At 45.2% G+C, this 70864-nt stretch overlaps 1 long non-coding RNA gene and 1 other non-coding gene across 2 annotated transcripts; one reads left to right on the forward strand and one right to left on the reverse strand.

The window, feature by feature from the left end:
* The first annotated feature begins 946 nt into the window (after window positions 1-946).
* On the forward strand, window positions 947-24407 carry LOC122678180. The gene is made up of 6 exons (XR_006336016.1): window positions 947-1013; window positions 1512-1597; window positions 3304-3373; window positions 23218-23369; window positions 23600-23755; window positions 24290-24407. It is a non-coding gene; the product is annotated as an uncharacterized LOC122678180 (long non-coding RNA).
* Window positions 17821-17893, reverse strand: TRNAE-UUC. Its single transcript has one exon. It is a non-coding gene; the product is annotated as a tRNA-Glu (tRNA).
* Window positions 24408-70864: the final 46457 nt, after the last annotated feature.

The raw sequence follows: 70864 nt of genomic DNA on the forward strand, positions 1-70864 counted from the left end.
CCTAAAAACCACAGGCTTGGGGGATTTTTAAGAAGTAGGGTGGCAAAAACTCACAAGGAAAAGCAACCGTTTTAAAAAGATCAGATCCCCTCCGCTCTCACCTGAGAGAGGATATCAGAGCTGGAGGAGAAACGCACCGACGTGGAGTGTGACAAGGAAACCAAAATGGAGCAATCGTTTACAGAAACACAACTCCTCCTGCCCCAGTGGCAGGCTTTTTAGGGCTACCTTACCCGTCCTCCCCTACCTGCACCAAAACGCCAACAAGATCCGCTTGGTTCGCCCCGAGACGCTGCTGTGGCCCGAGGCGCAACCAGGCAGGCGAGCGTGGCTGCGACTCGGGCCCTGGGCACAGGCGCCTGGCCCGTGTCCGGCTCCGGCCGAGACCCACCCAGCCTGGGGCCCGAGGCACGCTGCCCGCCACACCACCCCACTCCCAGTGGAGCCCAAGTGGCCAGTAACTGCCTGGCCCGCTGCCCGCCGTGAACAGAAAGGCATTTTCAAACGCGTCCACTCCACCGCACGGCTCCAACTTCACCCCGGCCGCTGCGGGCACCAGTCCTCGACAGAACTCACCTTCCCCGAGCAGGGGCAGCAGCAGAAGCAGCAACCTCAGCCCCACGGCGCTGGCCGTCGCCTTCGCCATCGCCGATGCACGCTGCGGCTGCGGTGAGAGGGACGCTTCCTTGGGCTGGGGGGCTCAGCAGCGGGGTGCGGCGCTCAGCACCGCCCGTCCTGGAGCGGAGGACGCAGTGAACACTGCGGGCACCGAGCGTCGGGGCGCGGGCTCCAGGGCACTCTCCGCAGCTGTGCTCGGGGCTCGGAGCACATGACTGAGGAGGGGAGGGCGCGGGCTGCGCACGAGGCGAGAGCAGGGGCGGGGCGGGGCAGTGAGGGCGGCGTGGTGGGGGGGGGGGCGGAGTGGCGGGGGGGCGGGGCCAGGGTGCGGAAGTAAAGGCGGGGCGCCGGGTACCTCCCCAGGCGATCCCTGGTGCGCTTACCCCAGGGCGAGGGTTAGTAGACCAGAGCCGGACGCGGGGTGCAGGCCGGGCGGGGCACGAGTAGGGGCGAGGTGCGGGGTCCGGGTACCGGCCTGGCAGCCGCAGCCCCAAGCCGTGCACCTCCGCACGCACAGTCACTCTTCCTCAGCCTGTGCGCCCTCTCGCTGTCTCTGCGCTTCGACCTTCCCTGCCGCCCAGAGAGGGCAGGGAAACCAGGCGGGGATGCGGATTCTGGGCGGACTGGCTGGGAGTGAGCCGGAAGGGACCTGCAGACCAGGCAGGTGCCCCGCCTCCAGGCTCCGGGCACGGGCGCATCCTCCGCCATTTCGCGGAGGGGGGAGGTGCGGTGGGTGCGCGGCCTCTCTGGCGGCCGAAGGTGGGAGGAGGGGAAGAGCCCCCGCGAGGGACCCTGAGCCGGCGCCTTCTGTGCACTCCAGGGGTGCGCCTGGTGAGTGGCTTCTGTAGTCCCTCTGGGGGTGTCCTAGCGTTAGTTTGTGAACCCCTCTTTAGGACTGGTCCAGCCAATGAAAACAGGGATCTGACCGGGCACACCTTTCAAAGAGACCTGGAGCCAGCGTTAACGGAATGCTTGGAGGGTAATACCCTTTCCCCCCCACCACACATTAGAGTTCTTAGGATGTGGGGCTGACAGGGTAGCAGAGCAAGTAACAAGAAGGAACTGGAGCCCAAAAGAATTTAATTTTTGCACCAAGAAATGATGCCTATAAACACATCTGATACTAAAGAGGGAAGACTCTGGGTCCCTAACATGGGAGGTCCTGGGGTGAGGGGGGAGGTGAGTACTAGGCTCCTGTGGGAAAAGTCCACTGTTCTCCTCCCACCTCCCAGCTGCCTTTTGAGGTCTGGCCCCCACCAGGGCACAGAGGAATGGGATGCACATGGGAGCTTGGGGTGGGAGGATCCCAGGTCCCTAGGCCTGAGGTGCCCCTATTTCAGGGTATTTTCTTCCTGCTGTGCACAGAGCTGCGCCCTCCTGCCTGGCTGAGCTCAGAGCTGAGTAAGAGCTGTGCACATCACTGCAGATATGAAGTCAAAGTGAAGTCACTCGCCATGAGGAGGAGGAGCTGCTGAGACAGGCTGGCTGGGGGCTCTGCCCCCTGAGATGTCCAAGCCAGCCTGTTGGCAGAAGGCCAGGGCACAGTGCTATCAGCTCAGGAGAGCCACCCTGCGGCCACCAGACCTTATGTTGCCTGCCTCACCCTCCCAGGGCTTCAGGCTCTTGGACATCTGGGGCTGGAGTTGGCTGTGGGGGATTCCCCTGGGTGTGGGCGAGCTACCTCTGGTGCTAATAGTAACCACCAAGGCTGAGCTGCTCAGGCCTGTGCACAGCGAAGGGACCTGAGTTAGGAAGGGAGATCCCAAGAGAGACTTCTTTGTTACACACAGACTTCTGTGACAGGAGGATGCAGAATGAAGGGGGGTGGCCTGGTGCATTCTTTCCAACTGGCCCCACCCTTGTGGAACTGCCCCAGCCAAGCCTTGGCTGACACTGGTCAGGCCGGATGTCCAGTCGTGCTCTGGGTGACCACCTCAAGGGCCCATTGGACACTGTGCTCCTGCCTGATCCCCTCAGGCCCTTCCACTCCTTCCCCACCACCACCCTTGGGGGTCTTGAGAGGACATCTAAGACTATGGTGGGGGTATTGCCTTCTTCTTAGAAAAAAGTCCAGGGAGCCTCCTATGTGTAGTTTTATCCCCGTCTGTGTATGTACACATGTATGCATGAGCATATACCTGTGTCATGTGCAGGACACGGATGTACACTCGCCCCCATGTGTATGCCCAGAGACCTGACCAGATAATCATCTAGGAGAGGGCAGAGGTGAAGCGTTGGGCTTTCTGGCCTTGGGTCCTGCATATCTATGAGACCCCCATGAGTCCCAGACAAGGCCCATCTCCACCAGGAGGCCTGACATCAACTCTTTGCCCCAGTCACCCTTCCATGGGCCACCCCAATGGAGTTGTTTTTCTCCTCTGAATTTCTGGCCCCACCTTGCTCTTTTCCCTTCCTTCCTCTGTTCTTCCTTTTCCTCCCTTGCCTGCTTCCCTCCCTCTTCTCTGGAAGAATCTCTTCTCCATTCCTCCCCACAGCACAAGAACCAGGCTAGCTGCATCACTGGGGCCTTGGGGTCTTCATCATGTACTAGAACATGGGAGTAATAATACAGTAACTACCTGGCAGTGCTGTGAGGCTGAACCCAAATGAAGCTTTGACAGAATCAGCACTGTTTCTGGTTGTCTAGAAAATGAGCTTTTTTTTTTTTTTTGGCTCTTCTTCCAGGGGTCCTCTAAAGTCCAAGGTGCTGTCTGGATGTTAGGCTGGGGGCAGTGACCTGGTGTGAAGGTTGCAGGTAGGCTCTGAGTTGTATCAAAGCCATCTCTCTCTGGTCTGTGTGACCTCAGCATGTTTGCAACATCTCTGGGCCTCAGGAAAGCAGAGCTCTCTCCCTTTAGGTGCCTGAGGACAGGTGAATCCGAGGCAATGGGCAGGAGCTGTCCTTGTTATCACTGGTTCCCGTCAGCTGTGGAAGCTGAGCTGAGGCAAGAGTGGTCGGTGGACCTAGCTCAGGTAGCACAGAACACAGGTGACCCCTAAAACGGGCTGTCTGCTGCCCCAGCTCTGGCTTCCCACCTGCACAGGTAACAAGTCACACCTGCATGGGGCTGGCAGCCAATGATACCAGCCTGCAGGAGCCAATGCCTGTCTCCAGCCCTCCCCACAGGACCTACAGCTTTCTCAGTGGAAGGAGAGAGAGCCCTAGAACCCCAGAGTCCTCTTTGCCACCGCAGCACTTATCTGAGCATGTAATTACACATTCGGGAGTGGTGGGTTGATTTCTGCTCATACCTCACCCAGGCTTTGGGGGCTTTGCTCACATCAAGTCCCCAGCCCAAGGGTACCACTGGCTGGAGACCACTGGAACCTAATGGGGCCTCAGGCCTGGCAGTGCCTGCCTCTTGCCTCAAGGACACCAAAGAGAAGGACTGACCTAGCTTACAAGCAAGCCATAGCAGTAACAGGGAGCTTGAATTGGCCAGTCCAACAGGTATGACCTGAATGCTCTTTAGAAAAAACATCTCCCAGGGCAGTTTCATAATCTGCCTTGTAATGCAGATTTAGACAAGTTTTTACGAATGCACTTTTTAAAATAGGTCTTAATGGATCCTTTGCAGTAGTTACAGCCCATTGTGTAAATGCAAACAGAAGGTTTTTTGAAAACATGTATTATTGATCAGAAAGGCAGCAGCAATTAGAAGCCAGTATGTCATGTCATTCAATACACACTTCCTATACAGTCCTGCTTGTGCTCATTCATAACTTTCTGACAAATTATCCTGTCACTGGGAAGCCTTTTCTTTTCCCTTTTGCTTCTAGAAGCAAAGGCGAACCTCTCCATCAGTTATTAGCTAGAGGTGAATGAAAAATTAAGCTTACCTTTACCATCACAAAACCTATTTATGAATTCTCCAGTTTCCAGACTGAAATGACAAAACCTTCAGGTAAGATGGATGATGCCTCTCGATTTGTTCTGTGGCCCACAGTGGAAAAACAAAACAAAACTGGTGACAGGTAGCATATGCTACCTGTCATGTTCAGGTGGGCAGAATCACAAAGCCAGGGAGGTCTGCCTTGTGGCAGGGTTGCTTAGCCAGGGTCTACAAGGAGGGGCCTTGAATGTCCCTCCCTGGTCATGTAACCTAAAATGATCAACAAGCATGAAGTTGAGCCTTGTTTTTGCTCAAAAATTCACATCCGAGTCTGTATTTCACCTGATCTGCACATTTACCATTTACTCTTCTTGAAAAGTTCATCTATTTAATAAATACTTGCTGGGCACTATTTTCCCAGCACCCTTTTCAAACTACAGTGAGCTAAGCCAAGACCCTTCCTTTGGGGTGCTTCTCAAGGACAATCACCAACACATAAGGTACAGACACACAGAGCATTCACAAGTGACCCCAGATGGGGAGGGGCATGGGGCAGGGTGTCTGTCAGGGCGGATGTCCCGGGGAGTTGACTTTGGGCAAAGAAGACAGAGCTCTGGGGATGGTGCTGCCCACAGGGAGTGGGGGAAGTGACAGGGTGGGCCTTGGGGTTTCCTCTGTTGCCCCAGCAGGGATAAGGGGTCTTTGTCTCCCCATGAAGCACCTCCTTGGCAGCCTCACCTCACCCCTCTAGAAGGTGCAGTTCTGGTCTCTGAGAGGGTTACAGCCTGCAGGATTGGCAGAGTGAATGCTCTGACCCAGGCAATCTTTAGGAGTGGAAAATGTCTGCTGTGTTCTTGGTGTGCTGACAAATAGGAAGTCCATTGACTTAATGTCCTGTAATGGCTTCTGAGGCCTCCTTGCCCAGGATGGGGTGGGTGCAGCTCCAGGCACGGTGTGCTGCTTCTACATCCATCTCAGGCCTGCGGGTGCTGAGGCAGTGTGTGTGTGGGGGTGCCGCCATCCCTGGAAAGGAGGGGGAGGGGGGCTGGCCACCTGCCTGTGGGAGGGCATAACCTGTGTGGCTCCCCCAGCCACCTGTGCTTACAGACAAGCCCGCGAGCAGCAGGGCACTGACTGACCCCCGTTCTCCCCACCCCAATCCAGGAAGTGCTCCTAAAGACCTTGTTCAGTGATGGCAGCAGCCCCAGGTGGCCAGGGGAGGTGGGGAGTGCTGTCTCGGGTAGATCTAGGGTGCCACCATTGCTTCCTCTCTAACACCTCCCTAAAGGTGGCTATCTGAACCTAGGTGCATGGTTGGGAGGTAGCTCCCAGCTCTGCTGTAGACACCTCACCCAGCCCAGGTGGGCACCCCTCAGCACCCCTGTTTGCTGAGAAGCTGGCCAGCCTGGCCTTCATCCCCAGTGCTGTCCACAGAATGTTCTGTGATGGTGGTAACTTCCTCCTCTGTTCCATCCAATGTGAGGGCCACTAGCCAAGTGTGGCTGTGGAGCACTTGAGATATGGATGGTGCGACTCAGGAACTGAATTTACAATAATGTAAAATTAAGTAGTCATACATGGCTATGTACTTATTGGGCATTGATGCTCTAAGAAACACCTTCCCGGCTTTACCCTGGGGCTCCTGGGGGGCTGGGCAGGCTCCTAGCCCAAACCTCCCCCGCTGTGGGGAGAGCAGAGAAACCAGAGCCTGCTGAGTCCCAGTGGGCTGTCTGATCCAGCAGCTTCCACTCTGTTTCCTGGTGGATTGAAAGTGCCAGAGCCCCCACCCCCACCCTCAACAGCAGCAGTCTTGCTGGGGTTCCCCCTGGGCACACTCTCTCTCGTCCTGGGGAATCTTCTGTTCCCCTGCAGACCCAGCACCAAGCCTGACCACGTCTACTGAAACCCCTGCCTCCTGTAGGCAGAGTGGGCGTTGGAGGGCCCTGTTCTCAGGGGCCTCTTTGGAAAGGGGCTGATGAGCTCATGCATGTTAATATGTTGTGATGAAGGGCTGTCAGGGGACTCTGTGCAGCAGCCTGAGACCCAAGGGCTTGCTTGCTGGGGCTGGGAGCTCAGCATCTAGCCCCTCTCCAGGGCCTACCTCCCTCTGCTCCCGAGCCACCCTGCCTCCAATGGTCTCAGACTCCCTACGTGTTCTGTGGCCACTGACCTCCACTGGCTGTTCCTTCTGTCTTCCTGCCTGCCTCTGGCCCCCTCTGTTGTTCAACTCTTAATTGTCACTCAGAAGTCTGGGCTCCAAGATACCACTCTCCCTAGCCAATACTCAGATGCTCCATCTAAACAATTTGAAGGGAACCCAGTATGCTTCCTGGGTTTCCCTGGTGGCTCAGTGGTAAAGAATCTGCCTGCGTTGCAGCAGTCGCAGGAGACGTGGGTTTGATCCCTGGGTTGGGAAGATCTTTGGAGGAGGATATGGCAACCCACCCCAGCAACCTTGCCTGGAGAATCTCACAGACAGAGCAGACTGGCAGGCTACAGTCCATGGGGTCGCAAAGAGTTGTACCCGACTGAAGCAACTGAGCACACACACACACACACACGCAGTGTGCTTCCTGTTTTGTTTTTGTTTTTGTTGTTGTTTTGGCCATGCCCTGCAGCATGTGCGAGCTTAGTTCCCCAACTAGGGATCAAACCCATATCCCCTACATCGGGAGCATGGAGTCTTAACCACTGCACAGCCAGGGAAGTCCTGCTTCCTGGTTTAACTGTGCTGGATTTATCTCCCGGCCCTCTCCATGGGGACATGATGAGGACTCAGGGTGCTAGTTGGATGACCTGCTGTGAGGAATGGCCCTGGAAGCTAAGAAGACAGCCTGGGCAGAGGCACAAGGTGCATTCAGGAGGCAGGAGGTAGGGCAGGGCCATCTGCTGTGACAGCATCAGTCCTTACCGGTGCACACTCACACCCCTCTGCCCCCAACTCCCTCTGGGCTGCCTCCTTGGTGTGAACAGAAGCCTGTTGAGTCTGTAAACATCAGTGGAAAGGGTGACAGGAGCAGGGCTGGAGCCGGAAGACAATTCACAGGGAGGGAACAGGAGGCCCCAAATAAATCATTCAGGGCCTGACATTTGGAGCATTTGAGTTTGAGACCAAACACAGATGCCCTTTAGATAAATACATTCTTGAGACGTGTTCCACAGGAGAAGTTTATGACTTGAATAGGTTTTTAGTGTCAGATGAGCATCAGGAAGTGTTTTGTTGAGAGACCTTCTCTTAAAAGCTCAGAATCCTTCTCCTCCCTCTGACCCTTTAAACAGAAGGATACAGGGATCCTCAACAAGGGGAGCTTCTCTTTCTCCAGGTTCCCTGGGGATTGGCCCTGGGCTGGGATTGCTCAACTGAGGAAGGTTCTGGAAGGTTCTGAAGACCTCAGTGCTCCAGGCCAGCAGGGTTGGGGGTGAGGGTCTCTCAGGAAGCTGATTTAGAAGCATAGAAGCACCCTCCTCACTCAGAGCAGCTCTCCCACTCCCCACCCCCAATTCCTCTCTCCACAGAGGTCCACAGGAATGAGAAGGGCTCTGTGTGGAGATCGTGGGTCCCCCTCAAGCCTACAGAGGTTGGCAATTTTCTGTGGGTTGGAAACTTTACAAAGTTCCCCCACGCTGAAGCCCAGGAATACGAAGGAGCTGGGCTCACTGCAGGCCCTACGCCAGAGAAAGGAGACATGAGGAGAAGGTCAGATGCAATCATGTCTGGAAGCTTCTCCCTTCTGGCTTAGAGACAGGCCCCTACCTGCCCATCCCGGGCTCTGTCCCAGGACCTCCAGGGAGCCCTGCGGCTGCTCTCTGCCCAGCTCCAGCCCGGACACCAAGTAGCCACTGGTGGGGCTGCTTCTACTACCCTGTGTGTGCTGCTCAGCCCTTGCCCTGCCCCCCAAGACAGGGGCTGCATTGTGAGGGGTGGATGCAGTTGCAACCTCTGCGAATTGTAACCTGTCCTTGAATGAGGCTACCATGGAAGAACTCACCACAGATTGTCTGTGCTGTGACTCAGCCACACAGGGAGGCCCCCTGGCTGAGCCAGGCAGAACTTGGGCTTGTCTTTCCACCACACGTGGGTGTGGGTGGGCTGGGGGCACACAGGAAGGCCTAGGACCTGGCTCACGGAAACCACATGGATGGAACTGAAAGGAAGCCCATGTGAACTTTGTGGGCACAGCAGTCCACCTCCTAGTACAGCTGTGAGATGAGCACTCAGGTGGTGGGGGATGGGAGAGAAGGGACCACTGTGTCTGTGCTGTTCTCCACACAGGACATCTCCCGGGGGCAGGAGAAAGGTTCTAATCAATCAATACACCAAGACTCCACACTGATTTCAGGGAGGGCCCCTCGTTTCCCTTAGGTGACTTCTGAGGACACCCGGAACCACATTTTCAACCACTCCTATAACTGAGAAACTGCTGTAACTGAGAAACTGAACCTCGGCTTTTCCACGTCTGTGGATAATTCTGCCCTCCCACTCCGCCCCTCCATCTCCCACCCCCTAGCAATGGCCCTCAGAGGCCTGTCTCAGACCCTCTCTTTGCCCCAGATCCCTGGGGTCTCGTGGAAAGCTGATTCAGAAGCTTAGAAGCATCCTCCTCACTCACAGCAACTCTCCTTCCCCTCCCCAACCCCCACCCCCTCCTACCCACAGGAACCTGATGGCTGGTCTACAAGATGTATTTATCTAAATGGCCAGATCACTCCCTGTCCTAGTCATTTCATCCATGGCTGTGTCAGGCAATGAATGAACAGGGAGACTGATGCAGAGAGGCCGGGACTGAGCAGGCACCTGGGTGCCTGCTCTCCTCCCTACCCCCGCCCCGGGGCCCCGAGCTTACCTCCTTCGCTCCTGGGACTTGCCCAGACCCTCATCAGGAGTCCACCTCAGGGATGGAAGAGAAGAGTTTGGATGAAGCACCTATGATCTTCTAAAGCTTCGCTCCTGCCTCATAATTGTTTCCTTACAGGATCCAGACGCTTGGATACAGCTGATTCTCTAACACCATTCACAACCTTTTTTTGTTTTCTTCACGGTTGTCTTGGAAGCAGCTGCCCACAAATGCAAGCAGCCTTCGTCTTTGGGGGCTCCTGCGACCTTGCCTATGGTGGGGGGCAGGAGGGAGTGACCTCTGTTTTATTTCCCAGGTGGATACCCAGGCTGCAGAGGGGCTTTGCCTGGTTACCCATTTGTATCTGTAATTTATCAGCAATCTCAAAATCCTAAAGGTTGAATTATGCATGTCTGACCCCTGGAAGAAAAGCTGAGTGAGGTTTCCCTGGGAGGCAAAGCTCTGAGGCCTGAATCATCTCTCCTAGAAGAGGAGGCCGGCCTTGAGTGAGCACAGTGGGAATGGCTCATGGCTGTGGAGAACCTACATGGGGGCAGCCCTGGACTGGAGCTTCTAACTCATTCAGGGTCACAACACCCGCCTGGGTGGGAGCAGTGCCCCATTTTCCAGGCAGATTGCTGAGGTGCAAACCCAGCTGTTCCTTCTCTGGGCTTCTTGCCCTCACTTCACTGTTGGTTTCCAAATTCTAGTGCAAGGCTGGTCAAACACACTGTGAGCCTGCCCCCCAGGTTCTAACTCTGGGTGTGGGGGTAGGGTGACACATTGTCCTCGGGACTAGATCCCTGGGGCTGCTGATGCCGCTGGTACCCGGCCCACTGGGTGGGGATCAGCTGCCCAGAGCATGGTGCAATGGGAGAGACACAGGTGAGGATCTCAAAATGGAAGGTGCCTGCTTCACTCTGCTGCTCGCACGCCCTGTTCCCAGTGAGCCTCCCCTCCTCTGTGTCTCCTCCCTTTCTGCAGCCTCCATCTGCCCCTGGCTGATGCCCATGGCCCTGGCTTTGCTGGGAGCCCACCCAGAACTCACCTTCTCTGCTCCTCTTCAGGGACCCACCTGTGTTTGCAGACAGCTGTCTCCTCCTAACACCCGTTTTTTTCAGCTGGGTCCCTCATGGGAGACTCAGACCCGACTGAGTCCACTGGGTGATCCAGCACACTCACTGTGCAGGTAAAGGGTGGTCATCTCTTTGTTTTGGCTGGATTCTACTGCCATCCAACTCTTGCATGGGGTGGAGCTTCAGAGAGTCTCCAGCAAACATGATTCTCTCATCTGCAAAGCAAGTGGGCTGTCACCATCACCCAGAACATGCCTGCTCCATTCCTCTGCAGGGACACACCTGTATTTGCAGACAGCTTTCTTCCCCTGACACCCATGTCTTCAACTGGGTCCTCAGAGCAAGACGGTTATTGCCATCATCCTGATGACCACGTGTTTGGCTCTCGGGGACCTGGTCTCTGCCAAGCCATGGTCCCTTGACAGAGGCTAATTCAGGTCCTGTGCATGGCCAAGGGGGACTGGGGAAAAAGAGGAAAGAGAGGATGCCAGGGGACTCTGCCCCTTAGTCAGAGGCTCACAGGCCCCTCCAGACAGCGCATATACATGGCAGTGGTGGTGCTGGCAGCAGTGACTCTGGCTGGCCTGTGCATTGTTATTTCCAAAGACCGAGTCTTTGAAGCAAAGGAATTTTCATTCCTTTTACATTAATGAAAAAACTTGCAACCAGAGGAAGCACCCCACTAAATGACTGATGCTCCACAAGATACGCACTGTTCAGAAATGTCTCCTAGTCAATGAAGAAGTCAGTGGAATAAATAGTCAGTGGAATAAAAAGTAATCTGGCTACTCTAGGAATTAATATAAAAATATCAGATGCAGGATTTATAAGGGATGCCACCTCCAGCTAACCCTCCCTGGGTTAAATACCCCAAGGATGATGATTTACATCCTGTGCTGCAGGGCTCTGCCAGCATAATCGATAGGGGTGAGAAATGGGGCCACCCGGCCATGCTTGCCTGCAGGGCTGGGGAGGGGAACTGAGGGGGCACAGGGCAGCCCTGCAGGCTGCTAGGAGCAACAACCCACTTGAGCTGTCTGTCCTTTCTTCCCCTTCCTCTGCCTCACTGGTGAGCTCCAGACCCGTGGCCCATGTGTTTCTGGAAGCCTGGGCCATGGTCCCACTGGTCCTCACCCCTATGCCCAGCTCCTCCAGGCCTACAGGAGGCGGCCTAGGGAGAGGAGGGCAGGGCAGGCTGAGCCAGGTGCTGCCAAGACCAGAGCAGTGGGACCCGCACCCCAACCCTGGAAGCCTGGGCAAACCTCCTGACAGTAAGCAATCACACAGCCATCTTTGCTCTGCAAGAATTACTGTCCCCAAGTCTTGGTTTAGGGTGAAACTTGCCTAAGCAACTATTTATTCCCACTGTCCCAGACTTAGGATCTGCTGTTGGATTTAAGCCCTTGTTGGGCATTCCTGGGGTGCTTCCCTGAGGGAGCTCCAGGCTGGGGCTCGTGCCCGGAAACAGATGGGCCTCACTGCAGCTACAGGGCTGGCTTCCCTGCTGTGCTAGGTGAGATGTGCATCATCCCCACTCCTCCATGGTGAGGGCTATGCCTGCTCAGTTTTGCCCCAGTGTGCACCAGCCACACTTGGCGGGGGCTGGGCAGTGGGTTGGACCAGCCGGTGTCAGGGCCAGCCAGGCTGCCCCTGGGGGGTGGAGCGGGGGGCAGAGGAATATCCTGTCATCTGGCCCTTGATGTTGAGGCCCCGGAAGAGGCGAAAGCAAGGAAGACAAAGTGTTTACTTACTCCTCAGCCCCTCCCTGCCAAGCCTCCCATGGTCCCTCAGCCACACTCTCTACTCTGGAGTTGCAGCAGCTGTTGGGGGAAGGGGCACCAGCCTCTCATCATGCACTGCCCAGCCCTCTGCTCTAGCATTAAGCCTAGTCATTGCCCTTCAGGAGTGTCATCTTCTTCTCTGACCATCCAGCCCTCAAGGGAAATTCCTGTAGGGCTGGCAGTGAGGAAAGTCTGCGGGAAAGAGAAACTAGGGTTCCTTGTTCTTGATCCCACAAGAACCTGGCCCTTCCCCGGGAGGCCTACTGGTGTCTCCTTAGCGCATCCACCCTGAGCAGCCTGGCTGAGTGCCCCGGTGTCCGCCACACTTCTGTTCACACCCACACTGAGTGGGCCCAGCACAGGCCTCCATGCCTCATGTGAACTAAAGCCAGGGACAAGTGACCCTGAGCAATCTCAGGGACAGAAAGGCCCAAAGGGACCACTCGGTCTAAGCCTTATCACAGAAAGACTGAGGTTCCACTGAGACTGGCCAAGGCCACAGGGTAAAGCTGGCCTCCTGGCCTGAGGGCAGTGCCCTCTGCCCTCTGCCTGCCAAATCACCCTGATGCTGGTCTAGGCTACTGTGCAGTCATCCTCAGTCCTACTAAAGGGAGAAACATAAACTCAAATACAATTTTCATTGTATCAGGAGTTGAATGGTGTCCCCCCAGATCCATATATTAGAGTCCTGACTCTGTTAGCTTAGAATGTGATCTGATTCAGAAACAGGGTCTTTACAGATGTAATCAGGTTAAAATGAGGTCACTGGGGTGGGCCCCAATCCAATATCACTGGTGTCCTTATAAAAAGAAGGAATTTGGACAGAGTCAGGCCCAGAGGGAAGGTGAGGTGAAGAGACATAAGCTGAGGAGAGAGCCCGTCGAAAGATCCTCCCATCACAGCCCTCAAAGGAACCAGCCATGATTTCAGACTTCCGACTCCAGAACCGTGAGATAATAACAAGCCATGCAGTCACCGGAAACTGATGCAGACTGGAAAGAAGGTCCTGGTAATGAACATAGAGCACTATTAATTTTACTTTTTTTGGGGGGGTGCTTTTGGTGTTTCAGATTTTGCTGTTGTTTAGTCACTAGTCGTGTCTGACCCTTTGTGACCCCATGGACAGTAGCTTGCAGGCTGTTCTGTCCATGGGATTTTCCAGGCAATCATACCGGAGTGGGTTGCCATTTCCTTCTCCAGTTCCAATTATTTGTATGCTTTTAGTTTTCATTATGAATTCACAAACTGGGGTGTATTTATCAACGGTCAGAGACTCAGGAGAGGATGCTGATGGGGAAGTCTGCTCAGTGCATTCCAGGAGCTGAGGCCCTCCTGGGATGTGGGTTCCCAGGTTGCTGGGATAGAGGGCAGAGAATTGCTGGATATGTGTGTGGGCCACTGAAGTGTGAAATGGATGAGGACACTATAGCCCACATTTCCCGCTGTCTTAGTGATGTTTTCTGTCCACACTGATGGCAGTGACCTTGATCAGGAACCCCATGGTGACCCATACAGGGCACCTCCATCCAGCCAAAGAGATGGAAGCAATGGGCTACTGAGTGCTTGCTTGTCCCTTCACATAAAAACAGGTCAGTGTTGTTCTAGTGAAAAGGACTTTGTGGGCATTACTGCTGTAGGCGTAATCACACAATATGAATTCTAAACAAAATCACAGACCCCCATTTGGTGAAACTTATTCCAGGGAATTTCAGTGTATTGTTTGACACCCTGTTGACTCACACTGCTTAGTGCATTTTTGCTCTCACAGCAGCTCTGTCACTACTGGGTTTCAGTGGAGGCTTAAAAAAAGCAATTTCTCTGCAGGCCACAGCTCTAAGATCACAGGAGGGATTCACAGACCTCACAACCTTTGGGAAAATGACCAAATATCAAAACTAATACCAAACATTTTGCTACCAAGAAGACATTTCCCATTAAACAGAAACCCCCAGGGACTTCCCTGGTTGTCCAGTGGTTACAAATTCACCTTCCAATGTAAGGAGTGTGGGTTTGCTCCCTGGTCGGGGAGTTAAGATTCCCACATGCCTTGAAGCAAAATAAGTAAATAAAACAGAAGCAATGTTGTAAATATGAACTTTCCTGGTGGCTCCAGACAGTAAAGGACTTGCCTGCAGTGCAGGAGACCTGGGTTTGATCCCTGGGTTGGGAAGATCCCCTGTAGAAGGAAACGGCAACCCACCCCAGTATTCTTGCCTGGAGAATTCCATGGACAGAGGAGCCTGGCAGGCTACACCATGGGGTCGCAAAGAGTCAGACACAACTGAGTGATTAACACTTCCACTTTCAATGCTGTAACAAATTCAGTAAAGACTTTTTAAATGGTCCACATCAAAAAATCTTAAAAAAATATAAATAGAAACCACTTCCAGGAATGAGACACTTCCTCTCCCACATATGGCAGACCCTCTGGAGTAGCTCTCACTGACCCAAATGTACTAGAGCTCCCCCAGGACAAGGAACTCTGTGTCCACCCATATTCTCAGTCGGTCATCCACAGAGCAGGTGCTGCATCCCTGGGTCAGAGAAATTCAGGGAAGTCCAAGAGATCATCAAGGGCAGCATTCTCACTGTCTATTACTCAATAACAAGCCATCCCCAAACTGTCTTAAAACAACACCGTTATTTCTTTTGCTCACGAGTCTATAACATGGGCAGTCCTCAGCAGGCATATCTTGTCTCTGCTGCACTCCGCTTAGCTTAGGGTGGCTCACAGCAGGACTGGAATCACATGACTTGTGTCATGTAGAATCACATGGACTTCCTCACATGACTGTGTGTGGTGCTGGTTGCTAGCCCAGACCCTCTGCCTTCACTGGAACTGTCCACCAGGGCACAGACATACAGCCCTGTAGGAGCTGGGCTTCCTTAGAATACGGCGGTCAAAGTCGTATCACCTTCTGTATCCTTGTCTCCAAAGTCCCCCTGCATCCCTCCGTCACATTCTATTTATCATAGCAGTCACAAAGTCCAGCCCAATTTCTAGGAGAGGGGAAACAGAATCCATCTCTGGATGGGGGTGGTGGTGGCAGGATTCTGGAAGAGCCGGCAGGACAGAAATATTGCTGTGGTCATTTGCAGCCTGCGACATCCTGGTCCAGAGGTCACACTGGGGAGTCTGGGTCAAGGGGGCAGGTTCCCAATGTGGTCCACCATCAGGAGTTAGGGACAGAGTCCAAAAATGCCTCCCTACTGCTCCTGAAGTGAGTCTGAGCTAACACTGAACAGGCCACACCTGTGTCCCCTTTGGCTCCGTAGGCCCATCGGCACAAAGACCAGCAATAATCCTCTCTCAAGACTCCTCAGCTTCAGCTGTCTGTAATGCCAGGACTCTCTGATCTATGGAATGAGTCATCAGTGGCATCTCCTTCAGCAAATGACCCATTCAAAGGGAAGATTTGTTATGCCTGGGGCATTTTATGAATGTTGTTGCTTTGTCTGGCAAGCTGTGATTCCATTAGGAAAAACAGCCGGCATGAGATGATGCTGCCAGGGCAGATGCTTGGATCGAGGGCACATGGGGGGGACCGGTGGCCTGTACCATGGCTGCTTCCTCCCACCTACCTGAGGGGGACCCTGGGTGCTCAGCTCCTCCCAGCCAAATCATAGAGTGGAGGTTGCAGGCTCAAGCTTGCACTCTACATTTGTGACACCTGTGTGAGACAAAACAACCCTGAGCTGGGCTCCCCTGGACCCCAACACAAGGGAGGAGCTGGCCAGGCTGCAAAGACAGCTGTCTGCACCCAGCACCCAGGCCCATGCCCTGGTCTTCCACTGCCTGGTATGGGTGAGTGTGCACCACCACCTGAGGCCTGTGCACCTGTTCACAGGTGACACTCACCTGGCAGCGACAGGCAGCAAAGGGCTCAGCTTCAGGAGTGCTGGATGCCAGGGGCACACCCTCTCCTCCTTCCCTTGCTTTCCCCATGAGGCCTAGCACAGTGCTGGGCACACACAGGGTCCTGTGGCCTCCTGCTCATTCTCAGAACAGGTCAAGGAAGACATGGACCTCAGGGTCTCTGAGACGGGGCAGAGTGGGCTGTGGCTGTGATGCTAGGCAGGGCTGCTATGAGGACCCCAGAGGGCTGGGGTGGGTGTGTTCCTACCCCTGGTTGGAGTTCCCTCCAAATTCTGGATCAAACTATTGGATCTGAGACTCAGAAGGGACTGCAGCCATCTCCAAGGTCAATGGAAGAAAAGGGAGCACTTGAGTCCTCAGAAAGTGAGGGTCCTGGGCTCCTTGGAGCCTCTTCCACTCCTGGTCTGACCCCCGCATTTCTCTCCTTGTCACTAATCCCCATGGCCCCTCCCAGAGATTCTGTCCAATTACTGAGCCCTTCCTCAGCTGCAAACCCCCTGTCATCAGTGCAGAAAGGGTTCAAAGTGGTGCCTGCCCCAGGGTGGGGGTGAAACAGAGCAGGGTATGGGCGAGGGCTCTGGGAACTGAGTGTGATAAGGACAATCCACGGACATCTCTCTTCCTCTTCCCAACACTGCCCCCCAAATGTTCCTATTCACCCGGCAAAGCTCGACCTTGGGTGGCCCAGTTTTCTGCCTCCCCCGAGTCCTCGCCTGGCTGGAGGAGGTGAGGGAAGCTGTCTGTGTTCAGGACCCTCTCTCCACAACAGTGGTCTCAGCCACCCTGGTTGCTCGCTCCCTGTCTTCTGTGCCTCCGCAGCCCTCACAGCCACCTCCCTGGGCCTCCAGATCTCTTAGAAGGACCTACTCAGCCTTTTCCAGTCCGTCTGCACCACCCACTCAGTCACAGCTCCTGAGCCTTGTGCATCGTCTTGCTGCAGCTTGAACCCACTTCTCAGGCTTCCTGGATCACTCCCTGTCAGAACATGCTGGAATGCTCCTCATCTTCAAACCCAAACTCCAAGACCTTGTGCCTATCCCTTATTCCTTGGCTCTTTTTCTGGGGGGAGGAGGGGCCTCATTGCTCGCAGGATCTTTGTTCTCCAACCAGAGATCGAACCTGTATCTCCTGCAGTAGAAGCATGGAGTTTGAACCACTGGACTGCCAGGGAATTCCCTCGGCTCTCTTGACAGGTGTTATCTTTGTAACCACCTCCTTTTCTGGCCCCTGTGGTCCCTGCAGCCCCCTGCAACCCCTGTGGGCCCCGCCCTGCCCTGACTCTGGCTTTGTCTAAGCCTGAAAGCTGAAGGACCTCCACCCAATGGGCCAGAAGTGACCCTCTGCTGTCCACGTACACTCAGCTCCTGGCAGCACTGGACTGCTCCTCCACCTGCCTGCACACCCGCACCCCCTCCTCCGCCCCCATCCCCAGGCCTCTCCTCACTTGGCTTCCTGGATACACCTCCTCCTCTTCTTCATCTGTGTGCCTTCCTTGTCTCCATTACTAAACATGGATGTGTTCACAAAAGATCCCCAACCTGGGCCGTCAGTTTAGCCCACACTGACTCCTCAGTGACCGCATCCAGACCCAGCTTGAAACCCAGTCCACCCCACCCCCAACACTCTCCTCCATCCCCCATCTATTCCCAGCCTCTCCTCCCCACTAAAGTCCACTCACTAAGCTGCCTGCCCTCCATGGACTCTCTGCATGGCCCCCAGAGGGCATCTCAGGTTTAATGCATCAAAAGTAAACTTTTTTTTTTTTTTTGTGGCTGTGTCATGTGGTTTGCAGGATCTTAGTTCCCCAAACTGGGATTGAACCAGTGACCTCAGCATTGAAAGTATGGTGTCTTAACCACTAGACTACCAGGGAATTCCCAAAAACAAACTCTTAATTTCCACTTTTCCCATCCCCAAATCTTGCTTGTCCTTCACTTATTCCCATCTTAGTAAAAGGGTTCATATTCACTCAGTTTCTCAGGACAAAGACCAAAGAGTTACAAGTGATTCCCTTCTCTCTTTCATACATTGAATCTGACCCAACGGCATGTTCTGCTGGGTCTCCAGAACATACTCAGAATCTCATCCGTCTGCGTTGGTCCAAGCTGCTGTCCTCTCCAGGCTGTCACAGTGGCCTCCTTCTCAGGCTCCCACCATTGTTTCATCCCCTTCCCACAGTCCCAGAGGGGTGCTGGGGAAAAACTCAGCCCGTTGCATGGAGCAGGCAGCTGAGGTCCCAACCCCACCAGGGTGGAATCTCAGCAGCTGCACCAGATCACCTGCCCCTGAGCCTGCATCCTGAAGGGTAAGTAGTCCACAGCCAGCTCAGATGGGTGGCTGTCACCCATCTGATGCTCACCCACCAACCTCTGCTCACCCCACCTCCCTGACCTCAGCCTCCCCCTGCCTCCTCCTCCCCTCCCTCTTCTCCTCCTTCTCACTCCACTTGGGCTTCTCCAGCCTGTTGTAGGTGTGTGCTCAATTGCTCAGTCGTGTCCAACTCTTTGCGACCCCATGGACTGCAGCCCACCAGGCTCCTTTGTTCATGGGGATTCTTCAGGCCAGAATTCTTGAGTTGGTTGCCATTTCCTCCTCCAGGGGCTCGTCGCCTCTTAGGGATAGAGCCCTTGTATCCCTTGTTTCCTGCATTGGCAGACGGAGTCTTTACCACTGAGCCACTTGGGAAGTGCCCCGCCCACCCCACGACTGCTCTTCTTTAAATATAGCAAGCCTGTTGGTACTGGGGACTCTGCACTGGCTGTCCCTTCTATCTGGGAGATGCTTGCCCTTGACCTCTCCTTCACTTTGCCCAGATGTTGGCTCAGATGTTCCTCAGTGGCCATGCTCTAAGAAGCAGTCTCCCATGCTCTCCCTGCTCCACTGGGCTTTCTTTAGAATCCTGTTATGTTTGCATGGTTATATTTGTTGGTGTGCTTTGCACGTGCATGTATGGGTTTACATGAATGTAAGCTTCCAAGAACAGGGAGTTTGCTCTTTTGTGTCCCTAGTGCCTAGAATAATACTTGGAACATAGTAGATGCTCAAATAGCTGTTGATTAACTCAGTAAATGAGATGATGTTGCATCCACATCAGGACATGTGGGTTCCTGGGCCTTCCCAATAGCTGTGTGCTATTCCACAGGTGGACATGCTCAGGTTTAATTATCTGGCCCCTCACTTGAGGACATTTATCATTCTTATTCTTTTGCTACAATAAACAAAGTTTCATTGCACATCTTTGTACACCCATCTTTGCATTTATGTGTGAATATAGTGAAAAATCAACAATTACAGGCTCTGCACTTGCTGGATCAAGGAGTGTGTGCATTTAAAGCTTTGGTAGATAATCCTAAATTGTCACCCAAAAATATTTTTTACCAAATTATGATTTTTGAATTTTTAAAATATTTGAAAATCCATATGTCAAAGAATGAATTAGCCTCACTCCTTTAAAGAGCTCTTGAAACTGAGATCAGGCTCTGCGACTGAGTGTCATTTCACAAGGGTGAGACTGAGTCTCAGGGAGGGCATAGGGACTGTCATTCCTTGGCCATGGCCATGGTAGTCAACACACTCCAGCCCTGGGGTCCCACACCCTAGCCTCTTTCACCCTTACAGAAATCAGCCTTCAGTGCCTGTCACTGGCTGACTTTGGGAAAATTTAAGGACAGTCACTGAGAGTGGAGGGCTGTTATTATTCTGTACTGTCAGGAACTTCCTGAAGCACCAACCCAATAAGGATCTATTCAATGCTGGCTATGTGCTGCAACAGTGTGGACACAGCCTTCAACAACCCAGAAAAGCTTGGCCTTCAAAGAGCTTGCAGGGCATTCAAGGAGACAGATAATGAACAGGAGAGTACGTCAGATGGGAAGGAAGGATATGAGAAAGCCAAACCAGCAGAAACCGTATGACTGCCAGTTTCAGACAGGGCTTCAGGTCTTCACACCTCTGAGTTCTCACACTCTTGTGCAGCTCCCTCCCTCCAAGTTTGAACTGGACCTGGGACTTTCTTTTAATGACTAGGAAAGGCAGAGTGATGGGCTGGCACTACCAAGACTAGGTTACAAATGCCTGTGAGGGGACTTCCCTGGCAGTCCAGTGGCCAAGACTCTGCACTCCCAATGCAAGGGGCTCAGGTTCAATCCCTGATTTTGGAACTAGATCCCACATGCTGCAACTAAAGATTTGGCACAGCCAAATTACTTAATTAAAAAACAAACAAACGTCTGTGAGTCTGTCTCACTGGCACGCCCTCCCTTTCCCCTTGCTCACATTGATGTTTTGAGCAGCACAGGAGGGCCCATGTGCCAGGGACTGAGGGCAGCCTGGGAAGAGACAATTACTGCCCACAGCCTCATAAGACAGCCTTATGCAGACCCAGCCCTGAAAGGACCCCAACCTAGCTTGCCTGAAGTTATGAGAGACCCAGAGGAATAACAAGACCACACCCATATTCCTGACCCATAGAAACTGTAAGATAAACATGCAAATACTGTCTTTAAGCTTCTACGTTTTGGGCTAACTTGTTACTCAGCAATAGCTAACTCACACAAAGGGGAATAGAGAGTGCCAGGGAGGTGATGCAGTTTAAAATAGGATAGGAGGGAAGGAATTATTTGAGAAGACTTGAAGAAGGGGGAGACTGAGCCTTGGGATTCCAGGGGCAGAGTTGGATTTTGGATGGCAGTTACAAGGGTGGCTGGAATAGAGTGAGAGGGGCAAGAGGCAGGGGCAGGAAAAAGATGGATGGAAGGATGTCACGCTAGCATTTTTTTTTTGACCCTGAACTTGGGCAAAGGGGGATTTTAAGACTTTGAGCAAATGCACATTTCAACAGGGTCCAGGTGGGTGATAGGTTTAAGGGAAGGTGGAGGGTAGCAGGGAGATGGCCAGAGGTGTCAGGTCCCCAGTTTACATGAAAGGTGACCATAATAATAGACGTAGGGTGTGAGGGAAGAGTTCCTACATCTAAGGGGTGGGGTGTAGGGGGCAGGTTTGGGGAAACCTGGCGGTTGGGGTTCACAGGCCCAAGATGCCTGTCCGACCTTGAGGCGGAGGGCTGAGCAGGCAGTTGGGTCAGGCAGTGTGTACAGTATTTAAGGCCACAGGACAGGAGTGAGCGTGGGGGTAGGTGAGGAGAGGACCAAGGGGTGGGAGTGAGGCAGGGAGTTTGTAGTCCAGCCAAGGACAGCATGGGACCAAAGTGCTGGGTTACCGAGAGTTGAGGCTGAGCACTGACTTAGCAACTGGGACGGTCAGTGTAGAGTGAGTCCAACAGAGGCCTGTCTGAAGGACGAGGAAGTAAGCATATTTGGATCTGGTGGGAACAGACACAGTGTGTCTGCAGAGGGACACACTCAGGACACAACATCAAGGGAGGGAGTGGGAACCAGGCCCAAGACAGGGAGAGGGCAACAGCCCTGGGAGCTGGTGGGGAGTCAGGGCATCTGGTCCTCGGGAAATTCCAAGGACCCGGGTGCCCCTGCAGTTCATGCCTGCCCCCGGCCCCCCACCTCACTAGCAGACTAGTTACCCTGGGGGTATCAGCAGGGCTGGAGATAAACTGGGCAACTGCCTTCGGAATTTCCTGACCTGGATGAGGTTCAGCCTTTAATCTCATGTTGTATCTATAGCCTTGTCTCATGTGGTTTGTGAGAAGCTGGGGAAAAAAAAGAAAAGGGCTGATAAGCTTCACAGAGGGGAGGAGAGACCAACCCAAGACGTTTTGAGTGAGCTCCAAGGTGCCAGTGAGGGGAAGGACAGAGACTCAGGGGGCATGGGTCTGAGCTGAGGGTGCAGCCAGGGGATGCCGAGTGTGCCAGGCTGCAAGACCAGCCCCGGTCAGACACCCGCTGTGGGGCTGGACTTCCCAAGCCTGTTTCTCCATCAGACAAATGGCGTGCCTGGGAACACCACCTCACAGGCTGTAGAGCAGGAGCAGGAGGTGGGCAGGGAGGGACCTTGTGTCCTTCTGGGAGAGGGACTCAGGTGGCACCAGTGGTGGGGGGTGGGGAGAGTGCCCTGGAAAGTCGAAGTGTTGCTCTGTGTGATGGGTGGGAGGGTGGTGCAAAATCGTATCTGTGAAAGTATAAACCTACCACTGAACTGAGGAAAAATGCCGTCTGAAACAGCATCTGCTTCCCTTCCTCTTTGTCTGGGCCCAAGAGGATTTGCTGCCTCTCAGGGGCCAAGAAAGCAGGTCGGAAGAGCAGGATGCGAGGGCTGGATGTCTTGACAAATTGAATTTTCCTTCTTTTCTGGCCTCCTGGGGGAGATATTGTGTCCTGCATTGATGCAAATGTGTTCAAAGTGCACTTTCCACAGACTCAGAAATAACGAGCTGCCTTTCCGCTGAGGCCTGGGACCATGGCAAGGACCCTTTTGCTGAAGGTGGCCCGTGGCTGGTCACAGAATCTGTGGCTGGCACAGCGGCAGAGTCCAGGTGCCATGATGGGTGAGCCAGGGGAGCCTGCAGAAGGCATGCAGAGAGCAGCAACCCCAGGAAGCATCTAATATACTCCTTTTGCTGTGGGGAACCAGGGCCCAGAGAAGGCACTGAGCTGCCTGGGGCAGGCAGGGAGTCCTGGGCACCTGGCCTGCTTCTCCCTGCCCCACCCTCCAGGCCGTCTCAGACCAGGTTTGCTTCTGGGAAGGAGCAAGGAGCTGTCAGCCAGCAGTTGGTCTTCAGCCAGGAGTTTGGGCTTTGGCCAGGAGTTGGTATTTGTTAAAAGAGATGGAAAAGGTGAAACTGTTATCAAGAGGCAGTATCTGAGGGCTGAGTTCACTGCAGGGTCTCAGGAACTAGATAGCATCAGCCTGGCCTGCTCAGAGGACATGAAGGAAAACTAGGGCAGTCACACATGGGAGTCGCCTACTCTCCAGCTGGCCTGCCCAGTGCTCCTGAGAGCCCGGAAGATGGAAAACAGGTTAACAAGTCCGGGAGGAAATGAGCAGAGATGCCTTTGCTGCCAAGGGCTTGGTTCAGCAACCCGATTGCTTCTGGCTTCCTCACCGGCCTGAGGCTGGTAGTGATGGCCATTTCTGGCAGAAGGATGTCTGGGTTTGAAAGTTGGAAAGGAGTTCTTTGGAAGCCTCGGATCCTGGTCTGCATGGTTCTCAGCTTTGCTGTCTCAAGAAAATGTGGGCTCCCAGGTGGTCCCCATGGCTCAATATTTGCCTCTTGTTTCACAACAGGTGGGCCTCTATTTAGATGGAACCCAAGAGCGGAAGAGGGTTCTGCTGCTGAGAAAACGTTTGGTGAACTTCACTACCCACTCCTGATTCACTGAACATGGTCACGGATATTCCTTTCATGGGATAAAGAAAATAGTGGCAGACTCGGCAAGGTCATTCTTACCTTCCTTTCCCTTATGATCTGCACTAATTGCGGCTGGAAAGCTAATTAAATTCCCAGCCGGTCTTGAACTAAGTGTGGTCAAATAATACAGTTCTAGTAAATGAGATATAATTGGCAGTCAGCTGGGGGGTTCTGGGCAGACTTGTTTTCTTGATTAAAGAGCCATAGGTGGCTGGTATTTCTAATTTTCTCTCCATTTCCCTTTTTCCTGCCTTGCAGGTGGATATGACACCAGGAGTTGTGGCAGTCATGTTGTAACACTGAGGCAGAACACATGAAAAAGAGGCAAAGTCCTTATGGAGACAGGGCTTGACATGGCTGAGCTGTTGAACCTAGGCCAGCAGCTGTCAACTCACAGGCCTCTTGTAATCTGAGGTAAAACCAAGCTTTATTTGTCTAAGCTGTTGTGTTTGGAATTTCTGCAGCTGAAAGCACTGCTGGCTAATGCACACCACTATGACAAAGTATCAGCCAGCATCACAGGTGACAGTGAAACCCTACCTGCATTCCCACTACATTTTGAGATAGGGGTGTGTTCGCTGTAACCACCAAGAATGATAACAATACAAATAACATTTCTGAGTATTCATTACATGCCAACAACTATCCTAAGCAGTTAGCATATTGGCTCATCTGATCTTCCAACAATCCCGTGGGGAACGTTTTACAGGTGTCAAAACTAAGGCACAGAGAGGTTGAGGGAACTTGCTCAAGTTAGTAAGCAGTGAGCCAAGATGTGAATTCAGAAAGTCTGGCTCCAGGATCCATCCTCACAGTCACATGTGATACTCACCCTCTCTCTCTCTACAATTAAGAGTCAGGGGAGACCAGCATAGCCCTGATCGAGGCTTCTTGTCCTGAGCTTCATGGCTGCCTCATTCCTTCCTTTCATGCACTTCTCCGGGGAAGCCAGCTACCTGCTAAAGGAGGGTGGAGAGCCAGGATCAGAGCTGGAGGAACTGCGATCTGAAATGTTTGACAGCCTCGGGCTGGGGCAGCCTTTGGGGCTACTTCACAGACAGCCAAGACCCCTCCTCTGCTCCAGGGCATGTATGAGTGAACACTGTCAATATTTTTTCTCTTCCTTCTCCCATTTCCCAAGTTGATTAACCCCACTTCTGATGAACATCTTTTTCATTTATTTTTAAAGCTACTTTAGTATTCAGTAATGGTGAAGGCAATGGCACCCCAGTCCAGTACTCTTGCCTGGAAAATCCTATGGACAGAGGAGCCTGGTGGGCTGCAGTCCATGGGGTCGCTAAGAGTTGGACAGGACTGAGTGACTTCACTTTCACTTTTCACTTTCAAGCATTGGAGAAGGAAATGGCAACCCATTCCAGTGTTCTTGCCTGGAGAATACCAGGGACAGAGAAGCCTGGTGGGATGATGTCTATGGGGTCACACAGAGTCGGACATGACTGAAGCGACTTAGCAGCAGCAGCAGCAGCAGTATTCAGTAATACTGGTGAGTCTTATAGGATGGGGAGCTGGCTGTCTCTTCTTCACCTATTATCACTTAGAGCATTTTTCTCTTTATTCATTTACTTATTTTAATGTGCTTTGTTGCTGTGTGGGCTTTCTCTAGTCTCAGTAAACCAAGGCTACTCTTTGTTGAGGTGTGAAGGCTTCTCAGTTCGGTGGCTTCTCTTGTTGCTGAGCACAGGCTCTAGGCACACTGGTTCAACAGTTGTGGTGCATGGACTTAGTTGCTCCTAGGCATACAGAATCTTCCTGGGCTAGGGATTGAACTCCTGCATTGGCAGGTATCTACCTGCCTTATCCACTGTACCACCAGGGAAGGGAAGTCCTTACAGCTTTTTTTTCAATTGTGAAGGAAATACATGGCTGCTATAAACCCTTAACATAGTTCAGAAGTGTGTGAAATGCAAAGTATGATTTTCTGCTCCTATGTTTTCAACCTCCAGGGTCTTTCCCCATAACTCAGAAGGATAATGTTGCCTATGAGATTGGAGTGTGTCCTTTTAGTTTTCTCTACAGAAACACAGTCACCTTTGTAAGATGCACATCTCTTATCTTAAATTTTAAAAAAATCAGACTATACATGGCATTTTGTAAATTTCTGCTTCTCCAAAAATAATTCATGGACTTAAATTTGGTTCATTTTAGGAAGGAAGTACTACAATTTCCTTAGTTAACTTTGTGTCCATGGACACTGATTGTTTCCAATGTGTTGCTTTCGTGTACTTGTGTGCTAGTTTGGGTTAAAGGGGTTCCTATAAATGGCACACTTGTGTGCATGTGCACACCTATCACCATCAAACAGGTATGACAGGCATGGCCAAGTGCCCTTTCTCACTCCTGTCCCAGGCCCTCTTCCACTGACTGAGGACAAGAGTGCTCCTCATCCATGCCTTGCTAATCGTAGATACTTTCAATACTTAAAAATGTTGCAAACACCCCATCACAACATGCAGTTCCCTGATCTTGGTTTCTAAATACAGCCCCCACTAAAAGGAACCAGGAACCAAGGCTCCTTGGAGAAATGATTGATTCCAGGGTTGGGGCAGGGAACTTAAAAATGGGCTCAGATGGACTTCCCTGGTGGTCCAGTGGCTAAGACTCTGTGCTCTCAATGCAGGGGGCCAGGGTTTGAGCCCTGATCAGGGAACTAGATCCCATATGCCACAACTAAGACCCAGCATGGCCAGATAAATACATAATTTTTTAAATGGGCTTAGAATAGCTTGCTGTGACAGAAGGTAAGAAAGTAATCAAACTATGATGGGGTGTGTCAAAGGGACACAGGAGCCAACTTGAAGGCTCCCATTGACCCAACTGGGATATTTTGAGCATCAAAATAAGTAATTACAAAAATGAATTATAACCACTAGAATTAAAAAACTCCATGCATCCTATGAGATTGCATGCTTGCTCAGTCATGTTCCACTCTTTGCAACCCTATGTAGCTTGCTAGGCTCCTCTGTCCATGGGATTCTCCAGGCAAAAATACTGAAGTGGATTGCCATTTCCTTTTTCAGGGGAGCTTTCCAATCCAGAGATTGAACCTGCATCTCCTGCAATGACATGCAGATTCTTTACCATCTGAGCCACCTGAGAAGCCTAGTAAAGAAAAAAGGAAAGGCTAGCCTTCACAGTAGAATGTCAGCTAAGAAGTATAGATAGAACTTAGAAAAATTATCATTTGGCAACAATTGTAATGATAACTGATACAGACGAGGATCAGCAGCAGATGAACTTGTTGATTACAAAAGGAAAAGTAGTAACTTGGGGCCTTCCCAAGGCAGAGTGGGGGTCTGGGAGATAAAGTTATAGTAGTCCTTACAGGGGAGGGGAGGATAGACAGAGTTCCAACTTTACATCCTCCTAGTGGATGATTCTGAAAGCTTCTCGGGGGGCCCAGCAGCCCCCGGTCCCCATGATGACCACCCTTCTATTGGACTTTCTCCTCTCTTACTCCTGCCTCCTGCCATCACCTCCCCAACCAACTCCCACCCCAAGTCCTATCTCAGGCCCTGCTTTGGTGGGGACCAAGGCAACCTGCTTGGTGGGCTGCTGAGCCCCAGGGTGTCCATGCAGCTTGGGGAGACCAGTCAGGAGCATCTGCCACGGTTGAGTTGAGGGCCACTGTGGCTGGGACTGGCGGGTTTGCTGATAGACCATGGGGGACAACAGCACAGTCATGGTGGCTCTGCTCCCAGGCTTTGGAATGGAGCACTGGAAGGACGAGGTTGCCACCTGCTGCTATGCGGGAGAGTTCCAGGCAGAGCTGTGCAAGTGCTGCTAGTTACCCTGGAGGTGACTTCCAGAGCGTCAGAGTGACCTTTGTGGGTGACATCAGTGCACAGATGCATGAAGCCATTGCCTGAATGAGCTCACCATGGAAGGAGTGGGGAAGAGAGGAGGCTACCAAGAATGGAGGCTCCTGGGACATTCCAAAATCCACACATCAGGACAAGAGGGTGAGGCCAGCCAGGGAACCAAGGAGGGTGGGTGGCAGGTGAGGTGAGACTCCAAGCCAGCTGTGTGAGCCGGGATTCTGCTGCTGCTCTGCGGGTCCCAGCCAGGGAGAGGAGTGCTGCCAGGAGGGAGTGACTCACCCCGTCAAGGGCAGACAGCAGTGTGGAGGGCATGACAGCTTGGATGCGAGCGCATCCCTCAGACATCCCGAGATTCAGGAAGGAGGGGTCAGCTGCCTCTGGAGCTGCTGCATCTCTGATATGTCATTAGCACTCTGGAGGAGGACAACTGAGCTTTTCTCCTTTATGACTTTTTAAAAATCTGTTTTCTACTTTGAGCAGATGTTATTTTTTTGTGTAAGAAAAACCAGTGTATCTTATTTAATTTAAAGGTAAGTTAGGATATTTGTAAATTATGTATCAGCTACAGGGTTAATAACCAAAATATACAACAAACTTTTACAACTCAAAAGCAAAAAAAAAAAAGAAAAAATGAAAGAAATTTGATTTAAAATGGGCAAAGGACCTAAATACAGACATACCTCCTTTCAGCATCCTTTGCTGTACTGTGTATCACAAATACTGCTTTTTATTTTTTCAAATTCAATGTCCATAGCCAAAAAAAAAGTAAGTTAGGTTCCAGACATAATCTAGATCCTTTAGGCACAGTGGTGGGCTAGTGATAACCTCATGGCTACCAAGTGCGTCTCGGGACTTTACACCCAGGGGAGGACAGTTCACCTGGGTTTTGGTTCAGTGGGGCTGGACTTCTAGGTGATCCCGAGCAGCTTCCCCTGGAGAGAACCAGACTCCCATTTCAGACAGCCTGTGTAGAGTCTCTTGTCCCCTCTGTGGTGCTGCTGCTTCTGTCCATGAGGACGGAAAAGTGGCCTCTGCACACTGGGTTGGCAAGGGGCAGAGGGGCAACACTGCCTGCCATGCTGTTTGTCTGCCATGACCTTCCTCAGAGGGCAGGCATGGAGGTCATTGTCTCCTGGCTCCAAGGCCAGCTCAGCAGGGCCATCTGACTGCCATCACAAGTATCCATGGTTAAAATAGATTTATTCAGCATTCACCTGTTACGTGGTAACTGAGCACCCACTCTGTGCCATCCACCATTCTGGTTGCTAGGTATGTAGCAGTTAAGGGAAGATGCAGTCAGAGTAAGGTCAGGGACCATCTAACCATCTCATCCTCTTGTTGTATGGCATCATTGACTCAATGGACATGAGTCTGAGCAAACTCAGGAGAAAGTGAAGGACAGAGAGGCCTGGCATGCTGCAGTCTATGGGGTTGCAAAGAGTGGGACATGACTGAGTGACTGAACAAAAACAACAAAGGTCAGGAACAGGAGGATGACTGTGACTGTGGATGCAATGAGCAGAGGCAGGCCCAAGGGCCTGAGCTGAGCTGCTGCTACAGCCCAGTCTGCAGTGCCTCTCCTAGTGGAGAACTGACAGTGGCCAGGCCTGGGAGCCCTTTGCAGAAGCAGCCCCACACCAGGCGAGGAGTCTGAGGACTGGGGCAGAAAGTGCTGCCCAGCGTCGTGAGTGAGTGCCCTTCTCCCAGCCTCAGCCCACTCACTGCCACTCCTTCACAAAACATTCCATGCTCACTCACCCTAGCTGCCCATGCTGAGCCCCTGGCCCCACCTGGCATGCTGCCCAGGAATGGTGACCTTGGCCTGTACCACAGGGACAGGTCACAGGCAGTGGCTCCTCTACAGGACAGGCCACACTGGAGTCATTTATAAACACATCACAGGACAACTCCAAGCCAGTCGAAAATCAATGCAGTAAAACAAAAAATCAAAAACCAGAAGTCTGCTAATGCAGTAACCATAAGCAGCTTTCTCTGGACCCTGGGCTCTGGGTGGTTTCTATGGTGATGGTTCCTTGGGGCTTTGGACCCCTGGAAATGTGGGGATCAGTGCTTCAGTTCTTCTCACAGCATCTCCATCAACTTCCTTTTCAGCTGAGTCTCCAGGGTGAGAGCCTTCTCATCACTTTGTTGTTTTGCTAGATTAGCCTGTCTTTTCTGATCTGTGCACCAAGCGTGAGTTACCTTTATAACTGAAAAGCCAATGCTTCCATTAAGATTCAGAGGAAAGTTTATAGTTTACTTATAAAAACAATAGAAATGGCTCTGGCCAAGTTGAGTTGGGTAAAGTAGGCGCCTGAGGGGTCTTCTGGCCAGCACCTGACCCACTGCAGAGCCTCTGGGTGTTTGGCAGGACACAGAAGTGAGCCAGTTGCCGATTCATGGATCCCAAGGCCTCTTGGTTTGGGCCTGGAGTCTTCCTGGCCTCTGGGTCTCCTCCTGTCGCTGTCCCCTCCCATTTTTCTTCTTCCAAAATGACCAAAAGAAATACAGCCTCCCATTTCAGTGGGGGAAAAAATTCATCTAAGTAGCTTTTTAATAAAAACAGAGGCTCTTGCTTGACCACAAAATCAATTAGTTGGTGGAGAATTTTATTAGTCAATCATGTAAGTAATTAAAAATATTGATTGATGGGGGCACCAGGGGCCGAAAGTGGCTGCTTCTCCCCAGCAGTGTGGGGCGGTGGCTGGCATGGGGGCACCAGGAAGTGATCCTAAGTGGGGACTTTTGAATCACTCCCCAGTGTGCCTCTCCCAAGGTCAAACTGGGACATATTAGACAAGGGAGTCAGTCGATCTTGGAGCCTCCATTTTCTCATGTGAAAAACAACAGGGCTGATAACATGGTATTCTTTCGTGGACTAAATGAAGCAGAACTTGGATGGTGAGTGGCATGGCTCTAAGGGTTCATGACAGGTGGGGCTGTATTCCTGACTGTCAAGGAATTCTAGGCCAAGGAATTCAAGTTCAGTCTTGTCCTGGGGCCAAGGGTAGGAGGGACAGAACGGTCAGGGGGCCTGGTCTTCTGAGTCAGGCCTCGCCAACAGGCAAGGGCTCTGCCGGGTTTTGTCTGACCAGAGGTGGATCAGGTAATGTGGGTGCCCAGCCTCCTATGCTCAGCACCCAACTCAAGTTCAAAGGGAGAGGAAATGGACTCCCTGTTGGCAGGGGAGTGGCAGATTTCTGAGAGAGCATGTGGAACAAGAGCACTTTTGTGGCCAGTTTTGGAAAATATCACCTGCTACATTGGATCCCTTCCTGGAGGCCTGAGGATGGTGTCCTCGGCCTTGAGAAGCACCCATCTTGGTGCCCACTGTGGAGGGATCATGAGGGGGGAACAAACCTCCACTGACTGAGTGCCCTGCCCTGTGTCTGCCTCCTCTTCATGGCACATGCAGTGGAAATCACTGCCCTGCTCCACAGATGAGGAGTGGGGATCTGGTGGCTCCATCACTTAACTGCTCTGTTGTAAGTTCTCTCCTCCATTCTGGGCCTCCTGGTCCCCTAGTCCAGTGGATGCAGGGAGGCTCACCTCATCCTGGGAGGCCCCTCAGGATCAGACTCCATGGGTGCCTCCCCTAACATCTAAGAGATCTGTGTAATGGGCCAGGAAGATGGGGCTTCCTGTAGGGGGAGAGGAGGAACTGAACCTGAGGGTCTTCTGCCGTCAGTCCCTTCCTCCACCTCCTTGCCCACAGGGTGCAGCCTTGCCTGAGGGTCCTCAGGAGGGATCCCTGGTCTGATGGGAGCCCAGGTCCTCAGGACCACCTGGGACAGTCACCCCCACACCAGGCCCCAGTCCGGCTGCCCCTTCCTCCCCGGGAACCCTGTAAACCTCACCTGTCTGGGCCCTAAAGGCTTGCCCCACCACGAAGGCTTCTGAGCTTCCTTCCTGGCACACAGTTTTGCAAAGCCACCCCGGAAAGCGGGCCCTGGGGGTGCTTTATGCAGGCTGTTCGTCCTCTGTAAAGCCTGGCTATTTGTTTAGACTAGCTGACATTTCCATGGTATTTTATTAAAGAAAATATCCTGGGGAGAAGGCGGGATGTTTGCACACAGCTTATACCCTCCGCCTCTGGTCCCCAGCGCCCAGGAGCGGGTAAGGCGGCCAGCCTCTCCCCCACCCTTCTTCCCTGAGAAAGGAGGGGTGGTAGGCAGCCACACACAAGTGCAGGGATCCTTCCAATCTCTGCTTGGCCCCATGCTCTGAGGGGCAGGACAGAAAGAGACCAGGCAAGACCATGGCTTCCTTCTCGGTGGGACTGTGGTCAACGACCCCACTGGGGACTCCCGGCCAGCTCCATCAGTTGTGCCCTGTATTAGTCTGTTTCTGGATCTTGTGTACTGTGCCCTTTGCTCTCCTTTGTGTCTTTGTTATCAGCATCTGCTAGGGGTTCCCCCGCAGTCAAAGGGCTGAGTTAACTGCTGGCAGCCTTCATTCTGAGCTAACAATCCTAGTTATTCTGTGGGATCTGTCTCAAGGTGCCAGGGGCACCTGTGGCCAGAGGAATCTCCTTCCCCATCAGCCATCACCCAAGCACTTCTGAGGTGGCCGCACTAGGGTGTTGCCTCTCCCCCAGCACCAGACAAAGGTGTCACAGTCACACTGACTGGGGTGTGAGTCCCAGCCCTGCACAGCTGCCAATGAGGGCCTGCTGAGCAGCCCCGTGGGGGGCCCTTGGGTGCTTGCTGTGCATGCTGGACCTTCCCCAGGGCAGCACCCTGGGGGTCCCCGTCTCCCTCACCATGGCTGGAATGCAGTCTAGGTATGAGGTCCTGGAACCTGGCTTTGCAAGCAGATGGAACACTGGTGCACTCCAACACTGTGTTCTTACCTGTCCTGGAGAAAAGAGAAGAAGGACAGGCTCGGCACTGTCTTCCAGTGACACGGGGCTGGTTTGGCCTTAATTAAATCACCCTCAGCCCAGCTCATAGTTATAAATTGCTATCACGCCCATGGACCCATTTCAAGCATCAACCTTCCATGTCTATGCAAACAACCCCACAACCTCCACTTCAGCTCCCGCCTGCAAACCACAGGAGGTGTTTCCATTTTAACCAAAATCAACTACCGACAATTAGGGATCCTTGGCCTAATTCATCATGAAAGGGCTGCACATCTGTGGATTAGGAGAGTACAACTGCCTTCCTCCTGAGAGGAGACTGAGCCGCCAGGCCTAGAGTGGCCCAGTGGGTGGGGCTGAGCAGGTGGGAGTGGGGGTGGGGGAGCCCAGATTCTACTTACTGGAGGTGTGGATGATCCCACCTGCCAGGAAGCCCCTGTGGGTCAAGTATTAGTCTTGTCAGCATATAGGGGTGAGCAGAGTCCCGGATGCTGAGAGCCTATCTGAGGGGTCAGGCCTGGGCCTCCTCACAGGGGGTGGTGAGTTGCGGGGAGGGGTGGGTTGGGAGGGGGAAGAAAGGGAAAGGGAGGGGACACAGAGGGAAGAGGGCAGGGGAAAGGGGGGAGGGGATAGCAGCAGCATCTGGGTCCTAGACCAGAGCAGACGCCTCTCACTGGCCTCCCTGCTCCCCTCGGGTCCCCCAACACCCTCCTTCACACAAGCATTAGCCAGAGTGAGCTTTCCAAATGACAGTCAGACCCTGAAACTCCTTCATGCAAACCTCCCAGCAGCTTCCTGTTGCCAGCAGAATAAATTCCACATCCTTTCTGATGGCCCTCAGGGCCCTTCATGGCCTCTTGACTCCTCTCCTTCTTCAGCCACTTACTTCCCTGGGACCACGCTGCCACCTATCCATCCTTCCAGCCTCAGGTCCCTGCATTTATATTTCTGTTGGGCTCCCTGTCTCCTCACCTGTCTGGCTTTTTGTCTCTCTCAAGCTCAACTGTCGTTTCTCAGGAGAGGTCCTTCCTGAGCACTCCCAGCCATCCTGCGTGAATCACCTCCCAGCAAACCCTGTCCCCTTGGCCCATCTGCCCCCTTCACGGACCTGCTGGTCAGAGTTGGCAAGCATGTTCCTTATTGACCTGTTGGCCTTCTCTCTGCTAACAGAAGTAGGGGACTCACCTCTCTGGCCCATGCTCTGAATGGTTGCTGCTTCAGGCACAAGAGTGCCCCCCTCTGCCCCGCAGGCTGTCAGCTTACTGAGGGCAGTACTCCTTCTGCCTCCAAGCCGGGTACACGGTGTGATGCCCTGACCTGCATGGGCTCCGTTCACTGGGTCATGGTGCTGATCTTCTTCCCTCTGTACAGACGAGGAAACACTGCCTCCCATACCCCGTGCCCTGGAGGGGCGCTCCCCAGTGAGCAGAGCGGCAGCTGGGCCAGCACTGGCTGGAAGGCCTGTGCTGACCCTCAGGCGAGGCCCTGACCCTGACCAGCCACACATGGCCCAACGCCTGGTGGCCCTCCAGCTGCAGCGGACATCTGCTGCAGCTGGGCCTGGCCTGCAGCTCTGCCACATGTGTTCTGTCTCAGACCCTGCACTGGGGACACCCCTGGTGATGTGAGACTCACACTGCAATTCCCTGTGACGTAATTAGCTCCCCAGAGCCTGGGGAGTGGTCGGCTGCAGGTGGGCAGAAGGTGGGCTTCCCTGCAGGTACGTGTGTGCGGGCACGTGCGCCTGTGTGTATGTGTGTGTGTGTGTGTGTGTGTGTGTGTGTGTGCATGCATGTATGCATGTGCATGTGAGTGTGTAGAGTCGCTCCTCGGGGACTGAGAGGTCTGGGGTGGAGAGGTAGCACAGTTGGGTCTGCTTTTTAAAGAGATAGTGTCATGGGATGTCTAAAGGCTTTGGAATCTCAGAGGCCACACTTCCTGATGCTCCACCCCTTTCAACCTCTCAAGGGTCTCAGTATACTTATCTATAAAACAGGGCAACAGTTCTACCTCACCCTCAGGCTCACCATGAGGATGAAAATGCAGGACAAGTGCTGAAGGCCCGTCCCACCCCGAGTAGGTGCTGGGAAGTGTCATGGAGAGGACTGGGGTGGGGCGGGAGGGAGACCTTGGGGTCCAGCACACTTAGTGGCAGGACCTTGGGGAAGCCGGGAACCTCAAAGGCGACCTTGTTCCTGACTACTCAGGAGGTAGCTGGGAAGGTCCATGAGAGGATATAGGCCCAAGAAAGCCGGCCCGGGTGACAGGAGCTAGAGAGACCGTCACGCTCATGACTGAAATCTGAGCTCTGTTCAGGCCTCCACTGCTGGGTGTGGGCCTATTTGGGGACTCTGCTTTTTCCTCTGGAGCCTCCTGAGATCTTCCAGCCTGGGAAGATGAAGAGTGCCAGCCCTTGGGGATTCCCAGGGGTTCCGTGGAAGCTGGCAAGGGGCAAGAAGCTTCAGCACCTGTGCTCTACCACACAGGGAGGGTGCACCCACTCCTCCAGCCAGGTTTGTGGGTTTTCTGGGGCTGTTGGGGCAGAGATGGGGTAGCTGAGGCCACACACCCTCCTTCTCGTAGGATTCACCTCCTGTCACCTCTTGTCTCAGGCCTCCAGGGCAAGTCCTCTGGAGGTTCAGGGTCCATGTTGCTCTCCAAGGTGCTCTCCTTCAGCAGCCAGATTTGGGATGTGGAGAGGATTAAAAACAAGAGCAGTTAATCCCAATCTGCATCTTTGTGTTAATCATTCAGTCATGTCCAATTCTTTGCTGCCCCACGGACTATAGCTCGCCAGGCTCCTCTGTCCATAGAATTCCCCAAGAATATTGGAGTGGGTTGCCATTCCCTCCTTCAGGGGACCTTCCCAACCCAGGGATCGAATCCAGGTCTCCTGCATTGTAAGCGGTTTCTTTACCATCTGAGCCACCAGGGAAGACCAATCCCAATCAACTATATATAACATAGATAACTAATAAGGAACTCCTATATAACACAGGGAAGTCCACTCAACACTCTGTAATGATCTACGTGGGAAAAAAAGTCTAAAACAAAGATACATATAACTGATTGTTTATATAACTTTGCTGTATACCCAAAACTAACAAAACATTGTAAATCAATTACACTCTATTAAACAAACAAAAAACAAGAGCAGTGTCAGAAAACGCTCTCCAGCCACCCAGGGTGGGGACCTTTGGGTGGGGGAAGCCCCCTGTACCTCCCAGGCCTCAGCCATGTCATGGGAGCTGGTCTGCCCTGCCTGCTCCAGGGCCACCTGAAGTCCAAGTGACAGTGCTGTGTGAAAGGATGGAAGTAATAAAAATAATGAACACAAGCCAGCACAGGTTGTTATTTTACCCTCCATGTCCTAGTTCTGCTAACTCCCCTGGCTCTGGGCTGAGCTGAATGCCTCCCTGTAATGAGATGATGAACAGTTTATTCCTTTGTGTGTAGCCAACCAGAAATTCAGCCTGCAGCACTGCAATCTGTGCCCAGTGGGCAGCCCCGGAGCCTTGCCCTCTAACTCAGTTTCCCCTCTGATTCGCGGTGCCAGCACGGGGTTACCTCTGTGCTCTCCTCCTCCGGAGTTGGGCTGGGTTTTTCCTGTGTTTTCTGGCATCTGTCCAAGCTGGCTTTCCCTGATCATGGATTGTTCTAGCTCTTCACGTGCATATGCCATCTAAGGGGATGGAAGCTGGAGAACACTGCACCTAGTACCCCATGTTTCCCATGACCTGGGCATATCCCCTCAGAGCATGAGACAACCCAGCTGCCAAACTGAGGCTGCCTGGCCATGCCTTCTGCTTGGTGGGACTCCTTGAGGGAAAGCCTGGGCCATAGACTAGCACCAGCCTCTGAATCCTCCTCCTCTTGCACCACAGAGCATTGGACAGAGGCCTTGTGCTTCCCACCACCTCTGAGGCCCAGTGCTCCTGCACAGAAGGACTGTCATCACACAGGCAGGATGAAGACCCTGGGGAGGCCACCCCATCATGCCACACAAAGTCCCTACCCACTGGCCAACCCATGACCCTGGCCCCTCCCATTGCAATTCCGGGGCACCCCATTCTCTGAGCCTCACATGTACCCAGGCCCTAGGCACCATCAGCACTGTCCCTTCTATGTCCCCAGGTGAGCCTCCTCTGTGACACCTCCTGTGATGGCAGGGCTGGGGACAGGGCCAGTCCCCTGCCTCTCTGAGTCTCTAGGCTATTCTGCTCCAGGGAGGGGCTATGCATTACCTGCCCCTCCCCTAGGCCCTGCTGGGAGGTGGGATGAAAAAGGGTCCAGTAACCAGGTCACCATCCCTCCAGAGCCCTACCCAGCTGGACCAGTGGACCACAGACGTAGTGATGAAGTCAGAATCACAGGCTCCATCCCATGGGCCAAGCTCTGGGCCTCTGCCTGGGGACGAGTCAGTGCATGAGCCAATGGGCAGGATGCATCTGTCACTCTGTTCTCGGACATCCCTAGTCCCTGAGCTCCTAGCCTGACCTGCCCTAGGCTGCAGGCTTCTGCTTATGGGATGGATCCTTCACTCGATGCCCAGAGTTAAACGGGCATTTCTTTGCTGCTTTTTCTTATCCCTAACACAGCTTCTGGGATTAATTATCAATACAAAGTCATATTTGAAAGGTAGTTACAGAGCCAGCCCAACATGAATACCATAACTCAATAAACAGCAAAAAAAACAATGGAGATCACCAGACCATAGACCACTCTCCTCTATGAAGACAGATGCAAAAAACCTTAAATTATTAGCAAATAAAATAATATGCCACAACCAGGAGGCCCATCCCTCTGGTAAGCAAGGCAATACACTGGTAGAAAGGGTATTAACAGAGTCCACTCTTTAATTGGTCAGATGGTGGACAGTGTTTGGAGGGGTGCAAAGGGACTTTAGGACCCAGCAGTGCTCTGACCTGGGTGGGTGACACCGACGTAGGCACTCTGGAGAATTCATGGAGCTACACATTTGAGCTATGCTGTCACTATGTGGTGTTATGCTTCAAAAACAATTCAATAAGAAAAGTAACCAACAGAGAAAAGATGTTGCTTCAATAAGAAGCAACCAACATACAGCAAACTGAGAACTAGCAACTTAAAAAATCAGTAAGAAAAAATAAAAACAATCTCAACCCACTCCAATATTCTTGCCTGGAGAATCCCACGGGCAGAGGAGCTTGGTGAGCTTCAGTCCATGGGGACACAAGGAGTGGGACAGGTAGAGAGGGAGGTGGGAGGGGGGATCGGGATGCGGAATACATGTAAATCCATGGCTGATTCATGTTAATGTCCGGCTTCACTGGACCCTTGCACCCATCTGGCCTACTCAGGTTTCAGGGGCAGAGGCTGGGGTATGTCCCCCACATATACTTGCCCCCCGGCAGTAGTGGGCAGGAGCTGGTCTCTTCATTTCTCACCAGCACTTGGCAAAATCAGAAATAAGTTCCAGGGGCCCAGCATGCTGCCATGATCTCCACAGCCCACAGCACTCTCTAGACTCAAAGAATTCCATGGTCACATCTGATTTTTCCTGCAGGAGCCCATCCATGTTTACATGTCAGAGTGCAGTGGAGGTGGAGCTGGGGTGGCCTCTCTGGGCCTTGAATCCCCCACCGCCACCCCCAAGAAGATGGTCGTGGTGTCTGATCACAGTGGACCCCAGGGAGGGAGGCTCGGACCTGGGGAGTGCCTGAAAGGATAGTAATGCAATCACCACCCGAGACCAAGAGCCTTCACATTTTTCACACCTTTTCATGCTCCTCGCATTTTTCACACCTTTTCATGCTCCTCGAAATTTTCACACGTTTTCATGCTCCTCGTATTTTTCACACCGTTTCATGTTCCTCGAATTTTTCACATCTTTTCATGCTCCTCGCATTTTTCTTTTTTTTTTTTTTGCTCCTCGCATTTTTTAAACCTTTTCATGCTCCTCGCATTTTTTACACCTTTTCATGCTCCTCGCATTTTTCACAACTTTTCATGCTCCTCGTATTTTTCTTTTTTTTTTTTTTGCTCCTCGCATTTTTCACACCTTTTCATGCTCCTTGCATTTTTCACACCTTTTCATGCTCCTCGTCTTTTTCTTTTTTTTTTCTCCTCGCATTTTTCACACCTTTTCATGCTCCTCGTCTTTCTTGTTTTTTTGCTCCTCGCATTTTTCACACCTTTTCATGCTCCTTGCATTTTTCACACCTTTTCATGCTCCTCGTCTTTTTCTTTTTTTTTTTCTCCTCGCATTTTTCACACCTTTTCATGCTCCTCGTCTTTCTTGTTTTTTTGCTCCTCGCATTTTTCACACCTTTTCATGCTCCTTGCATTTTTCACACCCTTTCATGCTCCTCGTCTTTTTCTTTTTTTTTTTTCTCCTCACATTTTTCACACCTTTTCATGCTCCTTGCATTTTACACACCTTTTCATGCTCCTCGTCTTTTTTTTTTCTGCTCCTCGCATTTTTCACACCTTTTCATGCTCCTCAAATTTTTGACATCTTTTCATGCTCGTCGTCTTTTTTTTTTTTTGCTCCTCACATTTTTCACACCTTTTCATGCTCCTCACATTTTTCACACCTTTTCATGCTCCTCGCATTTTTCACACCTTTTCGTGGTCCTCGCATTTTTCGCACCTTTTCATGCTCCTCGCATTTTACACACCTTTTCATGCTACTCGTCTTTTTTTTTTTTTGCTCCTCGCATTTTTCACACCTTTTCATGCTCCTCGCATTTTTCACACCTTTTCATGCTCCTCGCATTTTTCACACCTTTTTATGCTCCTCGCATTTTTCACACCTTCTCATGATCCTCGCATTTTTCACACCTTTTCATGCTCCTTGCATTTTTCACAACTTTTCATGCTCCTTGTATTATTTTCTTGCTCCTCGCATTTTTCACACCTTTTCATGCTCCTTGCATTTTTCAAACCTTTTGAAGCTCCTCGCATTTTTCACACCTTTTCATGCTCGTTGCATTTTTCACACCTTTTCATGCTCCTCGCATTTTTCACACCTTTTCATGCTCCTTGTAGTTTTTTTTTGCTCCTCGCATTTTTCACACCTTTTCATGCTCCTTGCATTTTTCAAACGTTTTCATGCTCCTCGCATTTTTCACACCGTTCCATGTTCCTCGTCTTTTTTTTTTTTGCTCCTCGCATTTTTCACACCTTCTCATGATCCTCGCATTTTTCACACCTTTTCATGCTCCTTGCATTTTTCACAACTTTTCATGCTCCTTGTATTATTTTTTTGCTCCTCGCATTTTTCACACCTTTTCATGCTCCTTGCATTTTTCAAACCTTTTGAAGCTCCTCGCATTTTTCACACCTTTTCATGCTCGTTGCATTTTTCACACCTTTTCATGCTCCTCGCATTTTTCACACCTTTTCATGCTCCTTGTATTTTTTTTTTGCTCCTCGCATTTTTCACACCTTTTCATGCTCCTTGCATTTTTCAAACGTTTTCATGCTCCTCGCATTTTTCACACCGTTCCATGTTCCTCGTCTTTTTTTTTTGCTCCTCGCATTTTTCACACCTTTTCATGCTCCTCGCATTTTTCTTTTTTTTTTTTTTTGCTCCTCGCATTTTTTACACATTTTCATGCTCCTCGCATTTTTTACACCTTTTCATGCTCCTTGCATTTTTCACACCTTTTCATGCTCCTCGTATTTTTCTTTTTTTTTTTTTGCTCCTCGCATTTTTTACACCTTTTCATGCTCCTCGCATTTTTTACACCTTTTCATGCTCCTCGCATTTTTCACACCTTTTCATGCTCCTCGTATTTTTCTTTTTTTTTTTTTGCTCCTCGCATTTTTCACACCTTTTCATGCTCCTTGCATTTTTCACACCTTTTCATGCTCCTCGTCTTTTTCTTTTTTTTTTTCTCCTCGCATTTTTCACACCTTTTCATGCTCCTCGTCTTTCTTGTTTTTTTTCTCCTCGCATTTTTCACACCTTTTCATGCTCCTTGCATTTTTCACACATTTTCATGCTCCTCGTCTTTTTCTTTTTTTTTTTTCTCCTCGCATTTTTCACACCTTTTCATGCTCATCGCATTTTACACACCTTTTCATGATCCTCGTCTTTTTTTTTCCGCTCCTCGCATTTTTCACACCTTTTCATGCTCCTCGAATTTTTCACATCTTTTCATGCTCGTCGTCTGTTTTTTTTTTTTGCTCCTCACATTTTTCACACCTTTTCATGCTCCTCACATTTTTCACACCTTTTCATGCTCCTCGCATTTTTCACACCTTTTCGTGGTCCTCGCATTTTTCGCACCTTTTCATGCTCCTCGCATTTTACACACCTTTTCATGCTACTCGTCTTTTTCTTTTTTTGCTCCTCGCATTTTTCACACCTTTTCATGCTCCTCGCATTTTTCACACCTTTTCATGCTCCTCCCATTTTTCACACCTTTTCATGCTCCTCGCATTTTTCACACCTTCTCAGGATCCTCGCATATTTCACACCTTTTCATGCTCCTCGTCTTTTACTTTTTTTGTTTTTTTGCTCCTCGCATTGTTCACAACTTTTCATGGTCCTCGCATTTTTCACACCTTTTCATGGTCCTCGCATTTTTCACACATTTTCATGCTCCTCGCATTTTTCACACTTTTTCGTGCCCCTTGTATTTTTTTTTTTGCTCCTCGCATTTTTCACACCTTTTCATGCTCCTGGTCTTTTTTTTTTCTTTTGCTCCTCAAATTTTTCACACCTTTTCATGCTCCTCGCATTTTTCACACCTTTTCATGCTCCTGGTCTTTTTTTTTTTTCTTTTTTTGCTCCTCGCATTTTTCACACCTTTTCATGCTCCTGGTCTTTTTTTTTTTTTTTTTGCTCCTCGCATTTTTCAACCTTTCATGCTCCTCGCATTTTTCACACCTTTTCATGCTCCTGGTCTTTTTTTTTTTCTTTTTTTGCTCCTCGCATTTTTCACACCTTTTCATGCTCCTGGTCTTTTTTTTTTTCTTTTTTTGCTCCTCGCATTTTTCACACCTTTTCATGCTCCTGGTCTATCTTTTTTTTTTTTTGCTCCTCGCATTTTTCACACCTTTTCATGTTCCTGGTCTTTTTTTTTTTTTTTTTCCTCGCATTTTTCACACCTTTTCATGCTCCTGGTCTTTTTTTTTTTTTTCTCCTCGCATTTTTCACACCTTTTCATGCTCCTGGTCTTTTTTTTTTTTTTTTTTGCTCCTCGCATTTTTCACACCTTTTAATGCTCCTGGTCTTTCTTTTTTTTTTTTTGCTCCTCGCATTTTTCACACCTTTTCATGCTCCTGGTCTGATTTTTTTTTTTTTTTGCTCCTCGAATTTTTCACACCTTTTCATGCTCCTCGCATTTTTCACACCTCTTCATGCTCCTCGCATTTTTCACACCTTTTCATGCTCCTTGCATTTTTCACACCTTTTCATGCTCCTCGTCTTTTTTTTTTTTTGCTCCATGCATTTTTCACACCTTTTCATGCTCCTTGCATTTTTCACACATTTTCATGGTCCTCGTCTTTTTCTTTTTTTTTTTTCTCCTCGCATTTTTCACACCTTTTCATGCTCATCGCATTTTACACACCTTTTCATGATCCTCGTCTTTTTTTTTCCGCTCCTCGCATTTTTCACACCTTTTCATGCTCCTCGAATTTTTCACATCTTTTCATGCTCGTCGTCTTTTTTTTTTTTTTGCTCCTCACATTTTTCACACCTTTTCATGCTCCTCACATTTTTCACACCTTTTCATGCTCCTCGCATTTTTCACACCTTTTCGTGGTCCTCGCATTTTTCGCACCTTTTCATGCTCCTCGCATTTTACACACCTTTTCATGCTACTCGTCTTTTTTTTTTTTTGCTCCTCGCATTTTTCACACCTTTTCATGCTCCTCGCATTTTTCACACCTTTTCATGCTCCTCCCATTTTTCACACCTTTTCATGCTCCTCGCATTTTTCACACCTTCTCAGGATCCTCGCATATTTCACACCTTTTCATGCTCCTCGCATTTTTCACACCTCTTCATGGTCCTCGCATTTTTCACTCCTATTCATGCTCCTCGCATTTTTCACACCTTTTCATGCTCCTCGTCTTTTACTTTTTTTGTTTTTTTGCTCCTCGCATTGTTCACAACTTTTCATGGTCCTCGCATTTTTCACACCTTTTCATGCTCCTCGCATTTTTCACACATTTTCATGCTCCTCGCATTTTTCACACCTTTTCGTGCCCCTTGTATTTTTTTTTTTGCTCCTCGCATTTTTCACACCTTTTCATGCTCCTGGTCTTTTTTTTTTTTTTTGCTCCTCGCATTTTTCAACCTTTCATGCTCCTCGCATTTTTCACACCTTTTCATGCTCCTGGTCTTTTTTTTTTTCCTTTTTTGCTCCTCGCATTTTTCACACCTTTTCATGCTCCTGGTCTTTTTTTTTTTCTTTTTCTGCTCCTCGCATTTTTCACACCTTTTCATGCTCCTGGTCTTTCTTTTTTTTTTTTTGCTCCTCGCATTTTTCACACCTTTTCATACTCCTGGTCTTTTTTTTTTTTTTTTTGCTCCTCGCATTTTTCACACCTTTTCATGCTCCTGGTCTTTTTTTTTTTTTTTTGCTCCTCGCATTTTTCAACCTTTCATGCTCCTTTCATTTTTCACACCTTTTCATGCTCCTGGTCTTTTTTTTTTTCTTTTTTTGCTCCTCGAATTTTTCACACCTTTTCATGCTCCTGGTCTTTTTTTTTTTTTTTTTTTTTTTGCTCCTCGAATTTTTCACACCTTTTCATGCTCCTCGCATTTTTCACACCTCTTCATGCTCCTCGCATTTTTCACACCTTTTCATGCTCCTGGTCTTTCTTTTTTTTTTTTTTGCTCCTCGCATTTTTCACACCTTTTCATGCTCCTGGTCTTTCTTTTTTTTTTTTTGCTCCTCGCATTTTTCACACCTTTTCATGCTCCTGGTCTTTTTTTTTTTCTTTTTTTGCTCCTCGATTTTTCACACCTTTTCATGCTCCTGGTCTTTCTTTCTTTCTTTCTTTTTTTTTTTTGCTCCTCGCATTTTTCACACCTTTTCATGTTCCTGGTCTTGTTTTTTTTTTTTTTTCCTCGCATTTTTCACACCTTTTCATGCTCCTGGTCTTTTTTTTTTTTTTCTCCTCTCATTTTTCACACCTTTTCATGCTCCTGGTCTTTTTTTTTTCTTTTTTTCCTCCTCGCATTTTTCACACCTTTTCATGCTCCTGGTCTTTCTTTTTTTTTTTTTGCTCCTCGCATTTTTCACACCTTTTCATGTTCCTGGTCTTTTTTTTTTTTTTTTTTTTTTTTTGCTCCTCGCATTTTTCACACCTTTTAATGCTCCTGGTCTTTCTTTTTTTTTTTTTTGCTCCTCGCATTTTTCACACCTTTTCATGCTCCTGGTCTTATTTTTTTTTTTTGCTCCTCGAATTTTTCACACCTTTTCATGCTCCTCGCATTTTTCACACCTCTTCATGCTCCTAGCATTTTTCACACCTTTTCATGCTCCTTGCATTTTTCACACCTTTTCATGCTCCTCGTCTTTTTTTTTTTTTGCTCCTCGCATTTTTCACACCTTTTCATGTTCCTGGTCTTTTTTTTTTTTTTTTTTTTTGCTCCTCGCATTTTTCACACCTTTTCATGCTCCTCGCATTTTTCACACCTTTTCATGCGCCTGGTCTTTTTTTTTTTCTTTTTTTGCTCCTCGCATTTTTGACACCTTTTCATGCTCCTGGTCTTTTTTTTTTTTTTTGCTCCTCGCATTTTTCACACCTTTCATGCTCCTCGCATTTTTCACACCTTTTCATGCTCCTGGTCTTTTTTTTTTTCTTTTTTTACTCCTCGCATTTTTCACACCTTTTCATGCTCCTGGTCTTTTTTTTTTTCTTTTTTTGCTCCTCGATTTTTCACACCTTTTCATGCTCCTCGTCTTTTTTTTTTTTGCTCCTCGCATTTTTCACACCTTTTCATGCTCCTTGCATTTTTCACACCTTTTCATGCTCCTCGTCTTTTTTTTTTTTTTCTCCTCGCATTTTTCACACCTTTTCATGCTCCTGGTCTTTTTTTTTTTTTTTTTTTTTTTTGCTCCTCGCATTTTTCACACGTTTTCATGCTCCTGGTCTTTTTTTTTTTTTTTGCTCCTCGCATTTTTCAACCTTTCATGCTCCTCGCATTTTTCACACCTTTTCATGCTCCTGGTCTTTTTTTTTTTTTTTTTTTGCTCCTCGCATTTTTCACACCTTTTCATGCTCCTGGTCTTTTTTTTTTTCTTTTTCTGCTCCTCGCATTTTTCACACCTTTTCATGCTCCTGGTCTTTCTTTTTTTTTTTTTGCTCCTCGCATTTTTCACACCTTTTCATGCTCCTGGTCTTTTTTTTTTTTTTTTTTTGCTCCTCGCATTTTTCACACCTTTTCATGCTCCTTGCATTTTTCAAACGTTTTCATGCTCCTCGCATTTTTCACACCGTTCCATGTTCCTCGTCTTTTTTTTTTTGCTCCTCGCATTTTTCACACCTTTTCATGCTCCTCGCATTTTTCTTTTTTTTTTTTTTTGCTCCTCGCATTTTTTACACATTTTCATGCTCCTCGCATTTTTTACACCTTTTCATGCTCCTTGCATTTTTCACACCTTTTCATGCTCCTCGTATTTTTCTTTTTTTTTTTTTGCTCCTCGCATTTTTTACACCTTTTCATGCTCCTCGCATTTTTTACACCTTTTCATGCTCCTCGCATTTTTCACAACTTTTCATGCTCCTCGTATTTTTCTTTTTTTTTTTTTGCTCCTCGCATTTTTCACACCTTTTCATGCTCCTTGCATTTTTCACACCTTTTCATGCTCCTCGTCTTTTTCTTTTTTTTTTTCTCCTCGCATTTTTCACACCTTTTCATGCTCCTCGTCTTTCTTGTTTTTTTTCTCCTCGCATTTTTCACACCTTTTCATGCTCCTTGCATTTTTCACACATTTTCATGCTCCTCGTCTTTTTCTTTTTTTTTTTCTCCTCGCATTTTTCACACCTTTTCATGCTCATCGCATTTTACACACCTTTTCATGATCCTCGTCTTTTTTTTTCCGCTCCTCGCATTTTTCACACCTTTTCATGCTCCTCGATTTTTTCACATCTTTTCATGCTCGTCGTCTTTTTTTTTTTTTTGCTCCTCACATTTTTCACACCTTTTCATGCTCCTCACATTTTTCACACCTTTTCATGCTCCTCGCATTTTTCACACCTTTTCGTGGTCCTCGCATTTTTCGCACCTTTTCATGCTCCTCGCATTTTACACACCTTTTCATGCTACTCGTCTTTTTTTTTTTTTGCTCCTCGCATTTTTCACACCTTTTCATGCTCCTCGCATTTTTCATACCTTTTCATGCTCCTCCCATTTTTCACACCTTTTCATGCTCCTCGCATTTTTCACACCTTCTCAGGATCCTCGCATATTTCACACCTTTTCATGCTCCTCGCATTTTTCACACCTCTTCATGGTCCTCGCATTTTTCACTCCTATTCATGCTCCTCGCATTTTTCACACCTTTTCATGCTACTCGTCTTTTACTTTTTTTGTTTTTTTGCTCCTCGCATTGTTCACAACTTTTCATGGTCCTCGCATTTTTCACACCTTTTCATGGTCCTCGCATTTTTCACATATTTTCATGCTCCTCGCATTTTTCACACCTTTTCGTGCCCCTTGTATTTTTTTTTTTGCTCCTCGCATTTTTCACACCTTTTCATGCTCCTGGTCTTTTTTTTTTCTTTTGCTCCTCAAATTTTTCACACCTTTTCATGCTCCTCGCATTTTTCACACCTTTTCATGCTCCTGGTCTTTTTTTTTTTCTTTTTTTGCTCCTCGCATTTTTCACACCTTTTCATGCTCCTGGTCTTTTTTTTTTTTTTTTTGCTCCTCGCATTTTTCAACCTTTCATGCTCCTCGCATTTTTCACACCTTTTCATGCTCCTGGTCTTTTTTTTTTTCTTTTTTTGCTCCTCGCATTTTTCACACCTTTTCATGCTCCTGGTCTTTTTTTTTTTCTTTTTTTGCTCCTCGCATTTTTCACACCTTTTCATGCTCCTGTTCTATCTTTTTTTTTTTTTGCTCCTCGCATTTTTCACACCTTTTCATGTTCCTGGTCTTTTTTTTTTTTTTTTTCATCGCATTTTTCACACCTTTTCATGCTCCTGGTCTTTTTTTTTTTTTTCTCCTCGCATTTTTCACACCTTTTCATGCTCCTGGTCTTTTTTTTTTTTTTTTTTTGCTCCTCGCATTTTTCACACCTTTTAATGCTCCTGGTCTTTCTTTTTTTTTTTTTGCTCCTCGCATTTTTCACACCTTTTCATGCTCCTGGTCTTATTTTTTTTTTTTGCTCCTCGAATTTTTCACACCTTTTCATGCTCCTCGCATTTTTCACACCTCTTCATGCTCCTCGCATTTTTCACACCTTTTCATGCTCCTTGCATTTTTCACACCTTTTCATGCTCCTCGTCTTTTTTTTTTTTTGCTCCTTGCATTTTTCACACCTTTTCATGTTCCTGGTCTTTTTTTTTTTTTTTTTTTTTGCTCCTCGAATTTTTCACACCTTTTCATGCTCCTCGCATTTTTCACACATTTTCATGCTCCTGGTCTTTTTTTTTTTCTTTTTTTGCTCCTCGCATTTTTGACACCTTTTCTTGTTCCTGGTCTTTTTTTTTTTTTTGCTCCTCGCATTTTTCACACCTTTCATGCTCCTCGCATTTTTCACACCTTTTCATGCTCCTGGTCTTTTTTTTTTTCTTTTTTTGCTCCTCGCATTTTTCACACCTTTTCATGCTCCTGGTCTTTTTTTTTTTCTTTTTTTGCTCCTCGATTTTTCACACCTTTTCATGCTCCTCGTCTTTTTTTTTTTTTGCTCCTCGCATTTTTCACACCTTTTCATGCTCCTTGCATTTTTCACACCTTTTCATGCTCCTCGTCTTTTTTTTTTTTTTCTCCTCGCATTTTTCACACCTTTTCATGCTCCTGGTCTTTTTTTTTTTTTTTTTTTTTTTGCTCCTCGCATTTTTCACACCTTTTCATGCTCCTGGTCTTTTTTTTTTTTTTTGCTCCTCGCATTTTTCACACCTTTTCATGCTCCTGGTCTTTTTTTTTTTTTCTTTTTCTGCTCCTCGCATTTTTCACACCTTTTCATGCTCCTGGTCTTTCTTTTTTTTTTTTTGCTCCTCGCATTTTTCACACCTTTTCATGCTCCTGGTCTTTTTTTTTTTTTTTTTGCTCCTCGCATTTTTCACACCTTTTCATGCTCCTGGTCTTTTTTTTTTTTTTTGCTCCTCGCATTTTTCAACCTTTCATGCTCCTCGCATTTTTCACACCTTTTCATGCTCCTGGTCTTTTTTTTTTTCTTTTTTTGCTCCTCGCATTTTTCACACCTTTTCATGCTCCTGGTCTTTTTTTTTTCTTTTTCTGCTCCTCGCATTTTTCACACCTTTTCATGCTCCTGGTCTTTCTTTTTTTTTTTTTGCTCCTCGCATTTTTCACACCTTTTCATGCTCCTCGCATTTTTCACACCTCTTCATGCTCCTCGCATTTTTCACAACTTTTCATGCTCCTTGCATTTTTCACACCTTTTCATGCTCCTGGTCTTTCTTTTTTTTTCTTTGCTCCTCGCATTTTTCACACCTTTTCATGCTCCTGGTCTTTTTTTTTTTTTTTTTGCTCCTCGAATTTTTCACACCTTTTCATGCTCCTCGCATTTTTCACACCTCTTCATGCTCCTCACATTTTTCACAACTTTTCATGCTCCTCGCATTTTTCTCAGCTTTTCATGCTCCTTGCATTTTTCACACCTTTTCATGCTCCTGGTCTTTCTTTTTCTTTTTTGATCCTCGCATTTTTCACACCTTTTCATGCTAATGGTCTTTCTTTTTTTTTTTTTTTTTTGCTCCTCGCATTTTTCACACCTTTTTATGCTCCTGGTCTTTCTTTCTTTCTTTTTTTTTTTTTTTTTCTCCTCGCATTTTTCACACCTTTTCATGTTCCTGGTCTTTTTTTTTTTTTTTTTTTTTCCTCCTCGCATTTTTCACACCTTTTCATGCTCCTGGTCTTTTTTTTTTTTGCTCCTCGAATTTTTCACACCTTTTCATGCTCCTGGTCTTTTTTTTTTTTTTTTTTTTTTTGCTCCTCGAATTTTTCACACATTTTCATGCTCCTCGCATTTTTCACACCTCTTCATGCTCCTCGCATTTTTCACACCTTTTCATGCTCCTGGTCTTTCTTTTTTTTTTTTTTGCTCCTCGCATTTTTCACACCTTTTCATGCTCCTGGTCTTTCTTTTTTTTTTTTTGCTCCTCGCATTTTTCACACCTTTTCATGCTCCTGGTCTTTTTTTTTTTCTTTTTTTGCTCCTCGATTTTTCACACCTTTTCATGCTCCTGGTCTTTCTTTCTTTCTTTCTTTTTTTTTTTTGCTCCTCGCATTTTTCACACCTTTTCATGTTCCTGGTCTTTTTTTTTTTTTTTTTTTTTTTGCTCCTCGCATTTTTCACACCTTTTAATGCTTCTGGTCTTTCTTTTTTTTTTTTTTTGCTCCTCGCATTTTTCACACCTCTTCATGCTCCTGGTCTTATTTTTTTTTTTTTTTGCTCCTCGAATTTTTCACACCTTTTCATGCTCCTCGCATTTTTCACACCTCTTCATGCTCCTCGCATTTTTCACACCTTTTCATGCTCCTTGCATTTTTCACACCTTTTCATGCTCCTCGTCTTTTTTTTTTTTTTGCTCCTTGCATTTTTCACACCTTTTCATGTTCCTGGTCTTTTTTTTTTTTTCTTCTTTTGCTCCTCGCATTTTTCACACCTTTTCATGCTCCTCGCATTTTTCACACCTTTTCATGCTCCTGGTCTTTTTTTTTTTCTTTTTTTGCTCCTCGAATTTTTGACACCTTTTCATGCTCCTGGTCTTTTTTTTTTTTTTTGCTCCTCGCATTTTTCACACCTTTCATGCTCCTCGCATTTTTCACACCTTTTCATGCTCCTGATCTTTTTTTTTTTCTTTTTTTGCTCCTCGCATTTTTCACACCTTTTCATGCTCCTGGTCTTTTTTTTTTTTTTTTTTTGCTCCTCGATTTTTCACACCTTTTCATGCTCCTCGTCTTTTTTTTTTTTTGCTCCTCGCATTTTTCACACCTTTTCATGCTCCTTTCCTTTTTCACACCTTTTCATGCTCCTCGTTTTTTTTTTTTTTTTGCTCCTCGCATTTTTCACACCTTTTCATGCTCCTGGTCTTTTTTTTTTCTTTTGCTCCTCAAATTTTTCACACCTTTTCTTGCTCCTCGCATTTTTCACTCCTTTTCATGCTCCTGGTCTTTTTTTTTTTCTTTTTTTGCTCCTCGCATTTTTCACTCCTTTTCATGCTCCGTGTCTTTCTTTTTTTTTTTTTGCTCCTCGCATTTTTCACACCTTTTCATGCTCCTGGTCTTTCTTTCTTTCTTTCTTTTTTTTTTTTGCTCCTCGCATTTTTCACACCTTTTCATATTCCTGGTCTTTTTTTCTTTTTTTTTTTTTCTCCTCGCATTTTTCACACCTTTTCATGCTCCTGGTCTTTTTTTTTTTCTTTTTTTGCTCCTCGCATTTTTCACACCTTTTCATGCTCCTGGTCTTTTTTTTTTTTTTTGCTCCTCGCATTTTTCAACCTTTCATGCTCCTCGCATTTTTCACACCTTTTCATGCTCCTGGTCTTTTTTTTTTTCTTTTTTTGCTCCTCGCATTTTTCACACCTTTTCATGCTCCTGGTCTTTTTTTTTTCTTTTTCTGCTCCTCGCATTTTTCACACCTTTTCATGCTCCTGGTCTTTCTTTTTTTTTTTTTGCTCCTCGCATTTTTCAAACCTTTTCATGCTCCTCGCATTTTTCACACCTCTTCATGCTCCTCGCATTTTTCACAACTTTTCATGCTCCTCGCATTTTTCACACCTTTTCATGCTCCTGGTCTTTCTTTTTTTTTTTTTGCTCCTCGAATTTTTCACACCTTTTCATGCTCCTGGTCTTTTTTTTTTTTTTTTTGCTCCTCGAATATTTCACACCTTTTCATGCTCCTCGCATTTTTCACACCTCTTCATGCTCCTCACATTTTTCACAACTTTTCATGCTCCTCGCATTTTTCACACCTTTTCATGCTCCTTGCATTTTTCACACCTTTTCATGCTCCTGGTGTTTCTTTTTTTTTTTTGATCCTCGCATTTTTCACTCCTTTTCATGCTAATGGTCTTTCTTTTTTTTTTTTTTTTTTGCTCCTCGCATTTTTCACACCTTTTCATGTTCCTGGTCTTTTTTTTTTTTTTTTTTCCTCCTCGCATTTTTCACACCTTTTCATGCTCCTGGTCTTTTTTTTTTTTGCTCCTCGAATTTTTCACACCTTTTCATGCTCCTGGTCTTTTTTTTTTTTTTTTTTTTTGCTCCTCGAATTTTTCACACCTTTTCATGCTCCTCGCATTTTTCACACCTCTTCATGCTCCTCGCATTTTTCACACCTTTTCATGCTCCTGGTCTTTCTTTTTTTTTTTTTTGCTCCTCGCATTTTTCACACCTTTTCATGCTCCTGGTCTTTCTTTTTTTTTTTTTGCTCCTCGCATTTTTCACACCTTTTCATGCTCCTGGTCTTTTTTTTTTTCTTTTTTTGCTCCTCGATTTTTCACACCTTTTCATGCTCCTCGTCTTTTTTTTTTTTGCTCCTCGCATTTTTCACACCTTTTCATGCTCCTTGCATTTTTCACACCTTTTCATGCTGCTCGTCTTTTTTTTTTTTTTGCTCCTCGCATTTTTCATACCTTTTCATGCTCCTGGTCTTTTTTTTTTCTTTTGCTCCTCAAATTTTTCACACCTTTTCATGCTCCTCGCATTTTTCACACCTTTTCATGCTCCTGGTCTTTTTTTTTTTCTTTTTTTGCTCCTCGCATTTTTCACACCTTTTCATGCTCCTGGTGTTTTTTTTTTTTTTTTTGCTCCTCGCATTTTTCACACCTTTTCATGCTCCTGGTCTTTCTTTCTTTCTTTCTTTTTTTTTTTTGCTCCTCGCATTTTTCACACCTTTTCTTGCTCCTGGTCTTTTTTTTTTTCTTTTTTTGCTCCTCGCATTTTTCACACCTTTTAATGCTCCTGGTCTTTTTTTTTTTTTTGCTCCTCGCATTTTTCAACCTTTCATGCTCCTCGCATTTTTCACACCTTTTCATGCTCCTGGTCTTTTTTTTTTTCTTTTTTTGCTCCTCGCATTTTTCACACCTTTTCATGCTCCTGGTCTTTTTTTTTTTTTTGCTCCTCGCATTTTTCAACCTTTCATGCTCCTCGCATTTTTCACACCTTTTCATGCTCCTGGTCTTTTTTTTTTTCTTTTTTTGCTCCTCGCATTTTTCACACCTTTTCATGCTCCTGGTCTTTTTTTTTTTCTTTTTTTGCTCCTCGCATTTTTCACACCTTTTCATGCTCCTGGTCTTTCTTTTTTGTTTTTTGCTCCTCGCATTTTTCACACCTTTTCATGCTCCTCGCATTTTTCACACCTCTTCATGCTCCTCGCATTTTTCACAACTTTTCATGCTCCTCGCATTTTTCACACCTTTTCATGCTCCTGGTCTTTCTTTTTTTTTTTTTGCTCCTCGCATTTTTCACACCTTTTCATGCTCCAGGTCTTTTTTTTTTTTTTTTGCTCCTCGAATTTTTCACACCTTTTCATGCTCCTCGCATTTTTCACACCTCTTCATGCTCCTCACATTTTTCACAACTTTTCATGCTCCTCGCATTTTTCACACCTTTTCATGCTCCTTGCATTTTTCACACCTTTTCATGTTCCTGGTCTTTTTTTTTTTTTTTTTTTTTTTTGCTCCTCGCATTTTTCACACCTTTTCATGCTCCTGGTCTATCTTTTTTTTTTTTTGCTCCTCGCATTTTTCACACCTTTTCATGTTCCTGGTCTTTTTTTTTTTTTTCCTCGCATTTTTCACACCTTTTCATGCTCCTGGTCTTTTTTTTTTTTTTCTCCTCGCATTTTTCACACCTTTTCATGCTCCTGGTCTTTTTTTTTTTTTTTTTTGCTCCTCGAATGTTTCACACCTTTTCATGCTCCTGGTCTTTCTTTATTGCTTTTTTTTTTTTTTTTGCTCCTCGCATTTTTCACACCTTTTCATGCTCCTGGTCTTTCTTTCTTTCTTTTTTTTTTTTTTTTGCTCCTCGCATTTTTCACACCTTTCATGCTCCTTGCATTTTTCACAACTTTTCATGCTCCTCGCATTTTTCACACCTTTTCATGCTCCTTGCATTTTTCACACCTTTTAATGCTCCTGGTCTTTCTTTTTTTTTTTTTGCTCCTCGCATTTTTCACACCTTTTCATGTTCCTGGTGTTTTTTTTTTTTTTCCTCTCATTTTTCACACCTTTTCATGCTCCTGGTCTTTTTTTTTTTTTGCTCCTCGCATTTTTCACACCTTTTCATGCTCCTGGTCTTTCTTTTTTTTTTTTTTTTTTGCTCCTCGCATTTTTCACACCTTTTCATACTCCTGGTCTTTCTTTCTTTCTTTTTTTTTTTTTTTTTTCTTCCTCGCATTTTTCACACCTTTTCATGCTCCTGGTCTTTCTTTTTTTTTTTTTGCTCCTCGCATTTTTCACACCTTTTCATGCTCCTGGTTTTTTTTTTTTTTTTTTTTTTTGCTCCTCCCATTTTTCACACCTTTTCATGCTCCTTGCATTTTTCACACCTTTTCATGCTCCTCGTCTTTTTTTTTTTTTGCTCCTCGCATTTTTAACACCTTTTCATGCTCCCGATCTTTTTTTTTTCTTTTGCTCCTCAAATTTTTCACACCTTTTCATGCTCCTCGCATTTTTCACACCTTTACATGCTCCTGGTCTTTTTTTTTTTCTTTTTTTGCTCCTCGCATTTTTCACACGTTTTCATGCTCCCGGTCTTTTTTTTTTTTTTTTTTTGCTCCTCAAATTTTTCACACGTTTTCATGCTCCTTGCATTTTTCTCACCTTTTCATGCTTCTGGTCTTTTTTTTTTTTTTTTTTGCTCCTCAAATTTTTCACACGTTTTCATGCTCCTTGCATTTTTCACACCTTTTCATGCTCCTCGTCTTTTTTTTTTTTTTTGCTCCTCGCATTTTTCACACCATTTCATGCTCCTCGCATTTTTCACACCTTTTCATGCTCCTCGCATTTTTCACACCTTTTCATGTTCATCGCATTTTTCACACCTTTTCATGCTCCTGGTCTTTCTTTTTTTTTTTTTTCTCCTCGCATTTTTCACACCTTTTCATGCTCCTGGTCTTTTTTTTTTTTTTGCTCCTCCAATTTTTCACACGTTTTCATGCTCCTTGCATTTTTCACACCTTTTCATGCTCCTGGTCTTTCTTTCTTTCTTTTTTTTTTTTTTTTTGCTCCTCGCATATTTCACACCTTTTCATGCTCCTTGCATTTTTCACAACTTTTCATGCTCCTCGCATTTTTCACACCTTTTCATGCTCCTTGCATTTTTCTCACCTTTTCATGCTCCTCGCATTTTTCACACCTTTTCATGCTCCTTGCATTTTTGAGACCTTTTCATGCTCCTGGTCTTTTTTTTTTTTTTTTTGCTCCTCGAATATTTCACACCTTTTCATGCTCCTCGCATTTTTCACACCTCTTCATGCTCCTCACATTTTTCACAACTTTTCATGCTCCTCGCATTTTTCACACCTTTTCATGCTCCTTGCATTTTTCACACCTTTTCATGCTCCTGGTCTTTCTTTTTTTTTTTTGATCCTCGCATTTTTCACACCTTTTCATGCTAATGGTCTTTCTTTTTTTTTTTTTTTTTTGCTCCTCGCATTTTTCACACCTTTTCATGCTCCTGGTCTTTCTTTCTTTCTTTCTTTTTTTTTTTTACTCCTCGCATTTTTCACACCTTTTCATGTTCCTGGTCTTTTTTTTTTTTTTTTTTTTCCTCCTCGCATTTTTCACACCTTTTCATGCTCCTGGTCTTTTTTTTTTTTGCTCCTCGAATTTTTCACACCTTTTCATGCTCCTGGTCTTTTTTTTTTTTTTTTTTTTGCTCCTCGAATTTTTCACACCTTTTCATGCTCCTCGCATTTTTCACACCTCTTCATGCTCCTCGCATTTTTCACACCTTTTCATGCTCCTGGTCTTTCTTTTTTTTTTTTTTGCTCCTCGCATTTTTCACACCTTTTCATGCTCCTGGTCTTTCTTTTTTTTTTTTTGCTCCTCGCATTTTTCACACCTTTTCATGCTCCTGGTCTTTTTTTTTTTCTTTTTTTGCTCCTCGATTTTTCACACCTTTTCATGCTCCTCGTCTTTTTTTTTTTTGCTCCTCGCATTTTTCACACCTTTTCATGCTCCTTGCATTTTTCACACCTTTTCATGCTGCTCGTCTTTTTTTTTTTTTGCTCCTCGCATTTTTCACACCTTTTCATGCTCCTGGTCTTTTTTTTTTCTTTTGCTCCTCAAATTTTTCACACCTCTTCATGCTCCTCGCATTTTTCACACCTTTTCATGCTCCTGGTCTTTTTTTTTTTCTTTTTTTGCTCCTCGCATTTTTCACACCTTTTCATGCTCCTGGTCTTTCTTTTTTTTTTTTTGCTCCTCGCATTTTTCACACCTTTTCATGCTCCTGGTCTTTCTTTCTTTCTTTCTTTTTTTTTTTTGCTCCTCGCATTTTTCACACCTTTTCATGTTCCTGGTCTTTTTTTTTTTTTTTTCTCCTCGCATTTTTCACACCTTTTCATGCTCCTGGTCTTTTTTTTTTTCTTTTTTTGCTCCTCGCATTTTTCACACCTTTTCATGCTCCTGGTCTTTTTTTTTTTTTTGCTCCTCGCATTTTTCAACCTTTCATGCTCCTCGCATTTTTCACACGTTTTCATGCTCCTGGTCTTTTTTTTTTTCTTTTTTTGCTCCTCGCATTTTTCACACCTTTTCATGCTCCTGGTCTTTTTTTTTTTCTTTTTTTGCTCCTCGCATTTTTCACACCTTTTCATGCTCCTGGTCTTTTTTTTTTTCTTTTTTTGCTCCTCGCATTTTTCACACCTTTTCATGCTCCTGGTCTTTCTTTTTTTTTTTTTGCTCCTCGCATTTTTCACACCTTTTCATGCTCCTCGCATTTTTCACACCTCTTCATGCTCCTCGCATTTTTCACAACTTTTCATGCTCCTCGCATTTTTCACACCTTTTCATGCTCCTGGTCTTTCTTTTTTTTTTTTTGCTCCTCGCATTTTTCACACCTTTTCATGCTCCTGGTCTTTTTTTTTTTTTTTTTGCTCCTCGAATATTTCACACCTTTTCATGCTCCTCGCATTTTTCACACCTCTTCATGCTCCTCACATTTTTCACAACTTTTCATGCTCCTCGCATTTTTCACACCTTTTCATGCTCCTTGCATTTTTCACACCTTTTCATGCTCCTGGTGTTTCTTTTTTTTTTTTGATCCTCGCATTTTTCACACCTTTTCATGCTAATGGTCTTTCTTTTTTTTTTTTTTTTTTTGCTCCTCCCCTTTTTTCCACCTTTTCATTTTCCTGGTCTTTTTTTTTTTTTTTTTTTCCTCCTCGCATTTTTCACACCTTTTCATGCTCCTGGTCTTTTTTTTTTTTGCTCCTCGAATTTTTCACACCTTTTCATGCTCCTCGCATTTTTCACACCTCTTCATGCTCCTCGCATTTTTCACACCTTTTCATGCTCCTGGTCTTTCTTTTTTTTTTTTTTGCTCCTCGCATTTTTCACACCTTTTCATGCTCCTGGTCTTTCTTTTTTTTTTTTTGCTCCTCGCATTTTTCACACCTTTTCATGCTCCTGGTCTTTTTTTTTTTCTTTTTTTGCTCCTCGATTTTTCACACCTTTTCATGCTCCTCGTCTTTTTTTTTTTTGCTCCTCGCATTTTTCACACCTTTTCATGCTCCTTGCATTTTTCACACCTTTTCATGCTGCTCGTCTTATTTTTTTTTTGCTCCTCGCATTTTTCATACCTTTTCATGCTCCTGGTCTTTTTTTTTTCTTTTGCTCCTCAAATTTTTCACACCTTTTCATGCTCCTCGCATTTTTCACACCTTTTCCTGCTCCTGGTCTTTTTTTTTTTCTTTTTTTGCTCCTCGCATTTTTCACCCCTTTTCATGCTCCTGGTCTTTTTTTTTTTTTTTTTGCTCCTCGCATTTTTCACACCTTTTCATGCTCCTGGTCTTTCTTTCTTTCTTTCTTTTTTTTTTTTGCTCCTCGCATTTTTCACACCTTTTCATGCTCCTGGTCTTTTTTTTTTTCTTTTTTTGCTCCTCGCATTTTTCACACCTTTTCATGCTCCTGGTCTTTTTTTTTTTTTTGCTCCTCGCATTTTTCAACCTTTCATGCTCCTCGCATTTTTCACACCTTTTCATGCTCCTGGTCTTTTTTTTTTTCTTTTTTTGCTCCTCGCATTTTTCACACCTTTTCATGCTCCTGGTCTTATTTTTTTTCTTTTTTTGCTCCTCGCATTTTTCACACCTTTTCATGCTCCTGGTCTTTCTTTTTTTTTTTTTGCTCCTCGCATTTTTCACACCTTTTCATGCTCCTCGCATTTTTCACACCTCTTCATGCTCCTCGCATTTTTCACAACTTTTCATGCTCCTCGCATTTTTCACACCTTTTCATGCTCCTGGTCTTTCTTTTTTTTTTTTTGCTCCTCGCATTTTTCACACCTTTTCATGCTCCAGGTCTTTTTTTTTTTTTTTTTGCTCCTCGAATTTTTCACACCTTTTCATGCTCCTCGCATTTTTCACACCTCTTCATGCTCCTCACATTTTTCACAACTTTTCATGCTCCTCGCATTTTTCACACCTTTTCATGCTCCTTGCATTTTTCACACCTTTTCATGTTCCTGGTCTTTTTTTTTTTTTTTTTTTTTTTGGCTCCTCGCATTTTTCACACCTTTTCATGCTCCTGGTCTATCTTTTTTTTTTTTTGCTCCTCGCATTTTTCACAACTTTTCATGTTCCTGGTCTTTTTTTTTTTTTTTTCCTCGCATTTTTCACACCTTTTCATGCTCCTGGTCTTTTTTTTTTTTTTCTCCTCGCTTTTTTCCCCCCTTTTCATGCTCCTGGTCTTTTTTTTTTTTTTTTTTTGCTCCTCGAATTTTTCACACCTTTTCATGCTCCTGGTCTTTCTTTATTTCTTTTTTTTTTTTTTTGCTCCTCGCATTTTTCACACCTTTTCATGCTCCTGGTCTTTCTTTCTTTCTTTTTTTTTTTTTTTTGCTCCTCGCATTTTTCACACCTTTCATGCTCCTTGCATTTTTCACAACTTTTCATGCTCCTCGCATTTTTCACACCTTTTCATGCTCCTTGCATTTTTCACACCTTTTAATGCTCCTGGTCTTTCTTTTTTTTTTTTTGCTCCTCGCATTTTTCACACCTTTTCATGTTCCTGGTGTTTTTTTTTTTTTTCCTCTCATTTTTCACACCTTTTCATGCTCCTGGTCTTTTTTTTTTTTTGCTCCTCGCATTTTTCACACCTTTTCATGCTCCTGGTCTTTCTTTTTTTTTTTTTTTTTTGCTCCTCGCATTTTTCACACCTTTTCATACTCCTGGTCTTTCTTTCTTTCTTTTTTTTTTTTTTTTTCATCCTCGCATTTTTCACACCTTTTCATGCTCCTGGTCTTTCTTTTTTTTTTTTTGCTCCTCGCATTTTTCACACCTTTTCATGCTCCTGGTTTTTTTTTTTTTTTTTTTTGCTCCTCGCATTTTTCACACCTTTTCATACTCCTGGTCTTTCTTTCTTTCTTTTTTTTTTTTTTTTTCCTCCTCGCATTTTTCACACCTTTTCATGCTCCTGGTCTTTTTTTTTTTTGCTCCTCGAATTTTTCACACCTTTTCATGCTCCTGGTCTTTTTTTTTTTTTTTTTTTTGCTCCTCGAATTTTTCACACCTTTTCATGCTCCTCGCATTTTTCACACCTCTTCATGCTCCTCGCATTTTTCACACCTTTTCATGCTCCTGGTCTTTCTTTTTTTTTTTTTTGCTCCTCGCATTTTTCACACCTTTTCATGCTCCTGGTCTTTCTTTTTTTTTTTTTGCTCCTCGCATTTTTCACACCTTTTCATGCTCCTGGTCTTTTTTTTTTTCTTTTTTTGCTCCTCGATTTTTCACACCTTTTCATGCTCCTCGTCTTTTTTTTTTTTGCTCCTCGCATTTTTCACACCTTTTCATGCTCCTTGCATTTTTCACACCTTTTCATGCTGCTCGTCTTTTTTTTTTTTTGCTCCTCGCATTTTTCACACCTTTTCATGCTCCTGGTCTTTTTTTTTTCTTTTGCTCCTCAAATTTTTCACACCTCTTCATGCTCCTCGCATTTTTCACACCTTTTCATGCTCCTGGTCTTTTTTTTTTTCTTTTTTTGCTCCTCGCATTTTTCACACCTTTTCATGCTCCTGGTCTTTCTTTTTTTTTTTTTGCTCCTCGCATTTTTCACACCTTTTCATGCTCCTGGTCTTTCTTTCTTTCTTTCTTTTTTTTTTTTTGCTCCTCGCATTTTTCACACCTTTTCATGTTCCTGGTCTTTTTTTTTTTTTTTCTCCTCGCATTTTTCACACCTTTTCATGCTCCTGGTCTTTTTTTTTTTCTTTTTTTGCTCCTCGCATTTTTCACACCTTTTCATGCTCCTGGTCTTTTTTTTTTTTTTGCTCCTCGCATTTTTCAACCTTTCATGCTCCTCGCATTTTTCACACGTTTTCATGCTCCTGGTCTTTTTTTTTTTCTTTTTTTGCTCCTCGCATTTTTCACACCTTTTCATGCTCCTGGTCTTTTTTTTTTTCTTTTTTTGCTCCTCGCATTTTTCACACCTTTTCATGCTCCTGGTCTTTTTTTTTTTCTTTTTTTGCTCCTCGCATTTTTCACACCTTTTCATGCTCCTGGTCTTTCTTTTTTTTTTTTTGCTCCTCGCATTTTTCACACCTTTTCATGCTCCTCGCATTTTTCACACCTCTTCATGCTCCTCGCATTTTTCACAACTTTTCATGCTCCTCGCATTTTTCACACCTTTTCATGCTCCTGGTCTTTCTTTTTTTTTTTTTGCTCCTCGCATTTTTCACACCTTTTCATGCTCCTGGTCTTTTTTTTTTTTTTTTTGCTCCTCGAATATTTCACACCTTTTCATGCTCCTCGCATTTTTCACACCTCTTCATGCTCCTCACATTTTTCACAACTTTTCATGCTCCTCGCATTTTTCACACCTTTTCATGCTCCTTGCATTTTTCACACCTTTTCATGCTCCTGGTGTTTCTTTTTTTTTTTTGATCCTCGCATTTTTCACACCTTTTCATGCTAATGGTCTTTCTTTTTTTTTTTTTTTTTTTGCTCCTCGCATTTTTCACCCCTTTTCATGTTCCTGGTCTTTTTTTTTTTTTTTTTTTCCTCCTCGCTTTTTTCACACCTTTTCATGCTCCTGGTCTTTTTTTTTTTTGCTCCTCGAATTTTTCACACCTTTTCATGCTCCTCGCATTTTTCACACCTTTTCATGCTCCTCGCATTTTTCACACCTTTTCATGCTCCTGGTCTTTCTTTTTTTTTTTTTTGCTCCTCGCATTTTTCACACCTTTTCATGCTCCTGGTCTTTCTTTTTTTTTTTTTGCTCCTCGCATTTTTCACACCTTTTCATGCTCCTGGTCTTTTTTTTTTTCTTTTTTTGCTCCTCGATTTTTCACACCTTTTCATGCTCCTCGTCTTTTTTTTTTTTGCTCCTCGCATTTTTCACACCTTTTCATGCTCCTTGCATTTTTCACACCTTTTCATGCTGCTCGTCTTATTTTTTTTTTGCTCCTCGCATTTTTCATACCTTTTCATGCTCCTGGTCTTTTTTTTTTCTTTTGCTCCTCAAATTTTTCACACCTTTTCATGCTCCTCGCATTTTTCACACCTTTTCATGCTCCTGGTCTTTTTTTTTTTCTTTTTTTGCTCCTCGCATTTTTCACACCTTTTCATGCTCCTGGTCTTTTTTTTTTTTTTTTTGCTCCTCGCATTTTTCACACCTTTTCATGCTCCTGGTCTTTCTTTCTTTCTTTCTTTTTTTTTTTTGCTCCTCGCATTTTTCACACCTTTTCATGCTCCTGGTCTTTTTTTTTTTCTTTTTTTGCTCCTCGCATTTTTCACACCTTTTCATGCTCCTGGTCTTTTTTTTTTTTTTGCTCCTCGCATTTTTCAACCTTTCATGCTCCTCGCATTTTTCACACCTTTTCATGCTCCTGGTCTTTTTTTTTTTCTTTTTTTGCTCCTCGCATTTTTCACACCTTTTCATGCTCCTGGTCTTTTTTTTTTTCTTTTTTTGCTCCTCGCATTTTTCACACCTTTTCATGCTCCTCGCATTTTTCACAACTTTTCATGCTCCTCGCATTTTTCACACCTTTTCATGCTCCTCGCATTTTTCACACCTCTTCATGCTCCTCGCATTTTTCACAACTTTTCATGCTCCTCGCATTTTTCACACCTTTTCATGCTCCTGGTCTTTCTTTTTTTTTTTTTGCTCCTCGCATTTTTCACACCTTTTCATGCTCCAGGTCTTTTTTTTTTTTTTTTTGCTCCTCGAATTTTTCACACCTTTTCATGCTCCTCGCATTTTTCACACCTCTTCATGCTCCTCACATTTTTCACAACTTTTCATGCTCCTCGCATTTTTCACACCTTTTCATGCTCCTTGCATTTTTCACACCTTTTCTTGTTCCTGGTCTTTTTTTTTTTTTTTTTTTTTTGGCTCCTCGCATTTTTCACACCTTTTCATGCTCCTGGTCTATCTTTTTTTTTTTTTGCTCCTCGCATTTTTCACAACTTTTCATGTTCCTGGTCTTTTTTTTTTTTTTTTCCTCGCATTTTTCACACCTTTTCATGCTCCTGGTCTTTTTTTTTTTTTTCTCCTCGCATTTTTCACACCTTTTCATGCTCCTGGTCTTTTTTTTTTTTTTTTTTTGCTCCTCGAATGTTTCACACCTTTTCATGCTCCTGGTCTTTCTTTATTTCTTTTTTTTTTTTTTTTGCTCCTCGCATTTTTCACACCTTTTCATGCTCCTGGTCTTTCTTTCTTTCTTTTTTTTTTTTTTTTGCTCCTCGCATTTTTCACACCTCATGCTCCTTGCATTTTTCACAAGTTTTCATGCTCCTCGCATTTTTCACACCTTTTCATGCTCCTTGCATTTTTCACACCTTTTAATGCTCCTGGTCTTTCTTTTTTTTTTGCTCCTCGCATTTTTCACACCTTTTCATGTTCCTGGTCTTTTTTTTTTTTTTTTTTTTTTTGCTCCTCGCATTTTTCACACCTTTTCTTGTTCCTGGTCTTTTTTTTTTTTTTGCTCCTCGCATTTTTCACACCTTTTCATGCTCCCGGTCTTTTTTTTTTCTTTTGCTCCTCAAATTTTTCACACCTTTTCATGCTCCTCGCATTTTTCACACCTTTTCATGCTCCTGGTCTTTTTTTTTTTCTTTTTTTGCTCCTCGCATTTTTCACACGTTTTCATGCTCCCGGTCTTTTTTTTTGTTTTTTTTTTTGCTCCTCAAATTTTTCACACGTTTTCATGCTCCTTGCATTTTTCTCACCTTTTCATGCTTCTGGTCTTTTTTTTTTTTTTTTTGCTCCTCAAATTTTTCACACGTTTTCATGCTCCTTGCATTTTTCACACCTTTTCATGCTCCTCGTCTTTTTTTTTTTTTTTGCTCCTCGCATTTTTCACACCATTTCATGCTCCTCGCATTTTTCACACCTTTTCATGCTTCTCGCATTTTTCACACCTTTTCATGTTCATCGCATTTTTCTCACCTTTTCATGCTCCTGGTCTTTCTTTTTTTTTTTTTTCTCCTCGCATTTTTCACACCTTTTCATGCTCCTGGTCTTTTTTTTTTTTTTTGCTCCTCCAATTTTTCACACGTTTTCATGCTCCTTGCATTTTTCACACCTTTTCATGCTCCTGGTCTTTCTTTCTTTCTTTTTTTTTTTTTTTTGCTCCTCGCATATTTCACACCTTTTCATGCTCCTTGCATTTTTCACAACTTTTCATGCTCCTCGCATTTTTCACACCTTTTCATGCTCCTTGCATTTTTCTCAGCTTTTCATGCTCCTCGCATTTTTCACACCTTTTCACGCTCCTTGCATTTTTCAGACCTTTTCATGCTCCTGGTCTTTCTTTTTTTTTTTTTGCTCCTCGCATTTTTCACACCTTTTCATGCTCCTGGTCTTTTTTTTTTTTTTTTTTTTTTGCTCCTCGCATTTTTCACACCTTTTCATGCTCCTTGCATTTTTCACACCTTTTCATGCTCCTCGTCTTTTTTTTTTTTTGCTCCTCGCATTTTTCACACCTTTTCATGCTCCTGGTCTTTTTTTGTTCTTTTGCTCCTCAAATTTTTCACACCTTTTCATGCTCCTCGCATTTTTCACACCTTTTCATGCTCCTGGTCTTTTTTTTTTTCTTTTTTTACTCCTCGCATTTTTCACACCTTTTCATGCTCCTGGTCTTTCTTTTTTTTTTTTTGCTCCTCGCTTTTTTCACACCTTTTCATGCTCCTGGTCTTTCTTTCTTTCTTTCTTTTTTTTTTTTGCTCCTCGCATTTTTCACACCTTTTCATATTCCTGGTCTTTTTTTTTTTTTTTTTTTTTCTCCTCGCATTTTTCACACCTTTTCATGCTCCTTGCATTTTTCTCACCTTTTCATGCTCCTCGCATTTTTCACACCTTTTCATGCTCCTCGCATTTTTCACACCTTTTCATGCTCCTCGCATTTTTCACACCTCTTCATGCTCCTCGCATTTTTCACACCTCTTCATGCTCCTCGCATTTTTCACAACTTTTCATGCTCCTCGCATTTTTCACACCTTTTCATGCTCCTCGCATTTTTCACACCTTTTCATGCTCCTCGCATTTTTCACACCTCTTCATGCTCCTCGCATTTTTCACACCTCTTCATGCTCCTCGCATTTTTCACAACTTTTCATGCTCCTCGCATTTTTCACACCTTTTCATGCTCCTGGTCTTTCTTTTTTTTTTTTTGCTCCTCGCATTTTTCACACCTTTTCATGCTCCTGGTCTTTCTTTTTTTTTTTTTGCCCCTCGCATTTTTCACACCTTTTCATGCTCCTGGTCTTTTTTTTTTTTTTTTTTTTTGCTCCTCGCATTTTTCACACCTTTTCAGGCTCCTTGCATTTTTCACACCTTTTCATGCTCCTCGTCTTTTTTTTTTTTGCTCCTCGCATTTTTCACACCTTTTCATGCTCCTGGTCTTTTTTTTTTCTTTTGCTCCTCAAATTTTTCACACCTTTTCATGCTCCTCGCATTTTTCACACCTTTTCATGCTCCTGGTCTTTTTTTTTTTCTTTTTTTGCTCCTCGCATTTTTCACACCTTTTCATGCTCCTGGTCTTTCTTTTTTTTTTTTTGCTCCTCCCATTTTTCACACCTTTTCATGCTCCTGGTCTTTCTTTCTTTTTTTCTTTTTTTTTTTTTGCTCCTCGCATTTTTCACACCTTTTCATATTCCTGGTCTTTTTTTTTTTTTTTTTTTCTCCTCGCATTTTTCACACCTTTTCATGCTCCTGGTCTTTTTTTTTTTTTTTGCTCCTCGCATTTTTCAACCTTTCATGCTCCTCGCATTTTTCACACCTTTTCATGCTCCTGGTCTTATTTATTTTTTTTTTTTGCTCCTCGAATTTTTCACACCTTTTCATGCTCCTCGCATTTTTCACACCTTTTCATGCTCCTTGTATTTTTTTTTTGCTCCTCGCATTTTTCACACCATTTCATGCTCCTCGCATTTTTCACACCTTTTCATGCTCCTCGCATTTTTCACACCTTTTCATGTTCATCGCATTTTTCACACCTTTTCATGCTCCTGGTCTTTCTTTTTTTTTTTTTTTCTCCTCACATTTTTCACACCTTTTCATGCTCCTGGTCTTTTTTTTTTTTTTGGTCCTCCAATTTTTCACACGTTTTCGTGCTCTTTGCATTTTTCACACCTTTTCATGCTCCTGGTCTTTCTTTCTTTCTTTTTTTTTTTTTTTTTGCTCCTCGCATATTTCACACCTTTTCATGCTCCTTGCATTTTTCACAACTTTTCATGCTCCTCGCATTTTTCACACCTTTTCATGCTCCTTGCATTTTTCTCAACTTTTCATGCTCCTCGCATTTTTCACACCTTTTCATGCTCCTTGCATTTTTCAGACCTTTTCATGCTCCTGGTCTTTTTTTTTTTTTTTTTGCTCCTCGAATATTTCACACCTTTTCATGCTCCTCGCATTTTTCACACCTCTTCATGCTCCTCACATTTTTCACAACTTTTCATGCTCCTCGCATTTTTCACACCTTTTCATGCTCCTTGCATTTTTCACACCTTTTCATGCTCCTGGTCTTTCTTTTTTTTTTTTGATCCTCGCATTTTTCACACCTTTTCATGCTAATGGTCTTTCTTTTTTTTTTTTTTTTTTGCTCCTCGCATTTTTCACACCTTTTCATGCTCCTGGTCTTTCTTTCTTTCTTTTTTTTTTTTTTTTACTCCTCGCATTTTTCACACCTTTTCATGTTCCTGGTCTTTTTTTTTTTTTTTTTTTTCCTCCTCGCATTTTTCACACCTTTTCATGCTCCTGGTCTTTTTTTTTTTTGCTCCTCGAATTTTTCACACCTTTTCATGCTCCTGGTTTTTTTTTTTTTTTTTTTGCTCCTCCCATTTTTCACAACTTTTCATGCTCCTCGCATTTTTCACACCTCTTCATGCTCCTCGCATTTTTCACACCTTTTCATGCTCCTGGTCTTCCTTTTTTTTTTTTTTGCTCCTCGCATTTTTCACACCTTTTCATGCTCCTGGTCTTTCTTTTTTTTTTTTTGCTCCTCGCATTTTTCACACCTTTTCATGCTCCTGGTCTTTTTTTTTTCTTTTATTGCTCCTCGATTTTTCACACCTTTTCATGCTCCTCGTCTTTTTTTTTTTTGCTCCTCGCATTTTTCACACCTTTTCATGCTCCTTGCATTTTTCACACCTTTTCATGCTGCTCGTCTTTTTTTTTTTTTGCTCCTCGCATTTTTCACACCTTTTCATGCTCCTGGTCTTTTTTTTTTCTTTTGCTCCTCAAATTTTTCACACCTTTTCATGCTCCTCGCATTTTTCACACCTTTTCATGCTCCTGGTCTTTTTTTTTTTCTTTTTTTGCTCCTCGCATTTTTCACACCTTTTCATGCTCCTGGTCTTTCTTTTTTTTTTTTTGCTCCTCGCATTTTTCACACCTTTTTATGCTCCTCGCATTTTTCACACCTCTTCATGCTCCTCGCATTTTTCACAACTTTTCATGCTCCTCGCATTTTTCACACCTTTTCATGCTCCTGGTCTTTCTTTTTTTTTTTTTGCTCCTCGCATTTTTCACACCTTTTCATGCTCCTGGTCTTTTTTTTTTTTTTTTGCTCCTCGAATTTTTCACACCTTTTCATGCTCCTCGCATTTTTCACACCTCTTCATGCTCCTCACATTTTTCACAACTTTTCATGCTCCTCGCATTTTTCACACCTTTTCATGCTCCTTGCATTTTTCACACCTTTTCATGTTCCTGGTCTTTTTTTTTTTTTTTTTGCTCCTCGCATTTTTCACACCTTTTCATGTTCCTGGTCTTTTTTTTTTTTTTTTTTTCCTCGCATTTTTCACACCTTTTCATGCTCCTGGTCTTTTTTTTTTTTTCTCCTCGCATTTTTCACACTTTTTCATGCTCCTGGTCTTTTTTTTTTTTTTTTTTTGCTCCTCGAATGTTTCACACCTTTTCATGCTCCTGGTCTTTCTTTATTTCTTTTTTTTTTTTTTTTGCTCCTCGCATTTTTCACACCTTTTCATGCTCCTGGTCTTTTTTTTTTTTTTTTTTGCTCCTCGAATGTTTCACACCTTTTCATGCTCCTGGTCTTTCTTTATTTCTTTTTTTTTTTTTTTTGCTCCTCGCATTTTTCACACCTTTTCATGCTCCTCGCATTTTTCACACCTTTTCATGCTCCTTGCATTTTTCACACCTTTTAATGCTCCTGGTCTTTCTTTTTTTTTTTTTTCTCCTCGCATTTTTCACACCTTTTCATGCTCCTGGTCTTTCTTTTTTTTTTTTTTTTGCTCCTCGCATTTTTCACACCTTTTCATACTCCTGGTCTTTCTTTCTTTCTTTTTTTTTTTTTTTTTCATCCTCACATTTTTCACACCTTTTCATGCTCCTGGTCTTTCTTTTTTTTTTTTTGCTCCTCGCATTTTTCACACCTTTTCATGCTCCTGGTTTTTTTTTTTTTTTTTTTTTGCTCCTCCCATTTTTCACACCTTTTCCTGCTCCTTGCATTTTTCTCCCCTTTTCTTGCTCCTCGTCTTTTTTTTTTTTTGCTCCTCGCATTTTTAACACCTTTTCATGCTCCCGGTCTTTTTTTTTTCTTTTGCTCCTCAAATTTTTCACACCTTTTCATGCTCCTCGCATTTTTCACACCTTTTCATGCTCCTGGTCTTTTTTTTTTTCTTTTTTTGCTCCTCGCATTTTTCACACGTTTTCATGCTCCCGGTCTTTTTTTTTTTTTTTTTTTTTGCTCCTCAAATTTTTCACACGTTTTCATGCTCCTTGCATTTTTCTCACCTTTTCATGCTTCTGGTCTTTTTTTTTTTTTTTTTGCTCCTCAAATTTTTCACACGTTTTCATGCTCCTCACATTTTTCACACCTCTTCAAGCTCCTCGTCTTTTTTTTTTTTTTTGCTCCTCGCATTTTTCACACCATTTCATGCTCCTCGCATTTTTCACACCTTTTCATGCTTCTCGCATTTTTCACACCTTTTCATGTTCATCGCATTTTTCACACCTTTTCATGCTCCTGGTCTTTCTTTTTTTTTTTTTTCTCCTCGCATTTTTCACACCTTTTCATGCTCCTGGTCTTTTTTTTTTTTTTGCTCCTCCAATTTTTCACACGTTTTCATGCTCCTTGCATTTTTCACACCTTTTCATGCTCCTGGTCTTTCTTTCTTTCTTTTTTTTTTTTTTTTGCTCCTCGCATATTTCACACCTTTTCATGCTCCTTGCATTTTTCACAACTTTTCATGCTCCTCGCATTTTTCACACCTTTTCATGCTCCTTGCATTTTTCTCAGCTTTTCATGCTCCTCGCATTTTTCACACCTTTTCACGCTCCTTGCATTTTTCAGACCTTTTCATGCTCCTGGTCTTTCTTTTTTTTTTTTTGCTCCTCGCATTTTTCACACCTTTTCATGCTCCTGGTTTTTTTTTTTTTTTTTTTTTTTTGCTCCTCGCATTTTTCACACCTTTTCATGCTCCTGGTCTATCTTTTTTTTTTTTTGCTCCTCGCATTTTTCACACCTTTTCATGTTCCTGGTCTTTTTTTTTTTTTTTTTTCCTCGCATTTTTCACACCTTTTCATGCTCCTGGTCTTTTTTTTTTTTTCTCCTCGCATTTTTCACAATTTTTCATGCTCCTGGTCTTTTTTTTTTTTTTTTTTTTGCTCCTCGAATGTTTCACACCTTTTCATGCTCCTGGTCTTTCTTTATTTCTTTTTTTTTTTTTTTTGCTCCTCGCATTTTTCACACCTTTTCATGCTCCTGGTCTTTTTTTTTTTTTTTTTTTGCTCCTCGAATGTTTCACACCTTTTCATGCTCCTGGTCTTTCTTTATTTCTTTTTTTTTTTTTTTTGCTCCTCGCATTTTTCACAACTTTTCATGCTCCTCGCATTTTTCACACCTTTTCATGCTCCTCGCATTTTTCACACCTTTTCATGCTCCTTGCATTTTTCACACCTTTTAATGCTCCTGGTCTTTCTTTTTTTTTTTTTTCTCCTCGCATTTTTCACACCTTTTCATGCTCCTGGTCTTTCTTTTTTTTTTTTTTTTGCTCCTCGCATTTTTCACACCTTTTCATACTCCTGGTCTTTCTTTCTTTCTTTTTTTTTTTTTTTTTCATCCTCACATTTTTCACACCTTTTCATGCTCCTGGTCTTTCTTTTTTTTTTTTTGCTCCTCGCATTTTTCACACCTTTTCATGCTCCTGGTTTTTTTTTTTTTTTTTTTTGCTCCTCCCATTTTTCACACCTTTTCATGCTCCTTGCATTTTTCACACCTTTTCATGCTCCTCGTCTTTTTTTTTTTTTGCTCCTCGCATTTTTAACACCTTTTCATGCTCCCGGTCTTTTTTTTTTCTTTTGCTCCTCAAATTTTTCACACCTTTTCATGCTCCTCGCATTTTTCACACCTTTTCATGCTCCTGGTCTTTTTTTTTTTCTTTTTTTGCTCCTCGCATTTTTCACACGTTTTCATGCTCCCGGTCTTTTTTTTTGTTTTTTTTTTTGCTCCTCAAATTTTTCACACGTTTTCATGCTCCTTGCATTTTTCTCACCTTTTCATGCTTCTGGTCTTTTTTTTTTTTTTTTTGCTCCTCAAATTTTTCACACGTTTTCATGCTCCTCGCATTTTTCACACCTCTTCATGCTCCTCGTCTTTTTTTTTTTTTTTGCTCCTCGCATTTTTCACACCATTTCATGCTCCTCGCATTTTTCACACCTTTTCATGCTTCTCGCATTTTTCACACCTTTTCATGTTCATCGCATTTTTCACACCTTTTCATGCTCCTGGTCTTTCTTTTTTTTTTTTTTCTCCTCGCATTTTTCACACCTTTTCATGCTCCTGGTCTTTTTTTTTTTTTTGCTCCTCCAATTTTTCACACGTTTTCATGCTCCTTGCATTTTTCACACCTTTTCATGCTCCTGGTCTTTCTTTCTTTCTTTTTTTTTTTTTTTTGCTCCTCGCATATTTCACACCTTTTCATGCTCCTTGCATTTTTCACAACTTTTCATGCTCCTCGCATTTTTCACACCTTTTCATGCTCCTTGCATTTTTCTCAGCTTTTCATGCTCCTCGCATTTTTCACACCTTTTCACGCTCCTTGCATTTTTCAGACCTTTTCATGCTCCTGGTCTTTCTTTTTTTTTTTTTGCTCCTCGCATTTTTCACACCTTTTCATGCTCCTGGTCTTTTTTTTTTTTTTTTTTTTGCTCCTCGCATTTTTCACACCTTTTCATGCTCCTTGCATTTTTCCCCCCTTTTCATGCTCCTCGTCTTTTTTTTTTTTTGCTCCTCGCATTTTTCACACCTTTTCATGCTCCTGGTCTTTTTTTGTTCTTTTGCTCCTCAAATTTTTCACACCTTTTCATGCTCCTCGCATTTTTCACACCTTTTCATGCTCCTGGTCTTTTTTTTTTTCTTTTTTTGCTCCTCGCATTTTTCACACCTTTTCATGCTCCTGGTCTTTCTTTTTTTTTTTTTGCTCCTCACATTTTTCACACCTTTTCATGCTCCTGGTCTTTCTTTCTTTCTTTCTTTTTTTTTTTTCCTCCTCGCATTTTTCACACCTTTTCATATTCCTGGTCTTTTTTTTTTTTTTTTTTTTCTCCTCGCATTTTTCACACCTTTTCATGCTCCTTGCATTTTTCTCAACTTTTCATGCTCCTCGCATTTTTCACACCTTTTCATGCTCCTCGCATTTTTCACACCTTTTCATGCTCCTCGCATTTTTCACACCTTTTCATGCTCCTCGCATTTTTCACACCTCTCATGCTCCTCGCATTTTTCACAACTTTTCATGCTCCTCGCATTTTTCACACCTTTTCATGCTCCTCGCATTTTTCACACCTTTTCATGCTCCTCGCATTTTTCACACCTTTTCATGCTCCTCGCATTTTTCACAACTTTTCATGCTCCTCGCATTTTTCACACCTTTTCATGCTCCTGGTATTTCTTTTTTTTTTTTTCCTCCTCGCATTTTTCACACCTTTTCATGCTCCTGGTCTTTTTTTTTTTTGCTCCTCGAATTTTTCACACCTTTTCATGCTCCTGGTCTTTTTTTTTTTTTTTTTTTTTTTTGCTCCTCGAATTTTTCACACCTTTTCATGCTCCTCGCATTTTTCACACCTCTTCATGCTCCTCGCATTTTTCACACCTTTTCATGCTCCTGGTCTTTCTTTTTTTTTTTTTTGCTCCTCGCATTTTTCACACCTTTTCATGCTCCTGGTCTTTTTTTTTTTTTTTTTGCTCCTCGCATTTTTCACACCTTTTCATGCTCCTGGTCTATCTTTTTTTTTTTTTGCTCCTCGCATTTTTCACACCTTTTCATGTTCCTGGTCTTTTTTTTTTTTTTTTTCCTCGCATTTTTCACACCTTTTCATGCTCCTCGCATTTTTCACACCTTTTCATGCTCCTCGCATTTTTCACACCTCTTCATGCTCCTCGCATTTTTCACACCTCTTCATGCTCCTCGCATTTTTCACAACTTTTCATGCTCCTCGCATTTTTCACACCTTTTCATGCTCCTGGTCTTTCTTTTTTTTTTTTTGCTCCTCGCATTTTTCACACCTTTTCATGCTCCTGGTCTTTCTTTTTTTTTTTTTGCTCCTCCCATTTTTCCCACCTTTTCTTGCTCCTGGTCTTTTTTTTTTTTTTTTTTTTGCTCCTCGCATTTTTCACACCTTTTCAGGCTCCTTGCATTTTTCACACCTTTTCATGCTCCTCGTCTTTTTTTTTTTTGCTCCTCGCATTTTTCACACCTTTTCATGCTCCTGGTCTTTTTTTTTTCTTTTGCTCCTCAAATTTTTCACACCTTTTCATGCTCCTCGCATTTTTCACACCTTTTCATGCTCCTGGTCTTTTTTTTTTTCTTTTTTTGCTCCTCGCATTTTTCACACCTTTTCATGCTCCTGGTCTTTCTTTTTTTTTTTTTGCTCCTCGCATTTTTCACACCTTTTCATATTCCTGGTCTTTTTTTTTTTTTTTTTTTCTCCTCGCATTTTTCACACCTTTTCATGCTCCTGGTCTTTTTTTTTTTTTTTGCTCCTCGCATTTTTCAACCTTTCATGCTC

The sequence above is a fragment of the Cervus elaphus genome, chromosome 20 (assembly GCF_910594005.1).
Source record: "Cervus elaphus chromosome 20, mCerEla1.1, whole genome shotgun sequence".
Taxonomy (NCBI): domain Eukaryota; kingdom Metazoa; phylum Chordata; class Mammalia; order Artiodactyla; family Cervidae; genus Cervus; species Cervus elaphus.